The sequence below is a fragment of the Olea europaea genome, chromosome 5 (assembly GCF_002742605.1).
Source record: "Olea europaea var. sylvestris chromosome 5, O_europaea_v1, whole genome shotgun sequence".
Taxonomy (NCBI): domain Eukaryota; kingdom Viridiplantae; phylum Streptophyta; class Magnoliopsida; order Lamiales; family Oleaceae; genus Olea; species Olea europaea.
The window spans coordinates 10,061,308-10,133,396 of record NC_036241.1 but is presented as its reverse complement, the minus strand read 5'-3'; the positions used below and the strand labels follow the sequence as shown (position 1 = coordinate 10,133,396).

At 32.6% G+C, this 72,089-nt stretch overlaps 3 protein-coding genes and 3 long non-coding RNA genes across 14 annotated transcripts; 1 reads left to right on the top strand and 5 right to left on the bottom strand.

The window, feature by feature from the left end:
* Positions 1-23,092: 23,092 nt before the first annotated feature.
* Positions 23,093-30,701, bottom strand: LOC111394586 (diaminopimelate decarboxylase 1, chloroplastic-like). The gene is made up of 8 exons (XM_023020485.1): positions 30,139-30,701; positions 27,172-27,346; positions 26,305-26,454; positions 25,446-25,607; positions 24,790-24,975; positions 24,128-24,250; positions 23,964-24,053; positions 23,093-23,368 (listed from the first exon to the last, which is right to left on the bottom strand). Exons 1-8 carry the CDS (start codon positions 30,618-30,620, stop codon positions 23,288-23,290), a joined length of 1,449 nt encoding a protein of 482 aa, XP_022876253.1. The 5' UTR covers positions 30,621-30,701; the 3' UTR covers positions 23,093-23,287.
* A 1,495-nt stretch (positions 30,702-32,196) lies between these two features.
* On the top strand, positions 32,197-34,292 carry LOC111394587. The gene is made up of 2 exons (XR_002702647.1): positions 32,197-32,430; positions 33,687-34,292. It is a non-coding gene; the product is annotated as an uncharacterized LOC111394587 (long non-coding RNA).
* A 1,835-nt stretch (positions 34,293-36,127) lies between these two features.
* Positions 36,128-42,376, bottom strand: LOC111394585 (phosphatidylinositol/phosphatidylcholine transfer protein SFH8-like). Of its 6 annotated transcripts, none has more exons than XM_023020479.1 (16): positions 42,174-42,376; positions 42,045-42,074; positions 41,829-41,949; positions 40,707-41,013; positions 39,843-39,942; positions 39,470-39,736; positions 39,280-39,357; positions 39,090-39,191; positions 38,937-38,986; positions 38,721-38,820; positions 38,504-38,599; positions 38,315-38,425; positions 37,937-38,069; positions 36,951-37,354; positions 36,697-36,771; positions 36,128-36,446 (listed from the first exon to the last, which is right to left on the bottom strand). In XM_023020479.1, the coding sequence occupies exons 3-16, from the start codon at positions 41,860-41,862 to the stop codon at positions 36,426-36,428; spliced, it is 1,878 nt and encodes a 625-aa protein (XP_022876247.1). In that variant the 5' UTR covers positions 41,863-41,949; positions 42,045-42,074; positions 42,174-42,376; the 3' UTR covers positions 36,128-36,425. The 6 variants fall into 6 exon arrangements, with proteins under 6 accessions (XP_022876247.1, XP_022876248.1, XP_022876250.1 ...); XM_023020480.1 differs by having other exon boundaries at positions 42,180-42,376; XM_023020482.1 differs by having other exon boundaries at positions 41,829-41,942; positions 42,180-42,376.
* Positions 42,377-44,442: 2,066 nt separating this feature from the next.
* On the bottom strand, positions 44,443-45,051 carry LOC111394952. The gene is made up of 2 exons (XR_002702770.1): positions 44,980-45,051; positions 44,443-44,789 (listed from the first exon to the last, which is right to left on the bottom strand). It is a non-coding gene; the product is annotated as an uncharacterized LOC111394952 (long non-coding RNA).
* A 1,298-nt stretch (positions 45,052-46,349) lies between these two features.
* On the bottom strand, positions 46,350-52,598 carry LOC111394583 (phosphatidylinositol/phosphatidylcholine transfer protein SFH8-like). Of its 4 annotated transcripts, none has more exons than XM_023020474.1 (16): positions 52,402-52,598; positions 52,267-52,296; positions 52,051-52,171; positions 50,929-51,235; positions 50,065-50,164; positions 49,692-49,958; positions 49,502-49,579; positions 49,312-49,413; positions 49,159-49,208; positions 48,943-49,042; positions 48,726-48,821; positions 48,537-48,647; positions 48,159-48,291; positions 47,173-47,576; positions 46,919-46,993; positions 46,350-46,668 (listed from the first exon to the last, which is right to left on the bottom strand). In XM_023020474.1, the coding sequence occupies exons 3-16, from the start codon at positions 52,082-52,084 to the stop codon at positions 46,648-46,650; spliced, it is 1,878 nt and encodes a 625-aa protein (XP_022876242.1). In that variant the 5' UTR covers positions 52,085-52,171; positions 52,267-52,296; positions 52,402-52,598; the 3' UTR covers positions 46,350-46,647. The 4 variants fall into 4 exon arrangements, with proteins under 4 accessions (XP_022876242.1, XP_022876244.1, XP_022876241.1 ...); XM_023020476.1 differs by having other exon boundaries at positions 52,051-52,164; XM_023020473.1 differs by lacking the exon at positions 52,402-52,598 and having other exon boundaries at positions 52,267-52,375.
* Positions 52,599-54,651: 2,053 nt separating this feature from the next.
* On the bottom strand, positions 54,652-57,111 carry LOC111394584. Its single transcript, XR_002702646.1, has 2 exons — positions 55,189-57,111; positions 54,652-54,998 (listed from the first exon to the last, which is right to left on the bottom strand). It is a non-coding gene; the product is annotated as an uncharacterized LOC111394584 (long non-coding RNA).
* Positions 57,112-72,089: the final 14,978 nt, after the last annotated feature.

The window sequence follows — 72,089 nt, the reverse complement described above, 5'->3', positions numbered from 1 at the left end:
CCACTTGTAACCACCATTACCCTAAGACCATCGCCAATACCACTGGTATCACCATCGTCAACCGCCACCGCAACCTATGATCGCCACCACGGTTAACACCTTCACCTGCACCTCCACACAAAAATCATCGCCGCCAATACTTCTAACTACACAACCAACAAAAGCTACCACCATCCCTTGCCACAAACACACCACCACCACCACCCCTGCCACAACCAAATTCAATATAAGCCACCCGAAACCGTTAGATCCACTACCACAAAATCACCATCATCATCACCACACAAACATACCATCCAAATCTCTAGTGCACCGTCGGAGCAGCAACACAACGTGAAAAGTTGTCGCAGTAAGCGTGTGGATCTGTTTCTGCTTCACCGCGCTACGTTGCAAACAGCTTCGCTTATTTCCCCTTCTCTCTCAATCTAATGAGTTCAAATCGGGGCACGCACAAAGTCAATTAACCGTCGCAATTCGCGATGATTCGCATTCTTTCTAGTAGGCATTTCACTTTCCTTTTGGGGCAATATGGATTGAGGGTAGGTGATTGGGCTGGAGACAACAGTGGGCGGAGACGACAGGAAGATGAGGAGTCCATGATTGCTGGAGAGAGGTGATGGTTGGTACATAGAGGATGTAGGGAGGTGAGGAGGCTCACCACGGGAGAGAGATGGTGGGTCAAGAGTGGGGAGAGAGAATTGGGAAATGAATTAGGGTTTTGTTAGATGGAGTGGGTGAGGAGTATTTTGATACCTGATTTATTAATGATGAAACTTCAACCCTGATTTTTGAATTATAATCTTTAAACAATTGGGATTATGTAATTTCCACATCTTTAAAGCTTTAAAATTCATTTCTAACATTTCATTTTCCTAATAAATAATTTTACATGTAAACTTATTTTTTTTTCCTAATTTTTTACCATATTACTATTAAAAAATTTAAATTTCCGAAAAAATGAGGCTCAAACAAACCCTAAGACATTCTTGTCAAACATTAATGAGAAAATTTAACGAATCATGTTTCTAAGTTTCCATAATGAATAATGTTATCTAGTACCCATGACACCAGTTTATAGACTATTATGTGACATGATCAATTAAAGGTAAAATTATATGATTCATTTAATTGTACATTTTATTTAATGACATTTAGTGTCATTTAAACTGATGGTGTAACACAAGTGTTGTTAAATAACATTATTCTTCTATAATAGAAAATCAGGTAAAATTTTATATTTTGTAGAAATTAAGTATTTTTAAATTATAAATATTCTAAATACATTTTTAGTAATTATTTTTATTTAAAACAAAATCCTGTTAATTGTGCCAATTTTTAATTGATTTTATATTTCAAAATTTTATTTTGAAAATAATTCATATCTTTTACTATATTAAAATTTTTTTTTAGAGAGAAACAAACTATCATTCTTCTACCTTATTTCGTTCAACCTCTCCGCCACATCTATGTCATCGTCATTGTATGTTTTTTACACGTACAACCAAAATGGAAATCAAGCAATTTGTGGTTCAAAATTGTTGAATTTCATTTGAAAAAAACTAAGTAACATAAGGGACATATATAGGTCACAATTTTAAGTTAATGTTAACAAAACACAATCGGAAAAAGTTCATTACATCACTTGTCTAGTCTGTGTTGATCAATGGTTGTGCTTGAGGCATTCTTGTTAGAATTTTATAGAACTTTAAACTTCATGAATCTCAAGAACTTGAAAATCTAATTATTTTATTGTTAAAATCCTTCAGTGAAATCACCAAGAGAATTATTAAATGTGGAACATATTTTAATTCATTGGGAATGATTTTTATGATTGGGTCATGATTTCGGATCTTGAATTTTGGAGATCAACAACAATCTTTTTATGTTTGGCTTCTTGATCTTTAATCTTGAATATTGACTCTTTTGATTCTTGAATTCGTGTTCTTGACTTTTGATCCATAATCTTGATTGTTTCAATATCTTCTTCTTGATTATTGATTTTGATTGTGGATTTTGAATCTTCCTTCAATATGTTTTCTCTTGATATTCTTGTATTGATGGGCTAACACAAAGAATAAGAATCGCATATGAAATGGAGACCATAACCCTATTTACTGTTTTCATATGTATTTTTGGTCTATCATGAAATACAACTCTAATGGATCCGATCTCTACACGTATTTGGTTCATATTTTGATTAGATGTCCAAAGTCCATAACTTTAATTCTTTATGGAAAAAAAATTCATAATCTAGGTATATTATTTTCACCAATTCAAAAATTCGGTAAATAGTTTAAAAATTCAAAATTAAAGTATATATTTAATTAATTAAAAATATTTATTAAATAAATATAATAAAGTCACAATTATACAATTAATTGTCACAAATTCATAATTATAGATCACAGATTTATTTACTGATCACATATCATCAAATTAATTTGTCACGAATTATTTCGTGGTCATAAATAAAAAATTTTGTAGGTCACAAATTATTCAAATTACTAGTCACAGTTTATTCGTGGGGTCGCATATTTTCACATTTATTGGTCACAGATTTTTTTTTGTAAAGATCACATGCCAAATCATTTATCACATACACCAAAAACTCCATTCGCGATCTCAATTCACTACCAATACTTGATCACGGAGCAACCAAATAATTTGTCACAACAGTCTCTATTACATTTCATCCCATCACAACACCACCACAACCACAGGCAACAACAACAAAAACGATTACCAAAACACAATGACCAACTGCACCACACCACCACACAAATTATCTAATGACTTCTATGCACTAAATCAAAAAATCAACATTACTGTCCCCACAAAGTAAGACTAGAAGGTACTATGCAGTAGGCAGCAATGGCACATGCCTGCCATCTGTATCACTATAAATACACTAAACCCCACTTGATGCTGCCCTTTTCAATAGTGAAAAGGAAAATCTAACTTTGGATATACATTAACATTGTTGGTTCCATTTTTAAAAAACTTAATCCAGTAGCAATATCCCATATATCAAAAGAAAAAAAAACAATTAAAATCCCCTTTTGTCATATTGACAGAATCAAATGGGGTTTTGGTAGTTGATGTTTTAAAATTTTCATAATCCTTATTCCAAATCAACGACTTCAAGCTTATGGCGCCAAATGCACCCTTACTGTTCCCTGAAAGCAAAGCTAATTAGTATATTGTATAAAATATAGCTTCGAAAACAAGAATTGAACCTTTGGTTTAAAATTAATTGCAGGAAAATGAAAGTAAGTACACGCAAGCAATATTTGTGCTTCTGTGCCTTCCTTTTGTTTCGGTAGTTTTGAGAAAATTTTGGAGACAAAAACCCTTTAATCCGTACTCAAAAAACATGCAGAGAAAGTGAGTGTGAGAGAAAGATTAAGGAAAAGATGGCAGAGGAAGGCCAAATGCGTAGCACACCACACCATACCGTCGCGACGCTGTCCCCACTTACACCACAGAGAGAAAACAATACCCACATGTCTCCAGCTTACACCACAGAGAGAAACAAAAAGAATAGTCGCCCAAGGTTGCTTTAGAGCTTCGCCGCCACCGTGAATCACCGCCGTCGCCGGTGGCAACGATGGTGTTTTATGGTAGAGAGAAGGGAGAGAATACAGATGGTAGAGAGAGAAACGAATTAGGGTTGAAATCGAATTTGGGTGAAATATTTAATATTTAAATTATTAAATTAATACCTGATTTCTGAATAATGAAACTTCCGGCGTGATTTTTGAATTGTGATATTTAAAGCCTTGGTATTATGTAATTTCCCCATTCTTTATTAGATTACATTAAATGTGCTTAACTTTAAGATAGCCTTTAATATATACTTGAATTACAAAAGAGGCTTTGCCATGATCTTTTATTTCAAAATTCTATGACAAAAATATTTTTATTTTGTACAATAAGCCTATATAATTGCAGACAAGCAGTATATCATCAACATACAATATTAGAAAAATATAGTTACTCCCACTTAACTTGTAATATAAATTATCAATTGCGTTTATTTCAAAGCCAAACAAGATAATAATTTGATGAAATTTGTATTGCCATTGACGAGAAGCCTGCTTAAGCTCATAGATGGGTTTCTTTAGTTTGTAAATCGTCTAATGTAGCTTAGATAAATATGTGTCACTAGTCCTATAATAATTCTAAAAGAGTCTTTCACAAGAATCGGAAAGAAAATCTGTTTAAAATCAATGCCTTCATTTTAAGTAAAGCCATTTGCTACAAAACAAGCCCCATATCTCTTCACATCACCCTTAGAATTCCTCTAGTTTTAAATATCCATTTACAACCAATGAGTTTCACACCTTCAGGCAATGTAATAAGTTCTCAAACATTATTTTCTTTTATGGGTTTTATCTCTTTATTCATAGCATCAATCCCCTCTTAAAGATTATTACTTGGCATTGCTTGAAAATTGTTGATTGGTTCTTCCTCCATCAATCCAATGCTATCTTTATTTTATTGGAGAAAGTTTATAAAGTCATTCGGAATTGCTCTTCTCCTTTCTCTAGTAGATCTCATTAATGACATTTGTTCTTAATGGTGTTGAGTTTGTTCTTGTGGAACAATCTTTTGATTTTATATAGGTATTTTTTTTTATATTGCCTTGATCGAAAATTGCTTCTTGAACAAGACCTAGAGTACGAATTTGTCTATGGTCTTGATCATTGTCAATTATAGAAGAGATATATGCATATTCTTCCTCAAAAACAAAATCCTTAACCTAAAAATACTATCTCCTCCTGGAAACTCTACATCATCAAAGAACAGGAAATTTTTCTGTTTTGAAAATTGACTTGATAGTAGGATCTTAAAAAAATTTGTAACCTGTTAACCTTTTATAATGTCCTCAAAGAATAGCCTTTTTTAAGACACTATTTTATTGGATCTTAAAGGAAAATTGGAAAATATCCTTAAAGAATCGAAGTCGGTTTTCTTTATTTGTCATATAAGACCTTGCCTTAGTTGGGCAACACAAATGTACAAGTGCTTTAAAATAGGCTTATTGCTCGTCCAAAGCTCATAGGGGGTTTTGACACTTGCTCTACTTGGAATTTTATTGAGAATTTAAACTGTAATCTTTAGTGCTTCTTCCTTGATAGATTATGGTAAGGTGAAATGACTAATCATATTTCTTATGACGTTCTTAAGTATTCTATTTTGTTTCTTAGTAACACCTTTCATGCTAGGAGACTCTACCATAGTGTACTATGGGATGATTCCACATTCCTCTACGAATTTAGTAAAAGGCCTTGGGCATTATTTTTCTGATCCATCACATAAGCCATAGTATTCACCACCAAGGTCAGATCTGACATGTTTTATTTTTTTGCTTAGTTAATTTTCAAGCTAGCCTTGTAAGCCTTGAACATGTCTAGTAATTGAGATTTTTCATAAATGAGAAATAGGTAGCTGAAACAAGAAAATTCATCTACGAAGTAAATAATTGTTGACAATTCTAAGAAGCCGGAAGGAATAATCCACGGATATCCGTATGAATTAGTTCAAGACGTCCGAAGTAAAAATTCTGTACATCGAGGTTTTATGATTTATATTCTTTGATCTTCAACCCGAGTAAGCATCATATCATATAGATGAGAAAAGTGTGAACGGAAATTCACAAAATGTAAAATTTCTTCATATTGCAACAATGAATGTTGAAGCAACTTTAAAATTTTTTAATATGATTTATCAAATTTATACATGAGATACTTTAAATTTCTTATTGTAAACGAAAATTTGAGATAAAGACAATTATCAAAAGAGCTGCTTGTTAAACCAACAGATGACACAAAGTTATCAAATCTCTTGTACCATTGCTTAGGGGATTATTTTAGGCCATATAATGATCTTTTTAAAAGACACACATGATTGGTCTTTTGATATCAATAAATCCTTGTGGTTGACACACACACACACACACACACACACTATATATATATATATATATATAGATCACCATGCAAGAAAGTAATTTTAACATTCATTTGTTCAAGTTCAAGGTCATATTGTGAGCAAGCATAACTCTTATAGTAGTGTATTTTGCAAGTGGGGAAAAAATCTCATTATAATCTATGTCAGGTTTTTAGGTAAAAACTCTTGCCGCTAATCTGGCTTTGAATCTAAGGGATTGTTTTGAAGAAATTTCCTTCCTTAATACTATAAACCCACTTGCTGTCGAGTGAAGACTTATCTTCAGGTTTAGGTACAATGTTCCAGTGTTACTCTTTACTAAAGACTTCATTTCTTCTTCCATAGCAAGCTGCCACTCTTTTGAAAGTTGGCAACTAACAGCCTCCTCATAAGATTTAGGCTCTTTAAAAGCCAAATCTTGATATGACAGGGCAACAAGGGATAAGTAATCATTCATTCTCACAAGTTCTCTTATCTCCCTTCTAGTTGTATCCTTGGCTAGAAGATAATCATATAAAGGATTCCTCAAGTCACTACTAGATCCTTGAACACTGCATTCACTGTGTTCATGAGAACTTGACACATCATCACTCTCAATTTCACCTTGGCCCCTCATTAAAGAGTTCAGGGAAAGGCTCTTGCTCTATGTTCAATCTAGTCGTTTCTTTATTTTCACTTTCATGAACTTTACTAGAGATCCTCCAACTCAAGCAAGGCATCTCAGTTTCAATAAAGGTCACATTTCTACTGCTGTCATCTTAAAACCCTTATTGTCTTTCATCCAAAGCCTATATACCCTTTTACTCATTCTGGGTATCCTATGAAAACATATTTCAGGAAACTAAGCTCAAGTTTTCCCGCACTTTGGTAGGAATAGGTTGTAGACCAAAAGTTTGCAAGGGGATATAATATGCCAATTTACCTGTCCACACTTCCTCAGGTATTTTTCTATCAACGGAACTAGTTGGTGTTCTTTTTATGATATATGCAGCTATCATAACAGTCTCACCTCACAAAACTTTTGGAACACCTGAGCTAAACATCATGCAACTTACCTTACCTAAAATAGTCCTATTCATTCCCTCAACTACAATATTTTGTTGTGGGGTATATGGAGCAATTTTATGCCTTAAAATTCTATCATCTTCATGCAAGTTGTCAAAATCAGAACTACAAAATTTTAAACCATTGTCTGTTCTCAAAATCTTAATCTTTTTAATCATTTGATTTTTAATTAAAGTTTTCCAGGCTTTAAATCTTTCAAAAATGTTTGATTTATGTTTCAAAAGAAATACTGATATTTTTCTTGAAAAATTATCAGTCAAGGATAAAAAATTATTTGTTCCACCTTGAGAGGTGGTGGATAATGATGGGCCCCACAAATTAGAATGTATGTACTCAAGTATAGATGCGGTATTTTGCCTTCTAGTGTTAAAATGAAGCCATTGATGTTTGTCTAAGGTGCAATATTCACAAAAATGAACTTTAGAAATAATGTCCCTTCCAAAGGCTCCATTTTTACTTAAAATATACAAGCCTTTTTCACTAACATGGGCCAATTTATTCAGCCATTTCAGGGTTGTATCACTCTTAGCACTAGATGATTCTACAATGTGACTTAAAATACTGGCTCTAGTGACATATGTCCCATTTCTTTTGGTGCCTCTGAAAATAACTAAGGAACCCTTAATTATTTTCAAGTGGACATTTTCAAACCTAGCTTGCGGGCCTATGTCATCTAGATTGCCTATTGAAATTAATTTTCTATTCAAATCAGGAACATACCTCACCCTTTTCAAGGTAAACGTGTACACATTTTCAAATTTCAAAGTCACACTACCTATCCCCTTTAACTCTATAGGCAACATTATTGCTTATAACTATCTCCCCTCCTTCAAGATCCTTAAAGTCTTCTAACCAAGTTCTCCTAGAGGTCATATGGAAAGTGCGGCCTAAATCTAGAATCCACTCTACAATCTGATCACTATTATTTGCAAAGTTTGTAGTATTCAGATCAGAAGTGGAATCAGTCACAACATAGACATCCATAGTCTTATCACCTAATGGCTCAACAACATGGCCTTCATCCACCTTAATCTCTCTTTCTTTTCATTTTTTCTCTTAAAACAATCCTTAATATAGAGTCATGTTCTACCACACCCATAATATTTCCTATTTCCATTCTTAGACTTTGTTCTATGCCTTCCTTTTCCTTTCTTCTTAAAGGTGTTACTCCCTTGATTGCTTTGACTACTTTGATTATTACCCTGTCTAGTAAGTGATCTACCTCTTACGAATAGATTTTCACATTTCTTACCTTGCCTTTCAGCCTTGACCTCCAATTCCTTAGTTTTTAAAGAATTTATTACTACTTCTGGGATCAAAGAATCTCTGTCATACTTAATGGCAGTTTTAACATCTCTATATGCTTCAAGTATGGAACCAAGAAGAATCACGGCCTTATATTCATCAGACACTTTCTCTCCAGCATTAGTGATATCTTATACCAATTTATTAAAGGTATCAATATTATTATCTAAATCTTTGGACAAATCAATCTTAAAGGTAAAGAATTTTTCTAAAAGAAAATTTTTATTGGGTAAAGATTTTACCAAATAAAGTTCTTCTAATTTTTCCCACAGGGCTTTAGCATTATTAGGCTTTCCTACTTTTCTAAATACTTGATCAGACAAATGAAGAATAATAAAAGTATAGGCAATTTCATCAGATTAAGTTTTTTGTTCAGCAGTCATAGTTTCAGGAAAATCACCAATTATTTCATTTGAAACCTTTTTTTAAACAAGGACACATTTCATTTATTGCTGCCAAATGGGGAATCCCCTTTTCCATTAAAAACACCAAGTTCAAATGTGGTAAATGTTTGAAGTCAATGTTTAACTATAAAGTGAAGATATCCCAATTAGAGTTAAATAGTACACAGTGTCACTCAAATATATAAAATATCAGGCAATCAACAAATTACAGATGATGCAGTGAACATAAAAAATAGCAAGATTAGAACAGATATAGGAAAAATAGATTTACACCGTGTGTTGGAATTTACCAGGACCCTGTGAGGTTCATGACCCCATGTCATGGTACAACCCAACACACGAATCAGAAGGTAAAGGAGACACAAAATAAAGAAAGATTAAGGTTAGGGAAGTTTTTAACCAATAGCCTCGAGTCTCACCCACAAAAATAACTAGGTGTAATTAGACAGGTTTGTAAAAAGTTAGATCCGACTCCCAACACCAAGATTAAAGAAATAATCGTCGAAGAACCAAAAAGATGTCCTAAAGAATCTCCACCAGAAACTAAGATCCACAGCCAATAGGATCTACGATTTTCAAAAACTTTCAGATTTTTCAAGATCCGATTGTGAAAATTATTTTTCTACAACCAGATCGCGAAGATGAAGACTCGAACTTAAATATTCCCAAGAACACAAAACATCAACAAATGAACACTAACATCAGGAATTGATTATTTTGGGCCTAGAATAACATTGTACCTGTGTGTACAAAACGAAATAATGAATAATGAATATACAAATGACAAAATTATCGAAATTGTTGTCCCAATAGATTGCACGTACAACAACCTTAAATGCATAATATTTTCTATGATGAAATTAAGTGTATCAACACAGAAAATAAAAATACAATATAGAGTAAAGAAAAACCTACTTTTGATAGAGATTTTAGATGATATTTCTCTAGCATTTTATTTGGAGCTCAAGGGGAAGGATAAAGATCTTGCAACGTTTGGATGTTGATAACTTCGAAAAAAAAATGATATGATGCAACTGTAGTTTTCTGAAGCTATAATTGATAATTCAGTAACATCAGTTCAGAAATTACCTATTACGGAATGAATTATTGTTGATGTATATAATAGTATATTGGGAATTGAGGAAATGATAAATGAATGAGGAAGAAATATCATTTCAGTAGTCACTATGGATGGAATTTCAAAAGATAAAGTGTTTAAGAACAAGACATTAATTAAGAGAAGTATTTCGATACATGCAATACACAATAACTTTCAATTCAAGGTAAGTACGCCGAACAAGAAAGAATATGTGTTAAAGTATACTGATAATAAATGTAAATAGACTTTTAGAGCTTCAAGACTTGGTGGAACAGATATGTTTAATGAAGGCATATTAAAAATCATCATATATGCTTAAATAACATCATTTTGGGAGATCATCGTGAAGCAACCAGCTCAATAGTAGGAGAATTGATCATGTATAAGTATATCTCAAAAACAGCATACACTCCTACAGATATTATAAATGACATGATGAATACATATGGAGTGTCGATGAGTTATGAGAAAACTTGGAAATCTAAGGAAAAAGCGTTGGAATTGGTGAGAAGATATCCCGCTGAGTCATATAAGAAGTTTCCAGAATACTTTTACATGATAGAACAAACAAATCTTAGATAAGTTACAAAAATTGAGGTGTATTAGTACAACAATTTCAAGTACCTCTTCATAGCATTAGGAGAATTTATTCAAGGATGGAAGTATTGTAGATCAGTTATAGTAATAGATGCTACATTCTTAAAAGACAACTACGGCGGAACATTTTTACAACATGTATGCGAGATGTCAACAACAATATCTTCATATTAGCATTTGGAGTTTGTAATTTAAAAACTAATGATCCATGGGAATGGTTCTTAACTATGTTAAAAGAAGCTTATGATATATGTAAAATCTCAAGATGGATATGCAAGCATGAAAAATGCAATTCACAAAATGTATTAGAATGTAATGCATGGTTTATGTTCTAATCACTCGTTAAAGAACTTGAAGTCATATTTTGGTAGAAGAAAAAGGGAAAGAATATTGCAGAACATTTCAATGGGGCTATAAGATCATATTCTAAGAATGATTTTGAGGTTCATATCAAACAACTTGATGAAATCAATATAAGGATTCGTTTACATTTGGTATGTTGTCATTGTTAATTGTCACCATTTATTTAAAGAGTGACAGAATGTCATTTTTTTGTTAAATGTAACATGATATGTCACTTTTTGTTTAAAATATTTGTAAACGTTGATACTTTTTGTTAAAAGCGAGTTTAGAAAGAGAAAGTCACTTTTTAAACGAAGAGTGACAAAATATGTCACCTTTTATTTAAAAATTTGTAAGTGTTGATACTTTTTTGTTAAAAGTGAGTTTAAAAAATGATAGAAAGTCAATTTTTTGTTTTCAGTTAAATAAATATTAATATTTTGAATCTTCTTTATGCAGAATGATATTGGTTATAAGAAATAGTCAAAAGCTTACATGACAAACAACAGATTTTTTACAATAACTTTAAATATAGTTGAATCAGTAAATTCGGTAACAAAAGCAAAAAAAGATCATCCAATAAAGCCTTTATTTGATTCGTTAAGATACTTGTGAAAATAATGGTTTGTTAAGCATATAAATGATGCACGGGCAACCTTGACAACACTTGCCCCACTAAACAAGCAGAAAAGCTAAGAGAAAATTCTGTGAAGTCAAAGAAAATGAAGGTAAAAAGTTATAAACCTACTCTCTTGTTGTTATTGTATGTCAAGATTTCTATTATAACATGATTTACAACCTCTATTCATATTGAATTTTCACTTTAAATCTTCATTTAATATAAAATAGTGACAAACTTATTGATAGATTATTTCGTTGTATTATGTACACAGATATCAACTTCAAGTTTAATATTGTACTAAGTTAATGATGGTTGTGCCTCATATTTGTTGAACATGGAAGAAAGAACATGCACATGCAACCAATTCTAAGTGGACAAGATTCCGTGTGCACATTTACTTGTGGTTATTGCAAAGATAGAGAGAGATTCATATTCATATTGCTCGGTATATCATGCAACAGATATGTATATTCAAACATATAGTAGAACAATTTTTCACTTGAAGATCACAATGACATAAATGTATCAAATGAGGTAAAAACAAAAATAGTCTTGGCTCCTAATCCAAAAAGAAAATCCGAACAATCTAAAGAAAAAGTAATACCATCAAAATGAGAGAAAATCCAAAGTTCAAAATGTGGAAGATGTGGGAATAATGACCACAATCGTAGATCATGTCAAAATCCAACAAATGTGAAAAAGAAACCACAAAAGAAAATAAAGTTGGAAGATAAATAAAACTAGATTATTTGATATTTTTTGTTTTATTTATTTTTCAATTCAAATATTCTAAGCACTGCTAAAATATTTTAGGCAACATGTCAATTCTTAAATTTATTATGTTTGTAATTTCATGTTAAAAAAGTGACAATGAATTTTGATGGATTTTGTTTAAAAATTGCTTTGTTGTGTGTGTATGTGACAATGGATATCATTTGCCATTGACATTAGATCCACAGTTACTTAATAAATCAACCAGGTTCCAACATCGTCCACTGAGCCTTTTAATATGAATACAAAAGATCAAACTACTACAACCAGTGACATAATGTTGTTTTTTAACAAAAAGTGACGTAAGGTTAAAAATGTGACATTATGTCACTTTTTTGACATACAAGGATCTACCATATTAAAAGCTATAAACATGTTATAGTTAGGTAACATATTGCATTTCTTGAAAACTAGTACTAATATTGAATAGCTACATCAACAATATTCCTGCTTCATTGACATTATAAAGAAAATATGTTCAAAACTTCACAAAAACACATCTTTAGAAAACATACTTAAAAAATTGACATAATATTACTTTTTGTCACGCCTTGTGAAACTAGATGGTTAGCACATACTTCCTCCTTCTAAGCCTTGCTAGAACAATATATGCATTGCAATATTTAACAAATAATGATAGAGTACTTTGACCTTGAAGTAGTAGGATAGGTTCACCCTCGATTATGACAAGTGACATACAAGCTACTAACTTGCAAAAAAGCGACATACAAGTTGCTAGCATATTAGATGCTACAAAGATGTTATAGTTGGGTACTAGTACTAATATTGATCAGCTACATCACCAATATCCTTGCTACATAGTTATTGTAAAGGAAACATGTTCAAAACTTCAAAAATTAACAATGGAAGCTGTGCTAGCACTATTAACATTGTCGCCTTTTTTTTTTTTAAATTAGTCATTACATACAAGGCATTAGTTACCAACCAATTTATGTGCATCCATAAAATATTCTAACAACGAAATCAGTCATTACATAATAAAACATGTCTTCACTTTTTCAAAATCATCTTCTTCTCTATCACATCAACATATCACTAATCTGTTTCCTTTGACACCCATTCATTGTCTGCATCATATTCCTCATCTTTCTTCTTCTTTTCATAAGAGTATAATTAAGCTGTCAACTTTCTTCTAATATATGGAATGTTAAATGTCTTTGACATTTCATTTAACTTTCCATTAAAAAATAATAGGCATAATCAATTACATATATTCCACAATATCCATTGCATGCAAAAAAAAAAGAAAAAGAATTTAGACAATTAAATACCTAAATGTCAAAAAAAAAAAAAAAAAACTTTAGAAAGCAATCTAACCTATTATTGTAGAGGTTTTGGAACCATTTTTACAACCAATAGTTTCAAAGCATCTTGTTCTAAAATGCATTTTCCGTCAAAAAAAGCTAGTATGAAATAAAAGATGAAGAATTGTATCATAAAATGATTTAATAGCCCTCAAGTACTAAAACTTTTTTGATAACCTTGTAGTACGAATTATATACATTAAGGAAAACATGTTTAATGTCAAAATGACAGAGAATCCAATGGGCTAAATTGGATATTCTCATTGGTATAAGAACAAGGTCAACAAGGATCCAACTTGTATTACATGACATATACAACCTGATAATATTGAAAGAAGAGAGCAAAAAATCAGTATACAAATCTCTCATTTGGCTATCAAATGAAAAGTCTGTTGTTGTAGCCTTTATGCTTATACCATGTCTATGTCTTGACATCTTCCTCAACTAATAAAAACATACATCGATATGCTACAAAAAAGGGAAAAATGACAAAATCAACGATTGAACTAAAAATTATACAAAAGAATCTTAAAACACCTACAAATAAAATAACTTACTGTATCTTCCAGACATTCGTTAGGAGTAAACAATTTGTAGCACCACTTTTTGGCAGATATAGCATTATCACTAAAGTAAAAGCAAGGATTGATAATAGAATTTCATCATTGAATTGTTTATGCCTACATCAAATAATGCAAAAAGTCACATGAAATGTCAATTTATTGGAAAAATTTCACAAACAAACAAATATTAGTAATAATTTACTTCTTCCTTTTTTTTTTTTTTTTTTATCAATCTCTTGTCGTACCAAAGCTTAAAAGCATCAACATCATGTGCCATCGGATGACCCACACCAACTTAGAATGCAAAAGTACCTTTTAAAGTATGTTTCTTAGTCCTTGATGTATAATAAAATTCATTGACCCAAGGGGACTTAAGGTGCACTGCAGGTTTCTTTTGTCTTTTAAAGGGCATGTTTGGGGTCACATCATTATCAATATCAATAGTTTCAACACTTTCCTCTTCAATTCCAGTTTAACTTCAATTGCAGTCATGACTTCCACAACTTTTTCCCAAACTTCATCTTCAATTCAAACTCAAACTCCTTTTCTAGCAATTCAATTCTGCCTTTATTAAATGGTGACACAACATGCTAGAATATGAACAATAACACAAATACAAATGTCAAATTATATTAACTTAAAAATAAACATAAGTTATGAGAAAAAAGATAATAAAATGAAAATATAAGTACTTATTTTTTTTGCTAAACTACGAACAACAATATCATCAACTCTTAACTAATCATCTTCATAAAATTCTACTTCTTCATTCAAATTCATTTTGAGTGCCTTCTCACTTTTTTCAACTACCTTGTTACTTTTTAACTGACTTGTCAGTTTTTTCCACTGACTTATCATTTTTTTCAATTGACTTGTCATTTTTTTTCTGACAGACACTTCAAATTCTTTTCGCCTACCACTCATTTCAATATCAATACCTAAAGAAAACCTAGAGAAATCATTAAACACTTGATCTATTTCGTCAGGTAAACTCTTCACACCATCCTACAAAAAGGTCACAAGATACAGGAAAAAGTCACAAAGATACTTAAAATGTGAAATAAGTTAAAAAAAAGTGACAAAAGCCCAACAAAAAGTCACTTGTATTAATTTTAAACTCGAAAACTCATGAATACGTTCATCGGTTCTTCATTACCAACTAGCATCTTCTCTACCGTGCGTTCCAAATTTTGTATACGCTCCATTAATTCTTCATTGGTTTTAATCCTTTCTTCAACATATATTAGATGATCCTCAATTGGGTTTGACTGGATTATAACTTCGAGATCTGAAATACGTTTTAAAATTAGATCATTTGATTGAACAACTTTTAGTTCAACCTCGGACAGTCGTCTCAAAAGTTCTTCATTCGATTGCTGGACTTGTTGAAAAGAATACGGAGTAGTAAAAAGCAATAAATTGAAATGGTAAGGACATAGTAAAAAGAAAAAAGGCCTACAAACCTCGTGAATCTTCCCTTCGTTTTTCTTTTCTATGGACCTTCCAACTCGATCGACAGATTTTGCTGTTCCTCCACCCAGTAACTTTTTTAGTTGAACAACAGGATGCTCAAAATCATCACCATCATGGTTAACCTAGAAACCTTCAACAAATAAACCAATTATATACTCCTCTTCCTTCTCTGACTCAAGCGGCACAATTCGATTTACTTTCAACTGAAAAATGCATAATCATATAAATAACCAAAAAAAAAGTGCTAAAGACATAAAATAAGCCCTTGTTTAAGCCACATTATTTTTCTTAGAATATATTTTTAAACAGTGTATTGATGAAAAATGTGTGGTTAAAGAATAAAGAAAAGTTTTGGATTTAATATTATTTTATTGAAAAATGTTAAATTAAAATTATGTCAAATCACTATTTAAGAAAATATTTTGTTGAAAAAATGTGGCTCAAACATAGCCTAAATAATAAAAGTAAATTAAACTTCTTTTAATCAAATAAAAAATGGTCTTTCTTAAACTCACAAATGTCACATGCTGAGGTTTATGCTTAATGCAGTAATTATACCGAGCAACAGCAGCGATAATTTCATAAATCCATACTTGAAAAGCAAGTAGGAACCGATTCAACCTCTACTCTAAAAGCTTCTTTACCATAAAAATATTCTTCATTCTCTTATTAAATGCACACTTTAGGAATGATAGAGTCATGCTAAAAATTTCTATATCCCATGAAAAAGAATTTAAATCATCAGACGTCACAAGACTAAAAAAAAAATAAAAAATAAAAAAGATGTAATCAAATAAACTACACCTATATCTACGACATCTTTATCTACAATGTCAGCAGGCAAATTTACACACACTTCTTAGACGTCTTTTGTTGAGATGCTTTGGTGACCTTTGACGTACTGTTCTTTCAAATGACTCTTCATTCAATATTGGGTAAAGTCCATTTCCAGTACATTTAAGCCCGACATCAAACAAAACTCTTCAATTGAAAATCTCACAAATTTTTCACAGATGTTGAACCATATTTCATTTGAATTAGGCTGCTTAACTTGTTTAAACAGCGACTGGTGTATCAATTGTGGTTGCTATACTATTTCCTTCAAATCGATGAAGGCACAAAAGCACGTATTCTTAAATAAAGTCCTCAGATATGGACTGGATTTTTCATTTAAATCTGTTATCACCTTCTATGGAGATAATAATATGACTTTCCTTTGAATCAACACACATTAGGGATTAATAAATCACAATCTTACAAAAAGAAAAAAAGATTTAGTTAAAATAAAATTCAACAATAAATACATGCATTAAGAAAGTCTGTAACATACACATTTGTAACATGTTATAAAAACTGAAAACATATTTGTAATATACAACAACTAAAAGAGTACACACACTAAAAAAGTGATAATAAATAAATAAATAAATAAAAAGCGACATAAACTTTAAAAAAAATAAAAAAGTGAATAAAGTCAAAAAAATGACATAAAGTTGAAAATTTGACAAAAATTAAAAGAAGTGACATAAAACCAAAAAATTGACACAAGGGGTTGTAGTATACTAGTTTAACAATATCTACCAAAACAAATACAAGAATTGAGACTTTGTTTAAATTTCACACCCATCACCACCAAAAAATTAAAGAATACAACAATCAAAAAGTGGCATATACTTAAAAAAGTAATGTAAACTTAAAAATAGACAATAATGCTCCAGGTAATGTCGAATCAAGGGGCCATTGATATTGCAAAGAGGATCAAAGATACCCAGAAGGCAACCAAACAATTAGCAATGGAAGAATCGAACAAGGAAAATAAAGGTGATATCTCTAGCATTGTTTCTCCTAATTTTGTGTACCCTTTCAGGCATCTAAATAGTAATAGTTTATTTTAAAAATTGACAGTAACAGTTTATTTTAAAAATAAAATTGAACAAATAGCATATGAGAATTGAACTCACGTTCTTTTTATCACTAGACTAAGTCCTAAGCATGAGTGTCGACTTATAGTTGCCTAGATTCAAGTGAATCTAGGCAAATATGATCATTCAACAACGTCCAAGTTAAGACATGATCATTCAAATTGATAAAGACAAACATTAGTAAAGACAAGTTGACTAGAAAAACCTTGGATCGTTGAATTTTAGAAAAACCTTAAGCTTATTGAATGCGGAATATCAGTTCTGTTGAAAATATCATGACTTGATGGTATTTGGATTGTTAAATTAGTGAAAACACACTACAAGTGGAAAAGTATGTTGATTTACAATAGATGTGATAATCATTGTGTGCATGGTCATGTAGAACCAACAGTGCGACATTCTTGTATACGATATGCATTGATTTGTGCACTCTCGACTTGTTTAGCTAATCTCTACGATTCTATACCGTGGAAGTGTTGGCAAAAGACTACCATGGCAAGTTAATCAAAACCCTTAAAAAAAAGAGGGAATAGGGCATAATTTTCTCAAATATTTGTAATTGGCAATGTTTTGGGCTTGATTTAGTTGTCTGGGTGGGATGATTTATTTGCTACTTAATTATTATTTAACTTTTGCCATGTGAATTTCTATTGAAAAAAAATTGAATTGAAAGACTTACCCAGGCACCTGTGTTCGAAATTTGAACTTTTTTTGGCCATGTTCCCGTATATTACATTTTAAAAAATGAAATAATCGACATTTAGCTATAGATCCATATCTGAGTCCGAGCATCAAAGCCTCTGAATAACCAAATAGAAGAATCTAATTAAAAATATTTGATGCATGTCCAAAACATACAAATGTGAAATGTGGACATCATAAAAGAAAATGAAACAAGTGCATCCCCACGTATTACAAAATTAAACATTTTTTTACTTTAAAAAACTTTACTCTGATTCACATTCGTAAAATATTTTCCAAAACTTTTGGTTTGATTATTGACTTTCTTGCTAAACATTTCAGTTTTGGTCAAAGACTTTTTCTGGAGCCGTGCTTTTTGGCTAGGGTGAAATTCCAACCAAAAAACAGGGCGCCACGTTGGATAGCCGCCCCTCCAATTGGGGGCGCCACATGGGTGCCCTGTTGTTTGGCCGGTAAGACTTTTTCTGGAGCCGTGCTTTTTGTCCAGGGTGAAATCCCAGCCAAAAAACAGGGCGCCACATTGGATAGCCGCCCCTCCAGTAGGTTGTTTGGTCGGGGATTTAACCTAGCCAAACTGGTTTTTCCATTTTTTTGTGTTTCTTAATTATAGATTAATCTTGATACATGTAATACTTTATTCTAGGTCGAAATTTCCATGACCATGTTTCTGACTCTTTCTAGACCATGTTAGAGGGGCCTCAGATTTTAGTCTATTTCATTTTTTATTTTTTTTGGTAAATTAGGTTCACTAAGATTTTTTTATTAAAAATTTGATAAATGAAACATGGCCGGTTTTTGCATAGAGGTGAGTGAGGCTACCGCCTCCGGCCCATCATTAGAGGGGCCTCAGATTTTAGCCTATTTCAATTTATTTTTTTTATTTGGTAAATTAGGTTCACTAAGATTTTTTTATTAAAATTTTGATAAATTTAGTCCATTCCATTCCCATTTATAAATAAGGTCCAATAATGTTTTTCATTATGAAAATTTCATTTCTAAATTAGGCCCATTCAAATGTAATAGAGGGTGACATGTGGTGTAGGACTTCCCAAACTCATGTTACAGTGATTTCTTAATTTTACTCAACTTGTTCATCACATAGGTAACATTGGATTTATTTGTTTAAAATAAGAGACGTATTACTTGACTTGACAAAAATTAACGAAGATCCTTATACAAAGAGTAAAGTCATGTCCTTAGCAATATATGGACTTCAAAATTTTGAGTTCTTACTTAACATGATAACCTACTTCGGGTTATTATATACAGTCAATATTTTGAGTAAATTTCTTCAAATAAAAAACATGGATATTGATAGTGCTATCAACTTCTTAGAAGGAATTTTTTTATTTCTTGAAAATTATAGAGAAATTGAATTTTCTCTTGTCATGGATAAATTGACAAAAAGGGCAAGTAAAATGGGTTCCAATAAACTTATAATTTGAATAAAAAAGCAATTTGACAAAAGTAGTATTGATGATGTAAATCAATTGATTGAAGAATCTTTTAGAGTTAAATTCTTCATTTTTTATAATTAATTAAACTCTATCTTCTTTAAAATTCTATTTGAAAAATTTATACAATAAGAAGAAATATTTCATTTTTATTAAATTTGGAAAGGTTAAACCGTACAATTTTTTCAATTTGTTATGAATCTTGAGAAGAATTTTGGTCGAAGAATTTTTCTGCGTTTCTTAATTATAGATTAATCTTTTATACATGTAACACTTTATTTTAGGTCGAAATTTCCATGACCATGTTTCTGACTCTTCTCAAGGCCATGTTTCAGATATGCAAATCTGAAGTAATTGCAGATAGCACTGCCTGCTGTATTAGATCAGAAACTGCAGATAACATCTCGAGAAGGAGATAAACCTGAATTACTTCCAATTTCGCTTTCAATTTTTTTCCTACCCAACTCATCCTGGAATTCCCTATACAACTTCTCAGTTTTTATGCTCCTTGCTCTTACTTCTACCTAGGCGTCGAACATGACATGAGCAAATCCAGGAGTTATACGCCATTAGTCAAGAAATTTTTGGACAATTTGGACTTGAGAGATTCCACAGGCTTTCCCAACAATATTTGGAACGTAACACGAGACAGATAAATGATGCTGCTGCATTGCGAAACTTGCCAAGTTAGATGTTGTTTAGATGATCCCACTTGTTTGGTTTGTTGATATTCCTTAAGAACTTGGGAAATGAAGGGAAGGAACTATGGATTCCTGTTATTATGTGAAGAATTCAATAAACTAAAAAAGAACACAAAGAATTACGTGGTTTGGCGCTAGTGTAGCAACCTACATCCACGGGAGAAAAGAGAGCTTGTATATTATTCACTTATGTTTGGAGCTTACAATGAACCATATATATTCGCATTACATTAAGATTGCCTTATTAAGGATGAGGCAATCAAGGAAAGAGAATAACGAATTATGGAAATCTTCCAAAACGTGATTGAGCCATAATATTTTCCAATATTAGCAAATCCTTCAAATATCATCAAATATCTCTCTTCTCCAACATTATGTAATAATATGCGTTGACAACTAACAATCCTCCACGAGTCCTGATCTTATGAACTTGCTGCAAATTTATCTACAGAGTGCAATTCAGTGACCAAATTAATAAATAATTTTGCCAGCCAACGAGAAAATATTGAGCGCCCCTGTAGGAAAAGAAGTAGAATTCATAGGGAAATTAGAAGGTTAGAAGTGCTCTAAATTGAAGTAAAAAAAAAAGAGTTATGTCGCTAAAAACAAGGCTGACATGAGTCACATGACTGGAGATGTAAAAATGATTTAACCAGACACACAATTTCTAGTGGGCTGGTCAAGAACGCCCAGCTTGGGAAATGAACCTAAGAGAGTTGGCAGTGCTAATCCCCTGCCCACATTAGGCCGGCTAACAATTGCCCACGCTGAAGTTGTGTTGCCTTTCAGCAGTCAAATCGCGTTTTTTCGTTAATGTGGCAATGCCACCTCGGCAAGTGGGCATATATCTCCTGTCCACTATGAGCAAGAAATCATTTCTAAGAGAGTTGGTGCAGCACAATTGATGTATCGCATCTGCATAATTGGGAATCCATGTAACAGAGAAGAAAATGATACACATTACCTTACGCTAAAAACATATATATTACAATAAACATAGACTTTTCACTTGCATTTGGCTTGAAATACTCACAATAGTGGCCGGAGGACAATACCCATGAGAAGCAATATGCTGTGTGTATGGCATACAGCCATTTGACGAGAAAAAGGAAGCGGCAAGTGACGATAAAGACTGAGTAAGAAATGAAGGCATCAATGCCATGTTTGAAAAGCTAGGATCTTCTCCGAAGCGCGAGAAAATTATAGATATCATCAGGGCAATTCAGCCTAAGAGTTGTCAGAACCTGCTTGTATTTGGTTTCATTGTAATGAAATTCTAATGAAAACTAGTAATGAGTCCCATGAAATATGTGGATAATTTGTATGTAGTATAGTATGGCATCTCTAAATTAATACCCCAATAATTAACCCCTGATATTTAAAGAATTTTCATGAAATCGACGGCTTTCTGAAGCCATAAATTAATATTTCTGCTATCTAATACTTAATGCAAAACCTAAAAAAAATTAATTAGCAGAATTATGTTCCTTAGAGAAACATCAAACTAGAGTAGCTTTTTTCTTCTCGATTGCCCTGATAGAGCACGTAATGAGCTACAACATGGGTGTGTTTTGAAAGGTCGAGAAGATATAGGTGCGAGCCAAGGCCTCCTACTCTTTGTTAAACAAAGGGGGTCATCGTCCTTATCTTCTTCGACTTTTCATGATTGTCTTGTGACAATGCAATTGCTGTGAGATCTTTATCAAGTTTTTCATGGCTTCAGTTCTAGCATCCATCAGTTGTATTTTCGAAGTTACGCTTAGCATCTTGCATTTTATGGTCCATCTTTTGAAGTTCCCCCCAATAAAGAGTCATGTCATCCAAGAATTTGTATTGATGCAATAATAGAAACTCAGTTGCTGCCTATATATTCTATTAGAAGCGCGCGGCTTTTGTGCATGAACAATGATAAATGATTCCATTTTGTTAAAGCATGTTGACGATAGAAATCTGATCAATAAATTCCTCTCAATTACTTAGGATTTTCACCTCATTAACTCACCGATTTTGATACTCAAATTGAAATTATAGAATAAATGACTATTTGAGAGGAAAATATTTAAATTTGCATGATTTTCTTTGCAAAGGTATTTATAAATTTTCTTCAAAATTTTGGGACAACTGGGTCATTTGGAAAGAATAACAAGTGACGGCCTCTTACAGGCTAGTTTGTAACTGATTATATTTTAGACTCATGTTTTATTCATTTGCTTACGTGTCACACGTTCAATGGCATATAAGTCATACTTTAAATATTTATCCATGTATATTTTAACAACGGTAGTTCCACTAACCTGAAAGGGGGAATGGCTTGTCTTCCACTCATGCGAGCATTTTTACTCTTTGCATATCACTTTGCAAACAGGGGATGAGCTCGCATAATGAATTTCTCGATTCAACAAATAGTCCCCGAAGTTTGATTTTATTATTTATGTTAAATCTAGAACTTATTTTGTTCTGCTGAATTACGAAATTTCTTGTTTTTCATTCCTTGAATGTTGGTTTCAGTTCGCAACGAATTATGGTCGCAAGATTCAGTTCAATAGTAATTGGACAGAGATCAACCACGTTTTTATTTAGATCTGCATGGACAATGCATTTTTGGGACATTTCAACATGGAGAGTTGGTTTTTAGATGTCTACAATTCATAACACAGATCAACTAGGGAAGATGCAGTACTCTTTGCAGTTGCAGTTGAACCGTAATGGACCGACTGTTGTTCCACGCCTAATGCTGTGCTCAATCTTCGTTCAATAGATGGCCGTCTAGAGATTTTCGTTCCCAGAATTCGAATTTTTTTGTTTGTCTTGACACGACGAACTCATATTGTTATTGAATCAACTAACTCAATCTTCAATCATCCAAAGTAATCAGGTACACAACATTCAGGGCACAATGATAATAAAGTCTAGCACTGTTTGTGGTAACATCCAAGATTCTTACCGTGCCATGATGAAAATGGCGAATGGCTTCTACACAGTACAATAACTTAAAGGCCCTCAAAAAATCTTAAATGGTCTTCAAATGTCTCGCCATGACGGATTTTGGACACCGATCCATCATCCTCAACCTGGAACATCGATTAAAAAATTAATTAACTGGATAATGCAGGAAGAAAGAATTATAGCCATGGATTCTCAGCTCCGGTGATGGAAATAATGAACAGAATGGAGTGGGTAATTTCTCTACTAAGATTGCGTACATATGAAGAAAAAGAAAACGAAGTGGGATAGAATGAAAGAAACTAAGAAAAAAACATGACTAAATAGCAAAAGATGTGTGACAATATTGTCAGTATTATGTCTAATCCTGCTGAGTCTAATGCATACATTCCCATCCACACCACGAACGCACACAAATCATCTAGCTGTCCCCTTGGCTGTCCTTTAAAGCAAATTTTGATGCATCACCATGATTTTGAAGTGTCAAAATTTTAGTGGGACCCAATTAAGTTTTTCTGAAAGGTTGAATTGTTCCTTGATAAAATTGACACAAAAATTGTAGTGATGCGTCAAATTTTGATTAAGGAGAGACAGAGATGGCCGCAGCAGATCTGGAGTCTGTAAATTGTCTAGCTAAATATGGAAGTTATACAAGGTAGCTAAACTATAAAATAAGAATAAAAATCACTTCAAGGTCAACCGGGACAAGAATAGTTCACTAACCCAATATTCCGGTGGACGCATCTTGAGATTGTATGTTGAAGCCATACTCATGCAGTATGCACCTGCATCATGAACTACAAGGCCAGCACCCTGAAAGAAAATCAAATGAGCATAATGACATAATATTGTCCCAACTTCTTTGTGAAAAGGTTAAGAGACATTACCCTCGGTGGTGTGGGCAGTTCTCTGTCCTTCCCCAAGAAATCTGCTGATTCACAAACAGGACCCACGACATCAAAAGTGGAAACCTCGGCATCTGGGGGTGAAGGGGAAACTAGCTCTATGTGCTGCAATAACAAGTCATTCAGTCCATATCAGAATCAGTGACACAGAAACTCTCAAAGCAAGCAGAAAAATTATACAATAAAATGATATGTAGCGCCAGGTTCGTCATGGTAGGAAATTCATATTTTCCAAAAACACAATAAATAGCAACTGAAACCAAAGAGAGGGTTTATTTTTATTTTTATTTTAAGCGAATTTATCATTGCATTAGAGAGCAAGCTGATTGAGTACCTCAGTGCTCAGAAAGAAATACGAAACAAACCTTAGATATCATAATTACATTAATGGCTTATCAATCATTCACAGGCTATTTGGACTGTAGGATATTTTCTTGATTAATATTAAGTTGGTTTAATTCACTTGTAAGTAAAATTAGATCGGAACTTCACTATTGAGTTGCAATAAAACAGAGTTTTAAAGTGAAAGTTATGAAAGAGTTCTAGAAAATGAAAAAAATAAATAAATAATAAATAATATAAATAAAAAAATAATACATGCAGATGTTATATACCGATTAATTTAAAAGTAATAGAAATCTTACCTGATAAGCTCCATACAAACTAGGACGAATAAGTTCCGCCATGCTGCCATCAATTACAACAAAATTTTTGGTCCCGTTGGTTTTGACTCCAGTGACACGATTTACCAAGCAGCAAGTATTTGCAATAAGTGATCTTCCAGGTTCAATGATGAGATTAAGATTCCGTGAAAGGACCAACTCCCGAACCTACAGAAAACATCCATGACATGATTATGGCCCTGTTTGACCCACGTTCCCTCAGAAAATACATTCTTAAACAGTGAATTAATATTATTTCAACCATACATTTTTCAATAAAATAATATTACATGCAAATTCAAAACTTTTTCTATTTTTTAACCACACATTTTCCATTAATACATTATTCAAAAATGCATTCTTATGACAACAATGTGGCTCAAACAAGGGCTATATCAACCTTTACATGGTACCCCACAGGATGACAATGCATCTAAATGTATCCTGGCATCTCATGCAATATGATACATATTCGAGACAGACTAATTCTAAAAAGATAGTGCTATTTCCGCCGAAGTACAAGAGCATTACACCTTATGAAGAAAGAACTACGTCAAGAGCAAGCAGAATGAAAGATCTCACTGATTTAAAATGCCATGAAGAATGAAGTTGGATCTAACTGAAGTTATAGTACTTACAGTATCAATAAGATCTCTAGGAGTGGGAAGGATTGCTCCAGTATGATAATAATCAATTCCTAGACCACCTCCAATATTTAAATAATCAATTTCAAAGCCCTGGGCTCGAATTTCATCGATGTAGTTCACCATTAGGACTGCAGCATCTCTGAAAATGTCAACCTGGAGGAACAATCAATTCATATCATGTATTATTATTCAACAATCTTAAATAATAAAATAAATGCAGATAAATGCCTAAGTTTTTTGACTGTCAACAATGAGAACTATGTGCATCATACAAAAAAAAGTTGAGAATGGAAGTAAGTGGGTTGAGAATGGAAGTAAGTACTGACAGAAGACAAGAAAGAGATGCACAGAACTTAATTTTCATTTTTCCAAAAAGACAAAAGATATTTATGCAGAGATAGAAATGAAAAACATCAAAATTACAAATGTTCTCTCTTTTGGGAAGAACGGTAATGATGTGTGGATCAAAAAGAAGTGTCCACAAATAAAAAAGTAAAGGCTTGGTTCAATTGGTTAAATGCTGCAGCCAGACTTTTTGCCACAATATGAATTTGGAAAGCCAAAAAAAAAAAAAAAAGAAAAGAAAAGAAAAGAAAAAAGAAAAAAAAGCTTCGATTTCTTTTATTTTCACTTTCCTTATCTTAGGAGTTGGCATAGGAAGTTAGTGGCGAATAAGAATCATGGATCTAAACGTGTACACTCTTAAAACTCCAACAAATGAAATCTCGCGAGTGCAAAAATAGTTAGTTCAGGTATGAGGTATTATTTCAAAATAATAAATTAGCAGAGTTACAGAGTCATATTCATTAGGAACAACTAAACACCAAACAGCTAACTTTAAGAAGAATACCTTTGTAATGGTAGACCCCAGATGGCAGTGGGCACCAACAAGTTTCAGTTCTTGCGGATGTGCCTTCACAGAATCTAGAAACCACTGCAGCTTCTCATTTCGGATACCAAATTTGGAGTTCTTGTTCCCAGTGGCAACATATGGATGGACCTAATACAAACAGGCAGTAGATGCAATTCGATAATTACATTCCATGAATAAATATTACAAGTAATGCAATAAAATTAGCATTTTGTAAAGCCAAAGATGCAAATCTGACAAGGATCTTATCTGGAAGCAAGCTTACAAATCCATAGTGAAGTCAGCAACGGTAGTTGAAAATTTTTGGCTATGGTTGACCATGCTAATTAGAATAACAACGTGTTTCCAGCAACAAAACGCCAATGTAAGATTGAAGCATTCTCTTCTTGAGTTGAAATATACGAAGTATGAGAACAACAGTGTAAGGCATAATAGTTTAACAACATTTTTGCTACATGACCACGTGAGGTAGCATTGAAGATGGTGGAGTGCCTAAATTAATCAGATTAATATTTCTTTTTCCTGATTAGAACAGCGCAATAAGTTTATTACATTCAAAGTTCTAACAAATAATAACAAATAGTGAAGTATGTTACTTGTATGTCCAAATCAACAAGCTAATTTTACCCAAGTCGGACAATTCCCCTTTTAGACTTATCTTTGAGATTTTAAATCACTCACGGCATAAACAATTTAATGGTTCAAACAAAATTTAATTACAACAGCATGACCCTTTTTCTACTCTGGATCCTTAAACTGTTAAAAGATATAGACGTGGAACATATTAATCTCGCATTTTGATATGAAATAGCGTCTTAACATGTTACAGGAAGTCACTCTAGGTACCTGAGGATCTACATCTGGATTAATTCGTAGTAGAACATTAACTTTCTTCCCAGCAATTCTTGCTGCAGCTACAATGTTTTCCAGATCAAATTCACTATCAATGTTTACAAAAACACCCTCTTGAGCAGCTAGGACTAGATCTTCTAATATTTTTCCGTTTCCATTGAAGACACACCTGTCATAAGATATTGATAGATCACCTTTCAAGCTGACAGAGCATTACAGTACATCACACCCCCAAACAAAATTAAAATAAGAAACCCAAGATATATCAAGTGTAAAATAGCTGGCTGTAGGCCTAGTGCATGGAGCCATGTTATCTCATTTAAAGCCACTTGCATGTGTGTGCAGGCGCAAATCTGAAAGGACGCTATTTCTAATGCAGGAGCGTAACAACTTGACAACGAACAACTAGAAGAAATGGGGGATCCAAGAAGAAGAATTAGGGTAAGAGAAAATCAAAGTATCATATATTCAACAGTACCTACTACAATGAATGAGCCCTCTATATATAAGCAACTAATTAATATCAAAAGATCTACTAATCTAGAACTTTCTCAAAATATTAAATATAATTTAATCGAATCTAAAAAAAATATTTTAAATCAAACTCTACTTTTAAAATAATATCTAAATACTATCTATATTTTATCTTTATTCTTATCTTTATCCTCATCAATTGCGTTACTGCTTTTGATTGAAAAATTGGCAGCATGTTATTATATTTAGAAAATGTTGGCAGAGTTTACAAAGTCAAGAATCTTGTAGAGAGCAATACTTGACATTGTATTGAAAAATACAATAGTGACAGAAGTAGTTCCATTTACATGAAACGGTCTCTTTCCAAATCCTTTCTTTCTTTTTTTGGAGAAAATCACAACAATGCAAAGTACATTTTCAGGTAGGGATTTCTGAGATGAAGGTTTCAGATGAAAGAACTGCTGGACCTACTTTTTGTTACTATGTTTCCTAGGACTTATTCAACTCATTTTGAAGATTGGAGAACAATCCCTGGGGCTTTCATTCAAATGAGTTCCTTGATATTGAGCACTGTGAACTCTTTCTTCTTTCTTAGTCAGTATTTTCTCTTTCACTGCTGAGTGATCTGTAAGAGCAAAGGATGAAGGTTTCAGATGAAAGAACTGCTGGACCTACTTTTTGTTACTATGTTTCCTAGGACTTATTCAACTCATTTTGAAGATTAGAGAACAATCCCTGGGGCTTTCATTCAAATGAGTTCCTTGATATTGAGCACTGTGAACTCTTTCTTCTTTCTTAGTCAGTATTTTCTCTTTCACTGCTGAGTGATCTGTAAGTCATAAACTATATGATAACATATGAAGCGAGGAAAAAGGGGAGGTAGAGGATGTGAATTAGTTTTTAATCAACCTTGCCATTTGAAAAACACTGTTACTCAATAAAATGGGAGTTGAATGCTGTAAATTTTGGGACAATTTAGAAATCTATAAAAGAACAGATCAAGCCCCTATCTGGTTTAGCTAAAAAATATATTTTTAGTAGAGTTTGATAAAAACTGATATAATGTATAGTTTAAAAGTCGATAAAAGTTCTGGTTCCCATGAAATGTGTGATTGATAATAAGTTTGAGGAAAAATGAGTTTTAGAAATTGGGGAGCAAAAAAAATAGCTAAGCAAGATGATTTTCTGTATTCCCTTTTTTGTCCGCTTCCGAAACATTGGCTGTTATTTCCTTCTTCTAATGTGATTCTATTTTTCCTTTCCAGGGGCACACTTGAGATCAACTGTTCAAAGGACATTAAAATCCAACGGATCATTGGGCTATGCACATCACTGGAGAAGGTTAATTCTTCTAATATTTGCTAACTAATCCTGTCAGGCATCTTACAACATAGCTGGAAATTTGATAGCATGTTTTGTCAACTGCTATTAGCCAGAAAATTATCAGCCAATACCCTTATAGAAAGGACTATTATAGCCAACACAGTCATTGGGCATGGTAATATTACATCTCAGAAGATGTGTGGCCTCAACAATACTTGCCTGACTGTTTTCTTTGATGTTGCTTCTAGTTTAAAAATCAGATCCCTCTGGTGCAACTCCACAATTATGCTTACAGTTTTCCGTAAGTACTTATTTCTAGAGCTTATCATCCTACTTTTATACATTGACACTCTTAGCCTATGTTTGGCTAATGGTTATAAATGATTTATAAATACTCAAATTGCTTTTTTATCTATGGAGACCTATAAGTACTATCTGTTTATCATCACTCATTTCCATCTATTTTTAATATAACCATTTATAAACACTTCCCAAACGTTCCCCTAACATGTTATGTTGAGTTTTCTCATTTGCAACTCTTGGGCTTTAAGATGTTTATGCTGGTCTCTTTCTTTCTTGATAAAAACGTTCACATACCATATTTGCTTTCTTCATAATGATTAATCTGTTTATCTCATGGTAGCTTAAATGAAATTGTTCATGCCCTAACCCAAATTTTTTTTTGTTGCAATTATCGGAGGTTGGATTTCTAAACAAGGTTCGGAGTGACTACATCGAAATTATATGAATAAAAATTTCGATCTCCATGATATAAATTTATATTTGTAAAATTAACATTATGTTTTCAATGAAGTTTCAATAAAACATGCAAAACTTTATTGGGCTACCAAATGAATGTTAAACGAAATTACATGTTGACAAAATTCCTCTTTAAGGTATTTGACATTGTTCTTGCACCATGTACTACTAATTAGAACAAACAATATTACTAAATATGTAGACATACACCAGAACTCACCTTCAAAAATGAAAAAATAAAAACAATTCAACATATCACATAATGCAATACATTTCTATCTAGATCAAGAATTACAAAGGTGAAATCTTGAAGATTTACTTCATCAAAAACTCAAACCAATTAAAAGATAAACAATCAAATTATTAACTAAAACTTAAAAATTAACTATAGCATAAATTTAATACCTTGTCGGATCAAAACCAGCATGGAGAGCCAATTTGAGCTCATTCCCACTAACTAAAACAGCTCCACATCCCAATTTTCTCAAATGCTCCAAAATCTTAAGATTATTATTAGCCTTAATGGCATACCCAATTATAGAATTCAAACCCTCCAAAGCCTCTTTATATGCCTCCACATTTCTAGTAATTTGCGGTTTGCTGTATAGATAAAAAGGCCTCTTTTCCACAACCTCCATAACATCCTGAACCTTATTTCCCTCACAATACAAATACCCATCTTCAGATTTCTTGAAACAGTGCTGGAGAATCTGAGTTTTGTGCTCGGCAGGGGACAGAACTGCCCGTATGCACAGAGAGGCGATTCTTGAAGTAGGCTTGAGTTTGAAGGGTGAAATGGGTTTAATAGGAAACCAAGTAAATGGGGATTTCAGGGATTTTGTGGGATGGGTTGTAGGGGTTTGAGAGACGAGGTTTGTAGCCGCCATTGTTGGGGGAAAGTGAAGAAAAGGCAACTGACAACAGTCAAAGTCTACAGTGACTTAAGCGAGTGTAACATTGGACGGACATATCAGCCGAGGTTTATTAGGTTTTTGGGGTGGTTGGGGATTTTGAATTTTGAAAGAAAAATCCCTTTTTTCCATTTTCGTTTCCCCCTTTTTTTTTTCCTGAAAAATTTGGATACTTTGGGATTATTTGAAAAGATTTTATGACAAATTTTAGCGAATTTTGATATCAGTTAATGAAATGTATTTTTTAAAATGTGTAGTTAAAATTAATTATTGAATTTCACTTCAATTATGTATCAATTTCATCGTCTAGAACTTTTAACTTTCGATTTTTGACATGGTATGGTCATGATTCATGAGATCTCAACCATAAAAGTTTTATCACTTTAATAAAATCGCATATAACTTTCAAGTGACTTAAAATTGAAAGACAAAATCAAAAAATCAGTTATTTTTCAATACGATTGAAAGCTACAAACAATTTTTTTCGTCAATATTATTGACGTTTTCAATTTGTAAGGACCAAAATTGACAAATTTAAATGAACTGAGACTAATGTCAATTTTTAAAATTCAAAACTCCTAACTACACCATGTGAAAGATTTGAGAGTCTTGTATTAATTTTCCCTTTTTTTTTTTTTTTTTTTTTTTTACATAATTCTCGTATTTTTACCAAATAAAGGTGTAGCTAACTATACTCAAAATGAATTTTAAGAAGGTAAAGCTAATATTCTGGTTAAGATATTTCTAGATTATATAAAATATTTGTACGACATTATGTATCCAACAAAAATAATGTAATTTGATGAGATATTTACGATTGAAAAATATTATAAACTGACAATTAAAATTTAGGGATGTCAAATGGGACTCGGTCATCCCACACACGAGTCAAGTTGATTTTTGTGTACAAATTTTTTGCCTGCTCGTATGGACTCATTTAGAAGCCAAGAAACAAATTAATAAATAAGTATATTGAATTTTTAAAACAAAAAAAATGTTAATTGAAGAGTTGATTGTTTAAAAATCAAGTTTTTAAAAATCATTTATTTATGCCCTTTTTTATTTAGATAAAAATAAGATTTTTAGTAATTTTAATAAAAGTTGATAAAGCCCTTGTTTAAGCCCCATTTTAGACAAAGAAAGTATTTTGAAATAGTAGATTGATTAGAAATGTGTGGTCAAAAATTATAAAAAAAAAAAAATTAGGTTTACATGTATATTTTAAAAAATAAGGTTCAAACAAGGATAAAATATATAATTGAAAAGTTGTGATTATCATAAAATGTGAAATTTAGGGGGCATTTGTTTCCTATTTTTGTAAGAATAAGAATAAAAATATAGTTGTCATGGGTCCATAAGAAATATAAGGGTGCGTTTGATTGCACACATTTTCCATGGAAAATGGGTTTTTTCCACCTAATTTCCTACTTTTGTCTTGTTTGATTAACAATTTTTTCCAAGGAAAATAATTTCCTTGTTTTGGTCACGTGACCACATTTTCCTTAAAAACAAGGAAAATATATTCCTTGGGATAGGGTGGATTTTATTTTCCATGGAATTTAACCCTTCCTAACCAACCCACGTAAATATCTCTCTCTCTGTCTTTCATCTCTACCCACGTAGCCTCTCTCTCATCCATTCAACCTGCTCTCATTGATTGAAAGGAACCAGGAAGGCGTCTCACTCTCTCATCTATTCAACCGAACTAGGAAGAAGAATCGACGATCTGCCTCCGGGGAAATCAGTGCGAAAGGTTGGCAACGAGGCGGTGACTGCATAGATTGAGGTTAATTTAACAATCAAACCCCCATATTCTTGATGCTTCAGTTTTGTCGATTCTCTATGTTTTAGGTTCGTTTTTTCATGGGTCCTCATTATTTCAAGTTTGCAGATTCCAATTTTGTTTCTGTTTTTTTTTTTTGGATTTCGAGATTCCACGTGATTGGATACGTATTGGAACATGAATTCCAGAATTTTTCTCATCTGTAATCACCCCCAATTCTATTTCTGTGATGTATGAGTCATTATTTATCAAACGCACATTATGAGGATTATAGAGAGAGAGAACTTGGGTTCTGTAAGGTGGAGCTGCTGATAGAATTAAACATAACACTCCACCTGATTTTTGATATTAATATTATTTTATACGTTTTGGAAGATACTTATCTCTCAGCAAGCTTTCTCTGTCTTGGGTTTCCAAATTTCCTAAGGTACATCCAGATTTCATCGTTCTGTTGCTCGTGAATCTTAATTTCCATGGTATTCGGATCTATACCTGAGCTTGTTTTTTTTTTCTTTTATCGTTTTAGATAAAAATCTGATTATCTGTTCGTATTCTTGAATTATTTGTTATTTTGACGTTAGCTGAAGCTTAAATTTTGATGATTCTGGATTTTAATGTGGATAAGTTTAAGATAATTCTTGGTTTGAGTAGTAACTTCGGGATTTACCTAATTCCCTTTAATTTTCTTGATGGTTTTGCTGAGCCTGTTCAGTAGAATGTTTGAATTGAAGGAACCTGAAAACTGAACAGTTTGTTTGGGTAGTTTAGATAGCAAATGGAAAAGCTAACGTAAATTTGGTATTACTTATTCCCCTAAGTTGCTTACGTAGAAAAGGAACATGTGAGAACATACATGGATTTTTCTCTTGGGAATTTAGCAAAGTTGTGAGTTGGACAGAGCTCCTGCATGTTTGTTTTATGATACATAAAGCCCAGAGAAATCGGGATTAGGATTTGACATCAACAGATGAAGAGTGTATAAGTTTTAACTTCGTTTTCCTTCCTACAAAACATATAAACCTATTACAAATTTAATGAACTGAATTCAAGTGAAGAAAATGATCTATACCTTGATGAAAGTAAAATGTCGTAGAAAATATCTTCTCGTCTAGCTGTTAAACAAGCCTGAACCCATGAGGCAATACCTGTTAGAATGTGTGCCAGACCACAACTCACCGGGCCTCAAGCTAGACCCACGATCCAAACTCCAGTCTATGTTAGTGTAATCTAACTGTGACATTGAGTTGCCTGTGTTCCAGTCTACTGGAGATGACGATCCAGAAGCACCGTTGGTGCCCAGACCAGAGAAGAGTCCAAGAAAAGTAGCGGCAGAAAGCTTCGGTGATGTACTTGCTTTATTCCACAAACTGTTCCCTCAGATAGTTCCTCGAGAATCCATTGCACTACTGCTGGAGCCAAATTGCTCTTGGGGTTGGTAATGAAGTTGGTTATACAGCGGGTTTGAACTGACAATTTTTGGGCTCAGACTCCTTGTGACCAACCCATTGGATTTCATAGTTCCAGCACTAGTTGGACACCAACCCAAAGCTGTCCCAGGCAGAGATGAGCTAACATTTGGAGTATGTAAGTGCTTTCCATTCATGGATTGAGGTCGCTGCATCATTATGATAGGTTCTCTAACAGCAGCTTAAAGATTGAAGATATAGTACCGCAATAATTTGACATGTTTAGGAACTAACATGTTTCTCACGTTAGCTAAAAAATTCTGCTAGTTGAATTTTACAGCAGCAGAAATAGCAATTTAACAAGTATTGATTTTGTGCCAACAATAAATTACAATTATTGCAAGAGAATAGAGTACAAAAGCTGTCAAGTTTATCTAAATTTTTTCCTTGGATAGGACATATCAGTTGTAGTTTTCAATTCATCAGACTGTGCTGAAAGTTATAGTAAGCAAGCTTGTAGAGGGACATTAGATACACTAAACCACATCAATTGGCAGTTGGTTCTAGAAAAATTACAAGGCATGAGTATAGAAAAGAGTGACATAATGCAAGTAATGAAAATTTTTCGATCGGATGAGAGTCTGGCTAGAGTATTTATGAGTTTGACTGATGAAGAATTCATGCGTGATTTAGTATTTGAGATTCTGGGCTGTGATCCGCCTCCACTATTTTAAGACCACGTGCTTGGATAATTCAACAAACATATGTGAAAGTATGACATTTATGTTGATTTTATTTCCTATTTTCTTATGATAGAGATTTTACGGGTTTTTTCATTTTCGTTTTATGTAATACGTTGGACGAAATTTCATCATTATTTATTGAATTGATTATCTGATTATTATTTTTGATTGCAAAGAAGAATATTTAACTGGTAGTAATCTGAATTGGTAGGGATAATTATTTCATCTCGACAGTGTTTATGCATCTTTCGTACCAAATCTTGGCATGTTTTTATCCATAAATTAACTGCTATATTAATTAGGATTGATTAGGATTTGGCCGAATTTATGTCTTTAATTTATTTAAAAGATGGAACATTCATTGACAAATTTTCATGGAAAAAATCCAATATTTTCCATGGAAAAAGTGACAATTTCCATGGAAAATAGTGCTTGTCAAACAGATAAAATTGGAAAAAATAACAATTTCCATGAAAAATAATGGCTATCAAACACCTAAAGTTGGAAAATTATAACATTTTCTAGGTTGAAATTTAAGTCAATCAAACATGTGTAATTAACATTTTCCATGTAAATAATTTCCAGGCAATTGAATTACCTAGAAAATATTTTCTTTCCATGCAATTTTCCTACTTGCAATCAAACGCACCCTAAATTCAAATTTGGTGATTTGATGTGGAGCCTGTTTGGGAATGATTTTGAGAATTGATTTTTTAACCGTTATAAAAAAAGTGGGGTTCACCTGTGAGAGAAGAAGTCGAATATGACGGTTGAAATAGTGAAATAACGATCAAAAAATCAATTTTTAGGAGAAAAAATTGTTCCCAAATAGACCCGTGATGGATAACGATCATTTTTTTTCATTTTAATAGGGAAAAATGGGAAACAAACAGGGGCTTAATCAGTAACTTTGACTTAAATTTTAATAAGATTTTTATCAGGGCATGTGTACCTTACGTGTAGTGTATTTACTATTTGGTTGGTATTTTAATATAGGAAAAGGATTAAAATCAATTTGATACTTACTTGGTTCGAACAACGTTCATCGAGTATGAAAGGTATTGTTTTGTCAAGGTCGTAATTTTATAAGAATCAATAGTAAGACATAAAAAGGAATGTTCAGGATGTTGTGCCTTGATTTGAGTTGCTTGTGGGATTAGAATTGACATTTTGTAGAGAATATTTAGGTAAAACAAAATTACAAATATTTTGCAGACTCAATGGCATTTTTTTAATAAGAAAATCAAAATTTTCATTTTAACAAAAAAAAAACCCACTAAGAAAAATTCCTAGAAAATAAAGCAAGGCAACATCAATTTAGCCCCAACTTGAGTCTCATTCTTTAAAAAAAAAAAAATACATTTTTAAACAATGTTTAGACATCATTTCAATGACACATTCTTCAATAATATAACATTACACGTAAATCCAAAATTTTTCTTTATTTTTCATTACACATTTCTCATCAATACACTATTCAAAAATTCTTTCTTACGAAAAGAATGGGCTCAAACAAGGACTTACTTTTCAGGATTTGAACGAAACCAGCAATTAAACAAAGGGATGTATATGTTCATAATTCATGGATGGCAGTCAGTTTATCTCAGGAAACACGCCATAAAAGTCTGTTGGGGAGAGGGAGAGTTCAATCTCACTTATAAAAATCCTTTCAGTAATTTCAGAAACAACTGTAATTTGTAACTTATAACAAGCTCAATTCACTTTCTCAAAACAGGATAGAAATCCAACATCAATGAAATTCACACAGCCGCGGTATGATAGTGGATATTTATTATACGTCAACACAGCCAAACACATCCTGGAACGTCGAACCTCCATACTTCACACCTTACCAGCAAAACTTCTTTTTCTGCATATCACCAAAACAAAACCAGATTATCTGTGAATGACATTAGCTTACAATTATGTGCACGACTGAGACAGAGATGTGCATAACAAAATGTGTGCGAGTGCAAAATTTTTATGATTCATAAATTGTAGGGAGGTTCTGATTAACTTCAAAGTGAGTGGCGCGTGCACGTCTGAGAAAGAGTACTACTCGTAATTCAAAGGTTGAAACTTCTATTGTATATCAAGAACAAAGAACTGATTTAACTCACCCGAAGTCTGGCTTCTTGTTGACCGTCTATATAAGCAAGCAGCTCCTCTTGCTTAATCAAAGCCTCGTACAGAGCCTGCCAAGGTGAAAATCCAATCCAATATCAGTTCAAGTGCCTTTACAAAGACATGGATAACAGGGAATTCTAGGTAAAACCAAATCCTCAACGATGCAGATTAAAACGGTACTGAATCTATGTAGTCACAGAAGAATGGATTTTGGTTGCAAATTAAAGACGGTTAAAACAGAATCTACCTTTTTTGTTGCAATTAACTCTGCTTCTAGGGCTTCCACTCGACAAACAGCAGCATGCAGCAGTTCTTCTTTCTCACAGGGCATTACAAATGGCTTTGTTTGAAGAGTATTAACCTTCTCCTCAAGTTTGCACAACCTATTCATTACAGAAGCGAGCATTTCTCCCTCTGAAAATGCTGGTGTTGGAGATGGCGGTCGAAATTCCTCCTTTGGGCTCGTGTCAAAGGCAATTTCCGTAATGGTTGATTGTTGATGTGATGATACTTCAGGAACCTTCTTGGTTAGATAGCACGATACTGAGCGGAAGAGCATGAAAAGGGTCATGAAGAAGGCCATAAGAGCAGCCAAAATCCGAGCATGCAGTCCTTCTGAAGCATTTTGAGAATCAGGTGCGGGAAATGTCTCTGAATGAAAAATGAATGGCCAGTATTAATAAAGCATTCTAGGGAGATCATTCTGATCCTACGTCAGATTCAATTGTTTATTTTGCAGGACAAGAAAAGGATTAGCACATCCCTCAAATGTGGCAGCAATTAATAATTTCACAGCAGGCTAAATTGATCTATGAACACTAGAAAAATATAAAAGAGAGAACAAAAACTACCCAACCTATAGCTATAAGCAAAATTAGAAAAGATAAATAATAAATTTTGAATACCTTTTTCTTCTGGTCATTTGTATAACTGTGTACTTCTCATCTATGCAAACTAAGGTAAAAATAAATGAATTTCTCACTGACAATAATCACAGGTTGATGACAAATGTCAGATAAACATTGTGCAACATTTCTTTGCAGAATGTTTGTATCATTGTTCCAGAGAGAGAGGAAGGGAAGGAGAGAGATTAACATGACATAGATATACACATCAATATTCAAATAATAATACATATAATAGCAGGAATTGGATGATCTGTGTTGATTTAAAAATGATGTCGGGTAACAAATGCGGATCAAAATCTTCTAACCATGTACTTCAGAAACCAACCTTTTGTAATACTAGACTTCTGAAAGGATGCTTGCTTCTTCCATCCAGAATCAACAGCCTTGTCAACCATGGGAACGTATTCATCACTTCCTGAAAAGTTACCATAATAGGTTGGCGTTCCACTGGCCTTAGCCTGTGCAATAAGTCGAATATTACTTGAAATTGTCGATTACAAAATGCATAGTCAATTTTGATCCACCTACTATGACAATAAAAGGTTCTTACTGCTGAAATTTCCCAAAACAATAGTGACAAAAGCCCAAATTTACTTAACACAAATATAGAGGTTTTCAATTAAGGCACATCTAATTTTATGCTTCCCAGCCGAAGAAAACTGAAACATATAATTGTGAAAATGAACTCTGAACCAAACAGTACCTCCTCATGAACAGGAGTCAACCGAAGATGAGAATAACTCCGGATGGCCTTTGGTGAAGCAATATCTTCAGCTTCAGAACCAGACTCAGCAGAAGTATCACTGCCTTTAACCTGCTTCAACAACCAAATGAAACCAAGATCGTTTCGCTTAAATCTAACATACCATTCAAAATGACATGGAGGCCATACCATTGGGTAGTGTGGTTTAGCATAGACGACCTTCCCCTCACTGTTGAGAACTTTAACAACCTGCCTGGCACGTAGTGTTTCACAATTGAGTACCATCTGCACCGTGATGTCAAGCAATCAACTTTTTTCAAAATAAACAACAATAAAGTTGACTGGGGTTATGTAATGCATTCATTTATTTTAAATAGTAAAAACTTTTCGCAGATTAGGTAAGTACCTTTAGAATCTCTGGATTCTTCCATGGTCCTTTATCAGAGTGCATGCAACCCCCTTGATCTGCACAGGTACACATTCCTCCCAAGAATTCTGGCAACTCACTGCATAAGCCCACAAAAACAAATTCAGCGTCATTCAAACAGAATTCAACGGTAATGTCATCAAAAGCAAGATGATGAATATCATCTCTGTTAAGTATGATTTCAATCCCATTTACCTGGAATCTATTATTTCAAGCAACTTGTTCTGGTATTTGTTTCCAAGAACCTTCGATAAATTTCAGAAAAAAAGAGAGATTCATTAATTGCAGTCAGTCGCTTGAAGAGGACAACAATGCTTACAAACAACTGAAAGAAGAATATTGACATACATGAATTTTCGTTGTGGTTCTTGGATCTAAAAAGCTCTTTACAGTATTCCACAGTAGTTTAAAGCCTGGACCAGCATTAATGATAAACATTTGATGGAGCGTCTGTAAAAATTGGAAGTACAATATATATCACTACCCAAAGACTTTGCAAAGAACGATAACACTGATCAAGCTAAATCTAAAAGTTTACTTCAGGATAATTATTGCCATCAATATTTTGAAGCCGCATAATGAGTTCACGCGCACTCTTAGTAAAGTTTTTCAAACCCTGAAATTTAACAATGAGACACATATTACATGTAGAAATTAAGAATGACCAATAACATATGTGCTGCAAGGACAATTTGTGAAAAATGAAAACTTAACAGCATGAAACATACCACACCATGAACGTCCAAAATTGTTGTGCTTGAATCAATGTGCCTTTTGGCAGCAACAGTACAAGCAGGAAACTTAATTGCAAAGCATTTCTCAAACTCTCTCACGTGGTATTTTATATAACGGTCCAAGGTCGTAACTTGCATAAGTTTATTTGGATCAACTTTCCCCAATCTCTCAAAGTACACTGGCCTACCCTCCTTGTCAACTCCATGATAACCATGTGGATAGTACTTCAAAACTTCATTCAACTCTTTAAATTCAAAATCCTGGCAGGGAATAAAAAAACATAAATCCATAAAGGAATCATCACTAAAAGAAACCAGGACATTTGCCAGGTCTACAAGCAAGTTTGAAACTTATCATGTCTATTACTTCCATAATTGTGTCGGCACCAAAATCTTTCCTCCATTGAATCATATCAGCCCACATCTGCTTGGCTTTCTCAATATCAAACTTCCTTGCTCTCAGAAACCTGCAAGTAATTTTGTCAATAATAATCTTATAAAAGATTGATTGATTACTGAATCAGAAGGGAAATTAATAACAGAACCAAGAGCTCACAAAAAAGAAACTCAAAGCTACATTTACGTGCCTCTGTCCATTGTCATATATATATATATATATAGAACAGGTAAAACCCGTGTAGAATGAAGCTAGCACTGTGACCACTAACCTTCCAAGGATGAACTAAGCTTATACAAGAAACATTAATCTCATTCATATTGTCTTTGATATTCCCCACGAACAGGAAACTCATAACATACAAGAAATGGTTGAAGTAATCACTCAAGTCTGAATCACTCACAACTATATAATTGACATTTCTTTAGAAGACAGACATAAATTTTTTCTCACTAAAACATGAGAGATTTAATTTTATAAACAACAAGATAGAGTTGCAGAAGAATTATAGAAGGTCATTATCAAAATAGGGTCAAACATTATTCTGGCTTGGTATGCTGATCCAAACAGATAAGTCCAGGAAAATTATGATGCCATGGAGAACTTTCATCCCTATGCATCCTCTGGCAAAGAGTGCATACGTCTAAATTAGAGAGACTCGAGTGATATTCCAATTCAAAATGTGGCGGATAATCCACCCAAATGAAAGGTAATGTTTCAGTGACCTCCCTTATAAATCCATTCCAACAATGTGATGGTCCAGGATGAACTTTATAGATTATATTGTCATTGTATGCATTTAAGAAAAATAGTAAAGAGAAAAGAATAGAGAACCTCAACATCGTATGGTAGTCATCATGTTTTGCTGGTAATAATTCATCCAACAGTAAGGCTTGTCGGAATGCGTCAACAGATTTTAGTTCCTCAGCATCTCGGATATCCTCAATCGAAACAGAGCTGACTCGACCATCGTTCTTGCTTCTACTTTTCTTCTTCTTCTTCAGAGAATGTTTAAACTTTGAGGAGGCATTCAGTGCTTTCTTTTTCAGGGTACCAATTTTTGTCCTTCTTTCATCCTCGGAATTCTCAAAGTCAGATTTTCTTTCTCTCCGCTCATCATTACCTGATGAGCCCTCAAAGCCTATTATGCGGAGAGAAAATATAGATATAAAAAATTCATTTAAATTAAAAGAAAATGACTGCTTCATTCATAGAAGAAACACGAAGTTAAATGAGTCCAATAATCGGAAAATATAGTAAGAAAGCTTTTGTGAAATTAATAAATCTCATATCATGGCTTAAATTAGTTATTTTGGTACATAATCCTTGTTACAAATTATTCCAATATTTGCCTGTTAAGAATGCACAACTTTTAGGAGCCAACTGATACTTCCACATCTAAACTAAAATTTATAAGAAAAAAACCAAGGTCTAGAGAATATAACCTACTTTCAATGAATGGAGTCATAGATGCTATGTGTCTCCACAATAATCAATTCTAGTCATGCCATTTCAAAACAGTTACACACATATGGAATCATCAAATACAGCAGTGCAGCTGCAGCACAAGAATGTCTAAAACTAAACATCGACGGAAAAGAGCTTCAAGAAATACCTCTAAAGAGTATTTCCAATGCAAAGAGAAATACTTTAGTGAAAAAAAATTAACAATGGGCGTCAGGCGTTAATACACACCTCAAAAAGCAACAACACAATTTTGATCCAGAAATTTCATGGAAGTAGAAAAGTTCAACCCCATCCTAAGTTTGCCTAATTTCTTTAATTTTTCTAAATTTGAAACTGCCCATATTAGCAAAAACATAATAAAATTTCCAACAAAAATCACCTCAACAAATGATACACAACTAATTACATTGGGTTCATACAGAATGCAACCGCATAAACTCTATTTTCTAAAAAAGTCAACACGATTACAAGAAACAAATTTTTACTCACAAGGCCTCGCAAATCGATCCAATGGTCCAGACATCGCAAACTATCGATCACCTAAACTCTCTCAAAATTGTTGATGATGGTCGATAAATTACTCAATCAAGCATTACCAAATCTCTGTACACTAGAAAAATCAGATCATTATTCAGTACAAAACTTAAATAACGTTTAGAACGAAAATTCAGCTGTCTACTTTATTCAGATGGAGTAAAAGTAAACCTTTAAAAAGTAATAACGCAGATCGCGAAGCTGATTGAAACGGCAATAAATATTAATTAACGCAATATCTGTAACCGCAAAAAAGAAAGAAAAATGGGAATTCTGAAAATAAATTAGATATAAATATACATATACGTTTTCTGTATCGCCGGATTAGATTTTGTCGGCGACGATGTGAGAGAGAACTGAGGGCAGGTTAATTCGTAAAGCGTTTAGGAAGGTAGAGTGGCCGTTGGGGGTGGGACCATGAGGAGTGAATGACACGTGGCGAAGGGAGCGTGGGGTGCAGTAGAGCGAAAATTTGCCGGCGGTGATTGGTGTTAAAACTGAAAACGCTGGAGCGTGTGATATCGGGTTTTAGTGAATAGCGATTTGAGGATTAATTACGTGAATAGACAATTTTACACCTTCGAGATATATATCTAAAGGAAATAAATAAATTAAAATAGTTGGTCTAGTATATTCGAACCCCACGCGCCATGATCAAATTTATTTATTTATTTATTTTTATTATCTTCAAATTTATTTCTTTATATGATCAAAATATCTAGTAAAATATAGCAATTGAAGACAATCACCTAACGAGTAAAATCATAAAATCTCATTAAACCCATGAATTTTTATTAAATTCAAACTTATCTCTTGATCTATCTATTTATTTAAAAATGAAGGATTGATGAGAAACTTTTTAAGATCAATTTTACCCTTATATTTAGCCTATATCTTCAATTCCCATTTAATATTTATATGTCATTAATATAAATTTAATTTATTTCCAACAAAAAAATTAAATTGTACACCACTAAATACAACTATTACTAATTATTGATATTACTGCTTTTATAAACAGTCATTAATACGTACAATTTAAAAAAGAAAAAAAAAGTTTCAACGAGGAGCATTATTATGCCTATGTTTGGCCCCATTAAATTTCATTTCATTTTTCTTTCTTCTATTTTCAATCACACGATTTTCCATAAAATAATATTAGATGTAAATCGAAAAATTCTCCTTCTTTTTCAACTACTCATTTTTAAAATAAAATAAAAATACTATTCCGCATATTTTCATTTCAAAAAATGGGAGGCCAAACGAGGCTATGTGCAATGACGAAGTCTTAAAAATCATTAATATAAATAAATAAAAAAGACAATAAGAATTTTATATGTATTTAAGAAATAAGCATTATTGTATGAAATATAAAAACTCTATTATAAAACATGAAAACAAAATGTTTTAGCAGTTAATTTTTATTTATTTTTTCAATATAATATATTATGAAAATCACTAATAATTACAATTCAAAAAAATTTCAATAATGATTTGTACAATACTATAGCCAAATTGATAATGAAACAGAACCTTACACAGAGAATGACTTCGTCAACTTATCAAAGAAGACAAACATAGCATGTGACGATGCTGAAACTTGAGAGTTACACTTAATCAATGCAAATATTCCTGGATTTAATAGAAAATGCACCTTCTTCTAATTATATGGTACAACGTCGAATTCTTTCAATAAAAAATGAGTATGTTGACTACCTCGATAACAAGTTAATTGAGTTATTTCCTGTAGAAGGCGAAGAATATGTCGATTTTAAATCTTGATGAAGTAGTAGATGATACAAATAAATTTTACCAAGAGGAGTTCCTAAATACATTATTGCCAAATGGTATCTCACCACATAAGATAATCTCGAAAAAAGTTATTCAGCAATGTTCTTAAGAAATCTGGACCATCTAAGATTTTTGCAATGGAACAAGCATAATTTGTCATGATTTCAAGAGACAAATTATTCATGTTGAAGTAATCATTGGACAACATGTTAAAAAATAAGTTTCCCTTCCACGCATCCAATTAACGTTGGCAAATAATGGAGGATATCTATTCAAATTCAATAGAAAATAATTTTCAATACGTCTATGTTTTGCAATAACAATTAACAATGCTCAAAGACAAACAATGATACTGTTGAAACATACTTTCTTGAACATATATTCTACAGTAAGCAACTATTCGTCGAACTTTTTTGTGGAGTTTCAATACAAATAACAAGTCCTTGTAAAAGAAGAAAAATTGTGGAACATTATTGTGCGCAAAGAAGTGTTATAGTACTTGAAACATTACATTTCATTTTATTCAACTTTAGTTGTGTATCGTGCATTGCACGATGATTTGTTATATTTTTGTAAGTTAATTTGTTAAAAAGACAAGATATTTTTAAAAAATTTAAATATATAATTATGTAGACTTAGCATGAACAATTATAAATATACATTAAGTGGTAAACGATAAAGAGAGTTTATGGTCATAATGAATACGGTATCAATAAGAAACCGAATTTGAAGGAAAGATTATCAAATTCACACTGATCCGGAAAAAAAAAGGTTGATGTAGTTAAAACAATCTATTTCCTAACATCCAATTACTATTAAATAGAAAATAAAAGGATAATAAGTCACATATCCAGATGCCATTGAAACACCAGTATGTTAAATATAAATAGAAAATCATATGGTACAACGTAAAATATTTAGCTACTCTCATCACATCCAAGGAGGTAGGAGAATTTGTAGAAATAGTTTCAAAGTTTTTTTAGTAATTTTGTCGATGCCTTCAGTAATATATGTTTCTTCGTTGCAACGAGCATGTAAGAATGAAACACACCATCCTTGAACATATGAAAGTGTCTTGATTGTGGCCTCTCAAGGTTTCGTAGCAAGCTTTGTCGCTAGTACAATCTGATAGAATCCAACAATAAGTTTTCCATCAGATAGGAAACAAAAGGAAAAGGAGTTTGAACAACTATATAAATGAAAATTATATAATGTGCAACACCATCACTTTTCTCAGCATAGAATTATATCATCCATCATGTGAAAACTAGGTCAAAAAACATATAGGTGAGCTATGACTACGAAAAAATTTTACCAACGGGAACTTGAAAGTCAGTTGCATGAACAGGGTCAAGCTCAATGAACCCCCAAATTCAGTTGCAATGTGTTATAATCTTGGCATGTTTTTATCCATAAATTAACTGCTATATTAATTAGGATTGATTAGGATTTGGCCGAATTTATGTCTTTAATTTATTTAAAAGATGGAACATTCATTGACAAATTTTCATGGAAAAAATCCAATATTTTCCATGGAAAAAGTGACAATTTCCATGGAAAATAGTGCTTGTCAAACAGATAAAATTGGAAAAAATAACAATTTCCATGAAAAATAATGGCTATCAAACACCTAAAGTTGGAAAATTATAACATTTTCTAGGTTGAAATTTAAGTCAATCAAACATGTGTAATTAACATTTTCCATGTAAATAATTTCCAGGCAATTGAATTACCTAGAAAATATTTTCTTTCCATGCAATTTTCCTACTTGCAATCAAACGCACCCTAAATTCAAATTTGGTGATTTGATGTGGAGCCTGTTTGGGAATGATTTTGAGAATTGATTTTTTAACCGTTATAAAAAAAGTGGGGTTCACCTGTGAGAGAAGAAGTCGAATATGACGGTTGAAATAGTGAAATAACGATCAAAAAATCAATTTTTAGGAGAAAAAATTGTTCCCAAACAGACCCGTGATGGATAACGATCATTTTTTTCATTTTAATAGGGAAAAATGGGAAACAAACAGGGGCTTAATCAGTAACTTTGACTTAAATTTTAATAAGATTTTTATCAGGGCATGTGTACCTTACGTGTAGTGTATTTACTATTTGGTTGGTATTTTAATATAGGAAAAGGATTAAAATCAATTTGATACTTACTTGGTTCGAACAACGTTCATCGAGTATGAAAGGTATTGTTTTGTCAAGGTCGTAATTTTATAAGAATCAATAGTAAGACATAAAAAGGAATGTTCAGGATGTTGTGCCTTGATTTGAGTTGCTTGTGGGATTAGAATTGACATTTTGTAGAGAATATTTAGGTAAAACAAAATTACAAATATTTTGCAGACTCAATGGCATTTTTTTAATAAGAAAATCAAAATTTTCATTTTAACAAAAAAAAAACCCACTAAGAAAAATTCCTAGAAAATAAAGCAAGGCAACATCAATTTAGCCCCAACTTGAGTCTCATTCTTTAAAAAAAAAAAAATACATTTTTAAACAATGTTTAGACATCATTTCAATGACACATTCTTCAATAATATAACATTACACGTAAATCCAAAATTTTTCTTTATTTTTCATTACACATTTCTCATCAATACACTATTCAAAAATTCTTTCTTACGAAAAGAATGGGCTCAAACAAGGACTTACTTTTCAGGATTTGAACGAAACCAGCAATTAAACAAAGGGATGTATATGTTCATAATTCATGGATGGCAGTCAGTTTATCTCAGGAAACACGCCATAAAAGTCTGTTGGGGAGAGGGAGAGTTCAATCTCACTTATAAAAATCCTTTCAGTAATTTCAGAAACAACTGTAATTTGTAACTTATAACAAGCTCAATTCACTTTCTCAAAACAGGATAGAAATCCAACATCAATGAAATTCACACAGCCGCGGTATGATAGTGGATATTTATTATACGTCAACACAGCCAAACACATCCTGGAACGTCGAACCTCCATACTTCACACCTTACCAGCAAAACTTCTTTTTCTGCATATCACCAAAACAAAACCAGATTATCTGTGAATGACATTAGCTTACAATTATGTGCACGACTGAGACAGAGATGTGCATAACAAAATGTGTGCGAGTGCAAAATTTTTATGATTCATAAATTGTAGGGAGGTTCTGATTAACTTCAAAGTGAGTGGCGCGTGCACGTCTGAGAAAGAGTACTACTCGTAATTCAAAGGTTGAAACTTCTATTGTATATCAAGAACAAAGAACTGATTTAACTCACCCGAAGTCTGGCTTCTTGTTGACCGTCTATATAAGCAAGCAGCTCCTCTTGCTTAATCAAAGCCTCGTACAGAGCCTGCCAAGGTGAAAATCCAATCCAATATCAGTTCAAGTGCCTTTACAAAGACATGGATAACAGGGAATTCTAGGTAAAACCAAATCCTCAACGATGCAGATTAAAACGGTACTGAATCTATGTAGTCACAGAAGAATGGATTTTGGTTGCAAATTAAAGACGGTTAAAACAGAATCTACCTTTTTTGTTGCAATTAACTCTGCTTCTAGGGCTTCCACTCGACAAACAGCAGCATGCAGCAGTTCTTCTTTCTCACAGGGCATTACAAATGGCTTTGTTTGAAGAGTATTAACCTTCTCCTCAAGTTTGCACAACCTATTCATTACAGAAGCGAGCATTTCTCCCTCTGAAAATGCTGGTGTTGGAGATGGCGGTCGAAATTCCTCCTTTGGGCTCGTGTCAAAGGCAATTTCCGTAATGGTTGATTGTTGATGTGATGATACTTCAGGAACCTTCTTGGTTAGATAGCACGATACTGAGCGGAAGAGCATGAAAAGGGTCATGAAGAAGGCCATAAGAGCAGCCAAAATCCGAGCATGCAGTCCTTCTGAAGCATTTTGAGAATCAGGTGCGGGAAATGTCTCTGAATGAAAAATGAATGGCCAGTATTAATAAAGCATTCTAGGGAGATCATTCTGATCCTACGTCAGATTCAATTGTTTATTTTGCAGGACAAGAAAAGGATTAGCACATCCCTCAAATGTGGCAGCAATTAATAATTTCACAGCAGGCTAAATTGATCTATGAACACTAGAAAAATATAAAAGAGAGAACAAAAACTACCCAACCTATAGCTATAAGCAAAATTAGAAAAGATAAATAATAAATTTTGAATACCTTTTTCTTCTGGTCATTTGTATAACTGTGTACTTCTCATCTATGCAAACTAAGGTAAAAATAAATGAATTTCTCACTGACAATAATCACAGGTTGATGACAAATGTCAGATAAACATTGTGCAACATTTCTTTGCAGAATGTTTGTATCATTGTTCCAGAGAGAGAGGAAGGGAAGGAGAGAGATTAACATGACATAGATATACACATCAATATTCAAATAATAATACATATAATAGCAGGAATTGGATGATCTGTGTTGATTTAAAAATGATGTCGGGTAACAAATGCGGATCAAAATCTTCTAACCATGTACTTCAGAAACCAACCTTTTGTAATACTAGACTTCTGAAAGGATGCTTGCTTCTTCCATCCAGAATCAACAGCCTTGTCAACCATGGGAACGTATTCATCACTTCCTGAAAAGTTACCATAATAGGTTGGCGTTCCACTGGCCTTAGCCTGTGCAATAAGTCGAATATTACTTGAAATTGTCGATTACAAAATGCATAGTCAATTTTGATCCACCTACTATGACAATAAAAGGTTCTTACTGCTGAAATTTCCCAAAACAATAGTGACAAAAGCCCAAATTTACTTAACACAAATATAGAGGTTTTCAATTAAGGCACATCTAATTTTATGCTTCCCAGCCGAAGAAAACTGAAACATATAATTGTGAAAATGAACTCTGAACCAAACAGTACCTCCTCATGAACAGGAGTCAACCGAAGATGAGAATAACTCCGGATGGCCTTTGGTGAAGCAATATCTTCAGCTTCAGAACCAGACTCAGCAGAAGTATCACTGCCTTTAACCTGCTTCAACAACCAAATGAAACCAAGATCGTTTCGCTTAAATCTAACATACCATTCAAAATGACATGGAGGCCATACCATTGGGTAGTGTGGTTTAGCATAGACGACCTTCCCCTCACTGTTGAGAACTTTAACAACCTGCCTGGCACGTAGTGTTTCACAATTGAGTACCATCTGCACCGTGATGTCAAGCAATCAACTTTTTTCAAAATAAACAACAATAAAGTTGACTGGGGTTATGTAATGCATTCATTTATTTTAAATAGTAAAAACTTTTCGCAGATTAGGTAAGTACCTTTAGAATCTCTGGATTCTTCCATGGTCCTTTATCAGAGTGCATGCAACCCCCTTGATCTGCACAGGTACACATTCCTCCCAAGAATTCTGGCAACTCACTGCATAAGCCCACAAAAACAAATTCAGCGTCATTCAAACAGAATTCAACGGTAATGTCATCAAAAGCAAGATGATGAATATCATCTCTGTTAAGTATGATTTCAATCCCATTTACCTGGAATCTATTATTTCAAGCAACTTGTTCTGGTATTTGTTTCCAAGAACCTTCGATAAATTTCAGAAAAAAAGAGAGATTCATTAATTGCAGTCAGTCGCTTGAAGAGGACAACAATGCTTACAAACAACTGAAAGAAGAATATTGACATACATGAATTTTCGTTGTGGTTCTTGGATCTAAAAAGCTCTTTACAGTATTCCACAGTAGTTTAAAGCCTGGACCAGCATTAATGATAAACATTTGATGGAGCGTCTGTAAAAATTGGAAGTACAATATATATCACTACCCAAAGACTTTGCAAAGAACGATAACACTGATCAAGCTAAATCTAAAAGTTTACTTCAGGATAATTATTGCCATCAATATTTTGAAGCCGCATAATGAGTTCACGCGCACTCTTAGTAAAGTTTTTCAAACCCTGAAATTTAACAATGAGACACATATTACATGTAGAAATTAAGAATGACCAATAACATATGTGCTGCAAGGACAATTTGTGAAAAATGAAAACTTAACAGCATGAAACATACCACACCATGAACGTCCAAAATTGTTGTGCTTGAATCAATGTGCCTTTTGGCAGCAACAGTACAAGCAGGAAACTTAATTGCAAAGCATTTCTCAAACTCTCTCACGTGGTATTTTATATAACGGTCCAAGGTCGTAACTTGCATAAGTTTATTTGGATCAACTTTCCCCAATCTCTCAAAGTACACTGGCCTACCCTCCTTGTCAACTCCATGATAACCATGTGGATAGTACTTCAAAACTTCATTCAACTCTTTAAATTCAAAATCCTGGCAGGGAATAAAAAAACATAAATCCATAAAGGAATCATCACTAAAAGAAACCAGGACATTTGCCAGGTCTACAAGCAAGTTTGAAACTTATCATGTCTATTACTTCCATAATTGTGTCGGCACCAAAATCTTTCCTCCATTGAATCATATCAGCCCACATCTGCTTGGCTTTCTCAATATCAAACTTCCTTGCTCTCAGAAACCTGCAAGTAATTTTGTCAATAATAATCTTATAAAAGATTGATTGATTACTGAATCAGAAGGGAAATTAATAACAGAACCAAGAGCTCACAAAAAAGAAACTCAAAGCTACATTTACGTGCCTCTGTCCATTGTCATATATATATATATATATAGAACAGGTAAAACCCGTGTAGAATGAAGCTAGCACTGTGACCACTAACCTTCCAAGGATGAACTAAGCTTATACAAGAAACATTAATCTCATTCATATTGTCTTTGATATTCCCCACGAACAGGAAACTCATAACATACAAGAAATGGTTGAAGTAATCACTCAAGTCTGAATCACTCACAACTATATAATTGACATTTCTTTAGAAGACAGACATAAATTTTTTCTCACTAAAACATGAGAGATTTAATTTTATAAACAACAAGATAGAGTTGCAGAAGAATTATAGAAGGTCATTATCAAAATAGGGTCAAACATTATTCTGGCTTGGTATGCTGATCCAAACAGATAAGTCCAGGAAAATTATGATGCCATGGAGAACTTTCATCCCTATGCATCCTCTGGCAAAGAGTGCATACGTCTAAATTAGAGAGACTCGAGTGATATTCCAATTCAAAATGTGGCGGATAATCCACCCAAATGAAAGGTAATGTTTCAGTGACCTCCCTTATAAATCCATTCCAACAATGTGATGGTCCAGGATGAACTTTATAGATTATATTGTCATTGTATGCATTTAAGAAAAATAGTAAAGAGAAAAGAATAGAGAACCTCAACATCGTATGGTAGTCATCATGTTTTGCTGGTAATAATTCATCCAACAGTAAGGCTTGTCGGAATGCGTCAACAGATTTTAGTTCCTCAGCATCTCGGATATCCTCAATCGAAACAGAGCTGACTCGACCATCGTTCTTGCTTCTACTTTTCTTCTTCTTCTTCAGAGAATGTTTAAACTTTGAGGAGGCATTCAGTGCTTTCTTTTTCAGGGTACCAATTTTTGTCCTTCTTTCATCCTCGGAATTCTCAAAGTCAGATTTTCTTTCTCTCCGCTCATCATTACCTGATGAGCCCTCAAAGCCTATTATGCGGAGAGAAAATATAGATATAAAAAATTCATTTAAATTAAAAGAAAATGACTGCTTCATTCATAGAAGAAACACGAAGTTAAATGAGTCCAATAATCGGAAAATATAGTAAGAAAGCTTTTGTGAAATTAATAAATCTCATATCATGGCTTAAATTAGTTATTTTGGTACATAATCCTTGTTACAAATTATTCCAATATTTGCCTGTTAAGAATGCACAACTTTTAGGAGCCAACTGATACTTCCACATCTAAACTAAAATTTATAAGAAAAAAACCAAGGTCTAGAGAATATAACCTACTTTCAATGAATGGAGTCATAGATGCTATGTGTCTCCACAATAATCAATTCTAGTCATGCCATTTCAAAACAGTTACACACATATGGAATCATCAAATACAGCAGTGCAGCTGCAGCACAAGAATGTCTAAAACTAAACATCGACGGAAAAGAGCTTCAAGAAATACCTCTAAAGAGTATTTCCAATGCAAAGAGAAATACTTTAGTGAAAAAAAATTAACAATGGGCGTCAGGCGTTAATACACACCTCAAAAAGCAACAACACAATTTTGATCCAGAAATTTCATGGAAGTAGAAAAGTTCAACCCCATCCTAAGTTTGCCTAATTTCTTTAATTTTTCTAAATTTGAAACTGCCCATATTAGCAAAAACATAATAAAATTTCCAACAAAAATCACCTCAACAAATGATACACAACTAATTACATTGGGTTCATACAGAATGCAACCGCATAAACTCTATTTTCTAAAAAAGTCAACACGATTACAAGAAACAAATTTTTACTCACAAGGCCTCGCAAATCGATCCAATGGTCCAGACATCGCAAACTATCGATCACCTAAACTCTCTCAAAATTGTTGATGATGGTCGATAAATTACTCAATCAAGCATTACCAAATCTCTGTACACTAGAAAAATCAGATCATTATTCAGTACAAAACTTAAATAACGTTTAGAACGAAAATTCAGCTGTCTACTTTATTCAGATGGAGTAAAAGTAAACCTTTAAAAAGTAATAACGCAGATCGCGAAGCTGATTGAAACGGCAATAAATATTAATTAACGCAATATCTGTAACCGCAAAAAAGGAAGAAAAATGGGAATTCTGAAAATAAATTAGATATAAATATACAAATACGTTTTCTGTATCGCCGGATTAGATTTTGTCGGCGACGATGTGAGAGAGAACTGAGGGCAGGTTAATTCGTAAAGCGTTTAGGAAGGTAGAGTGGCCGTTGGGGGTGGGACCATGAGGAGTGAATGACACGTGGCGAAGGGAGCGTGGGGTGCAGTAGAGCGAAAATTTGCCGGCGGTGATTGGTGTTAAAACTGAAAACGCTGGAGCGTGTGATATCGGGTTTTAGTGAATAGCGATTTGAGGATTAATTACGTGAATAGACAATTTTACACCTTCGAGATATATATCTAAAGGAAATAAATAAATTAAAATAGTTGGTCTAGTATATTCGAACCCCACGCGCCATGATCAAATTTATTTATTTATTTATTTTTATTATCTTCAAATTTATTTCTTTATATGATCAAAATATCTAGTAAAATATAGCAATTGAAGACAATCACCTAACGAGTAAAATCATAAAATCTCATTAAACCCATGAATTTTTATTAAATTCTAACTTATCTCTTGATCTATCTATTTCTTTAAAAATGAAGGATTGACAATTTTACCCTTATATTTAGCCTATATCTTCAATTCCCATTTAATATATTTATATGTCATTAATATAAATTTAATTTATTTCCAACCAAAAAATTAACTTGTACACCACTAAATACAACTATTACTAATTATTGATATTACTGCTTTTATAAATAGTCATTAATACGTACAATTTAAAAAAGGAAAAAAAAAAAGTTTCAACGAGGAGCATTATTATGCCTACGTTTGGCCCCATTAAATTCCATTTCATTTTTCTCTCTTCTATTTTCAATCACACGACCTTTCATAAAATAATATTACATGTAAATCGAAAAATTCTCCTTCTTTTTCAACTACTCATTTTTAAAATAAAATAAAAATACTATTCCGCATATTTTCATTTCAAAAAATGGGAGGCCAAACGAGGCTATGTGCAATGACGAAGTCTTAAAAATCATTAATATAAATAAATAAAAAAGACAATAAGAATTTTATATGTATTTAAGAAATAAGCATTATTGTATGAAATATAAAAACTCTATTATAAAACATGAAAACAAAATGTTTTAGCAGTTAATTTTTATTTATTTTTTCAATATAATATATTATGAAAATCACTAATAATTACAATTCAAAAAAATTTCAATAATGATTTGTACAATACTATAGCCAAATTGATAATGAAACAGAACCTTACACAGAGAATGACTTCGTCAACTTATCAAAGAAGACAAACATAGCATGTGACGATGCTGAAACTTGAGAGTTACACTTAATCAATGCAAATATTCCTGGATTTAATAGAAAATGCACCTTCTTCTAATTATATGGTACAACGTCGAATTCTTTCAATAAAAAATGAGTATGTTGACTACCTCGATAACAAGTTAATTGAGTTATTTCCTGTAGAAGGCGAAGAATATGTCGATTTTAAATCTTGATGAAGTAGTAGATGATACAAATAAATTTTACCAAGAGGAGTTCCTAAATACATTATTGCCAAATGGTATCTCACCACATAAGATAATCTCGAAAAAAGTTATTCAGCAATGTTCTTAAGAAATCTGGACCATCTAAGATTTTTGCAATGGAACAAGCATAATTTGTCATGATTTCAAGAGACAAATTATTCATGTTGAAGTAATCATTGGACAACATGTTAAAAAATAAGTTTCCCTTCCACGCATCCAATTAACGTTGGCAAGTAATGGAGGATATCTATTCAAATTCAATAGAAAATAATTTTCAATACGTCTATGTTTTGCGATAACAATTAACAATGCTCAAAGACAAACAATGATACTGTTGAAACATACTTTCTTGAACATATATTCTACAGTAAGCAACTATTCGTCGAACTTTTTTGTGGAGTTTCAATACAAATAACAAGTCCTTGTAAAAGAAGAAAAATTGTGGAACATTATTGTGCGCAAAGAAGTGTTATAGTACTTGAAACATTAAATTTCATTTTATTCAACTTTAGTTGTGTATCGTGCATTGCACGATGATTTGTTATATTTTTGTAAGTTAATTTGTTAAAAAGACAAGATATTTTTAAAAAATTTAAATATATAATTATGTAGACTTAGCATGAACAATTATAAATATACATTAAGTGGTAAACGATAAAGAGAGTTTATGGTCATAATGAATACGGTATCAATAAGAAACCGAATTTGAAGGAAAGATTATCAAATTCACACTGATCCGGAAAAAAAAAGGTTGATGTAGTTAAAACAATCTATTTCCTAACATCCAATTACTATTAAATAGAAAATAAAAGGATAATAAGTCACATATCCAGATGCCATTGAAACACCAGTATGTTAAATATAAATAGAAAATCATATGGTACAACGTAAAATATTTAGCTACTCTCATCACATCCAAGGAGGTAGGAGAATTTGTAGAAATAGTTTCAAAGTTTTTTTAGTAATTTTGTCGATGCCTTCAGTAATATATGTTTCTTCGTTGCAACGAGCATGTAAGAATGAAACACACCATCCTTGAACATATGAAAGTGTCTTGATTGTGGCCTCTCAAGGTTTCGTAGCAAGCTTTGTCGCTAGTACAATCTGATAGAATCCAACAATAAGTTTTCCATCAGATAGGAAACAAAAGGAAAAGGAGTTTGAACAACTATATAAATGAAAATTATATAATGTGCAACACCATCACTTTTCTCAGCATAGAATTATATCATCCATCATGTGAAAACTAGGTCAAAAAACATATAGGTGAGCTATGACTACGAAAAAATTTTACCAACGGGAACTTGAAAGTCAGTTGCATGAACAGGGTCAAGCTCAATGAACCCCCAAATTCAGTTGCAATGTGTTATTCATATTCAAAAGTAACTTGAGCAACTTTTATCTGCAGAATTTTATGAAAAATTAATCAAAAATAATTAAAAAAAATCTTTTAAAGCATTCTCAATCCTATAATTTTTTTTTCTTTTTTTTTGGAGGGTACAATAGAAGAAAAAGGCAAAGAACTGATATGAAAGTCTTTTGATACCCTGGGGAAGTTCATATGAAATGCAACCATTATGGCAAAATGTAGGCAAGAGGTTTTTTATAAAAGTATAAGCCTTTAAACTGTTTACTTACTTGGAATAGGTCTAACCAGAAGAATGCCATTCTCCGAATGACGATGATATAAAATTGAACGAAGTTCAAATGTACGATTTCATTATATATGTTAATTAGAAATACTAAAACCAAATTTTTGTAACGACTTTGTTCAAAATAAATAAAATGTACAAATTGAGTGCTAATTTGAAGTAAAAATAACACAAGCAAATTAGAGATCCAAGTTCTAATGAATTTAGTTATGGGGGGGTTCATACATAAGAAAACAAAACAAATGTTCGATAATAAGTAAAAATGAAATGTACAAATGAAAATGTACAATTCATGCAAGGAAGGCATAAAGTTGCAAGCTAACAATATCTTGAAAATTCATTCAACCATATCTACCAGTACCACCACCATTGGCAACATGCTGCTTAAGTCCCTCTTTACTATACCTATCATATATCCTCCTGGTTTCACCATCCACTAACACTACATATACTATAAAATAAATCAAAATTGCTTGCAATCATTTTACTCATCACGAATCCTAACTCAATTTTAAAATAAAAGTAAGCGTTATACCCTATATTCAAAAGCTAGCTATGAAATTTCTTCAACACTATGATCCAACCATATCTACATCGTATCCAAAATCAATGCTATTAAAAGGAGAAAAAATATCTACAGAGAACTCTAGCTGACTATACCAATGATTTTATATAAATAAAAGAATCGACAACACGAGAACAATAAAATATGTCGTACTACACGTAATGGCCATTTTTATTTAATGAGGTCTTATTCACATAATGTCAGAATTATGTTGGCTCATCAAATTAAGTGAAATGCATTCACAAAGCATTCTGTCAAAACAATTTGCAAAAAACGACTAAGAGTTGTAAAGATCAAATCATTAAGTAAAAATACTCAAAAGAAACCAATTTTTCTTATTGTATAATTAGCTCAAATTTTATACTATAGAGAGGTCAGTTCTGAGGCCATATAAGTATATCAACATAAACTCCTCCAATTCTGCTAACTTCTATTCGAACTCCAATCCCAGTTGCAAAATATCCTTCTATAACATATATCAACTGTTTTTACTTCAATAAAGCAATAAACAAATTCTTCTACTCAGGTTACACTAATTTTACTTACATTCTAGTCACAGAAGTTTCAGTTCAAAAAGCCTTACTACCATTAGCTACGCGAAGAACTAATAGCGTAAGCAACATAATTGTACTATAAAGGTAGATTTGATAAAAAAATTCTACAAAATAACATCTTACATTTCCTAAATAGGCGTTGACATTACACAGGGAAACAATAGCAAGTAATTTATTAAATGATGACAGTAGGTAGAAATTAAGCGGAAGAAAGAGACTAAAAATGCAAAATCTAAAAATGGAAAAGTAAGATGTATACTAAAAACTCATCATCAACCCCAGGCATAAAAGTAAGCAACATTGAATACGGTTATACTATTCACCAAATCAGTTGAATTTAAAGCACTATGACAGCTAAAGATTCAGAATTTTTACAATATAAAGCAAACCAAACAATCTCAATGAAATTTGAACCAAACCCACATGAATAGAAGCTATAAAAATAAACGTACCTTAGCTAAGCAATGTCACATTTTTATGTTGAAAATGAAATTTCAATAACAGTATCCTGAAAGATAAAACAATTACATAAAATATTCCAAACTAATATGCTAAAATTGGAAATACCAAACCGCAAAGGCCAAGGAATCATCCTCGATTGAGCATGAAATTTAAAACATTTATTTAAATACCAGAATCAATCAATTGGAAAGTGTATATAATTAGAATCTAAACGGAAAACCAGAACTTTCTATTCTCATTTGAAAAGGAAAACTAGCTCGAGTTGTCAAAAAATATAGGCAGGCAACGAGTGCGATAGTAAATCCAAAAACCTAGACTTACAAAGGCGACGTTTTGAAGCTTCCAAGAAATGGGAACCAATCTTTCATTTTGTATTCTTTCATTTAACCACCTGACATTAAAGATTCAGATTACGTCCCTTTAGTTGCTAACAAATGAAAGTATTCTCGAGAGGTCTTCCACTCTTTGTATTTGAGCAAAAGAATAATGAAAAACTTTGGTGAAATTAAACAAAAAATCGTGGGAGAAAGAAATAGAAAAGAAAAAAGAAGTAAAGAGAAGATTTGCAAAGTACAAATGATTGTTTGGGAAGAGGTATGGGAATAAGCGTGGACAAATGGAGATTGACTTAGAGAAGAGAAAGAAATCCTACGAAAATGCAATGACGTGGTGTTAGAGAAAAGATGAGGGATAAAATTGGTAGAAAATATATGACATTAGCATTGTGTCAGATATGACCCCTTATGAATAAGTGGCAACAAATTCTCTCTTTCAAGATTGTAGGGATCATGCAACTCCATCGAATGCTTTTTAAGAACGACCTAAGACATTAAATCTTTTAGCAACTAAACTTTGAAATAAATTGGCAAAAGGACAGTCGTGCCTATTTTTTCATCATTTTCGTGCATAGGATTTGGTAGACCAATGGCACTATATTTAAAAAAAATTGCTTACTGGGTGACGCCAAAACATATCTTTACACCTTCGATCCACATTCCATTCTCACATCATTACTTTTTCCTGAAAGAGAGAATAAAGATGAGTATTATGTGTAAAAGAGTGGTGTGAAGTGTCTGTAAGTAAAACTGAAATTTAAGAATTATAAATTGAGAAAAATAACATAACATAATAAATGTTGGTCTAGAAATCACTTCTCAATGTGAAATCAGGTTGGAACATAGAGTTTAAGCCTCTTCCAAAGTAATCATTACTAAGTTTAGAAAGAATTCTCACGAAAGAATAATCAAGTATGTTGACAGAAAATTGATTGTTTATTTGAGCTTTATAACGTTCATTTTATAGCTACAAACAACAGAAAAGGTTTCTATGAACATATTTGATTGCTATTTTAAATTATGGTAAACTTTTGGGGAGAGTTCTTTCTAAATTTAGTGATAAATGCTTTAGAAAAGGCTCAAGCATGTTTGTTACTTCTTTACTCTTTAGATATATACCTATAGAAAAAATGTATAGCCTGATTAATTAAATGGAAGTGTAAGAATAAAAGCGCAACTTAAATAGAAATATAGAGAAGAACAATTGCATAATAGAGCAAAAATTAAGCGAGAATAAACCTCTTTAGGTGCACGAAGATATAGTCCTAAAAGTTAAATGCATGATCGCGAAAGGTAACCTGAAAAATTTGAGTTAGGGCAAAATATTCTTCATATAGACCTAGAATATATTTTTTAGGTTGCTCCGAAGACATTAAGCAATAATTAAAATTTATAATAAAGAATGTTCTAGAAGCATTTAAACTATTTACATACTGAGAATAATTTTAGCGACGTGGATTCCAGCTTTCGATCAATGATGATACACAAAAGCTACGAACTCGAAATGTAGGATTTCATTACGTACGTTACTTATAAGCACAAACCAATTATGTACTGATTTTCCTAAAGTGAATCAAAAACCACGAATTTAGTGCAAACTTGAAGCAAAAATAAAATAGGTAAATTAGAAATTCAAATTCCAATGGGTTTAGTTATAAAGTGTTCGTACATAAAGAGGAAAATTAATGTTCAATAATAAGTAAACACGGAAGCTACAAATTAAAGTGTACAATTCATCTAAGGGTCCAACTTCCATCATTGCGGTACACTTTGTACACCATGAACATGGGGACTTCATCGTTTATAAGTTCAAAGGCACATGTGTCACCATTCAAAGTCGTCTCTCGTTAACATTGTCTGCCGAACCTACAGAAAATCGTCGTACATATCTATTTGTTCTCAGATTTGTTCGCACAAACCAATTACGATGTGAACAATCATAGATTCGAACATTCTGGACAAATACTAGTAGATACACTCTAGCGAATGTCCCAGGTACATACTACTAAGTAAATTAACAAATCCATGAATGGTAGAACTTAGAATTAAGCGATAACAATAGAGATGACAATGTTGTATGTAGTCTGGAAAACATTTAAGTTAAAAAGAGAAGCTCACAATTGTTCTATGACCATTGCGATTAGCTTCTAATGTTACTCGAAAGACAGGATTACAAATACGTGAAGTCTCTATGTCAAATGTATCAAATTCATACGTTACTTCCATGCTTGAATGGTCAAATATCGAAAGTAGAATTTCCGTTGTATTCAAAGGCGATAAGAAAATCATCTTGTAAGTTATGATGGTCGAAGAATTCTGGTCATCCTATACTAAGATATATATTACCATCGACTCTTTCCAATTGTATGTTACAAATTATTCCATCATAATCAATTAGACATACTGTATCACTGAGCTCACGTCCCAAGCAACGCACAAAACATCTAGGAAGCAACTATAGAAAGAAGAACATAAATCCCATGAAAATATTATTTAATTTATATATAGTTCTATTTATTATCAATAAATATTGACAGAGATCATTTTTACGCTTACCAAACGAACATTATGGGCCAAGGAAAGTGTGATAAGTTGAACGAAATGATGCGGTGGCTCATTGCTGCTCGACATAATATTTATACTACAGAGATAACAAATAAATATTTAAAAGAATCATTGTACAAAGAACTCTTAAGGAAATTAGTAAAGAAATTTGCAATAGAAATTCAATTCATTTGTAGATTAATTATTTTTAAAAAATCTATAACCAATTTTCCAAAAAGTAGAAATTAAAATATGACCTAATGCTGATGCCATATGTTTTCATACAAATTTTACTCTCTTTATCCTCTTAAACACCCACAACTTACTTACCTAAGAAAAAAGGACATGATTTTTTTCATAAACTAAGCTCGCAGGGTTTTATTTTTCTAAGTATTATGTGTACTAAATAATTGAGTAGAGTAAACATTGATAAAAACATAGGAATATGGGTCTCACTTTGTAGATCACATGAATTTATATAAATTGGGTTCATGGAAAATTTGTCTTGAATGATTATGTCAATTTCGTGTGGTTAAAATGAGACATATGTAATTATTTAATATTATATCAATTCTAAACCCCACGGTGCTCCTTATCCTCTCATTTTCTCAAACTATCAATAGTTTTTTTTTACCTAAGTTTAGAATGCACAAAAAATGTTCCACTAATGTCACACACACACACACATGTACTACAAGAAACAAGAACCATTATCTGCAAAAATTGAAGAAACAAAAAGAGAAATGAGTCAGCTTATATGGAACAATTTATATATATATATATATTCCTTCTTAACACGATTTCATCTATGCATATACCTATTACGTTAAATATGAGGTAAGCAAATGTATGTAGCTACAAAATTTAATACTAGGAAATTGTAAAAAAAAAAAAAAAATAATAGTTATTTTCATTCTATGAGTTTCCTTATAGAGCTACTATACTATTTGTGCGGGGTCAGAAACATACTGAGACCTCAACGTATGTTCACATGCTATCAATGAATCAATATTTTTTCCCTTTTCCTTCCTTTTTATCACTATTTTATCTATGCACAGGGCCGGTCCTGGGCTGAGGCGAGTGAGGCCCACGCCTCAGGCCTAGGACCATAGGGGGCCTCGTTTTGGTCCAATTATTATTATTATTATTATTTTTATTAAAAAAAAGACCAGTTTAAATTGAAAAACGAGATCATATACAGCCCCAAGCCCTAACTCAAAATAGCTTCAAAGTTCAACCCGCTGGGATCTTCAATCTTGGCCTCTAGTTCACCGTTCACGAAGTGGTGCAAATAAATCTTTTGATAAATCTTGAGCAAATCCAACGGAGGTGAGTCAGGTGACTGGGGTACTCAATGGCAGGGCCGATCCTGGACTGTAAACTAGAGGATAATTTATGCTGAAACTCAGTAGAAGGTGAATCAGGTGATGGTGCAACTTCATTTTCCATCTAGTTGTCGATTGAATCTGATAACATGAAATAGTTTCACGTAGGTAAGTTTAATTTCATTTCCTAGATTTTTTTTACTTTAGTATTATTTTTTGTGGATTTATATATAGTTTAATGATTGTTATGGTGAAATTATTGCGAATCTTGTGTTTGATAGAATTCCTCACACAAATGCATTTTGATGCTTTTCATATTTTGATTCATATACCTTCCAATACAGAGTAGGACTGTAGGAAAAACGAAATTGATCACTTTTCCAATATGGCTAACTGGAACAGGGGATCTATTTGGTAAATTAACATTTGTGATTGTGGTGGAATCAATAGAAGATAAGAATGTGGGTAAACATACCATATGGTCTGTGGCCCCAGTATCAATTATCTAGGTAACAGTTTTGGGTTTGGGGAAGGTTAAATTACAAAGGGAGATACCTGTAGTAATGGTGGTTGCTGTTTGGGTTGTTGAGCTAGATAACTGAGGGAATATCTGTTGGGTTTTAGCAAATGCCAAGAATTGCTTATAGAGGTCCTGAGTAAACGAAATACTTGATCCCTCATCCTCTATTGACTGGTCCCCACTTACAGCATGTGCATTAGGGTTATCCACCAAGGTCTTTGATTCCTTAGATCCTCTCCAGCCAGGGAAAAATCCTATAAGGTGAAAGCACTTATCTACAGTATGATTGAAGTGTCCACAATGAGTGCAATTTCTTTTCTTTTTGTCCTTCCAAGGTAAAGGTTTATTGAATGATCTATGTGGTTGCCTTGCTGTCAATTTTCTATGTAGTGATTTGTTTAAAGTAAAGGTGAAAGATTACATTTTTTGTTTGATTTTTGTCTCGTTTGTGTTATTGGATAATCATCATTTGTGTTATTGGATAATCATTAGCCCTTCAGTTAGACTATATGTGTAATGTGTTGTTGGATAATCACTTTTTCTATATTACTAATTTGATAAAATATTATGTTGTAAAGGAATAATAATGCAAAATGATTCCATCCATTCATCAAAAGACCCTTTCTATGGGTTCCAATTCATTAGATTACAATTCCTTTTACTCTTTGACATATATTGCATGAACATTATTTATTATCTTTAAATGTAATATGCTGCATGGTAGAGTTTATATATGTAAATAGAGAGTTAGTCCCCAACTTTTGAAATAGAAAATTTTGGCCCTCAATATTCCATTAATATTGCAAAATTATTTTTAGTTGATAGAAACGGTGCTAAACCCGAAGTGGCTCTGCCACCATATTTCATTAAACAAATTAACTTTTTAGCAAGTTTGTAAGGATTGTAATTTTGAATGTGATGGTTATAAGAGTCTTATGTATTCAAACGTCAAATATTAACTAATCATCGAGAACAACTAACTAAAATCGAACAATAAAATCAAGGTTTGCTGCTCTTAAATATTCTTAATTCCCTCATCACTAGATCTTAGGCTTGGCAATCTTAGACATCATATATAATTTTATATAAATTTTTGTTTCAGGCTTGTGAGTTGTGACGAGATCATACTCAACGGTGTAATTCCACAATTATCGTCAAAATTTCACATCTCAGGTAAGCAATGGCTTGCCCTAACTTGTTATTAAAGAGATTGAAAATGTTTGAAGCCTTGTCAACTTATATAATTGCAACCTGGTCGGCTTATATGATTGGTTATTATGGGATGAACAATTGCACAGGCGCACATAGTAATTGTATTGGAAATTGTAATTGTGTGATGATTGAAATATTTTGTAATTGTTTTTTAGGATAATCATTGGACATTAGATACAGACTCATACACTATGCCTCCTAAATATGAGTCTGGTGCTCAAAAGAGGAAAAGGAAACGAAATGAAATTGCATTAATTCAAAGTCAAGTAGGGGATATTAACAAGTACTTCAAAAGCAACAATGTGAATGCATTGAATGAGGATGAAGTAGAGATTCAACCTGCCCATGTTAATGAAGTAGATAGTACAGATGAAGAAGTGAGTCAACCTAACTATGTTAATGAAGTAGATGATAAAGAAGAAGAAGTGATGAAATTGGCCTCTAATAATGAAGAAGATGATAAGGAAGAAGAGGTCTCATTTTCTCTAAATTTAGATGATCCCGGGAATTGGAAAATCATTGATCAGAAAACAAGAGATTACTTAGTTGAAAGGGGTCCAAAAAGAGTTGATAACATCTCATTTCCAAAAGATTGTACAAATAGACATTTCGATTCTTCACAATATAAGCCACTGCTACTAAATGGGCAAACAATTGATAGAAAATGGCTAGTATATTCAATATCTATGGACAGGATCTTCTGCTTTTGTTGCAAGTTATTTGTGACCAAAGTTGGCCAACTAGGTAATGATGGATTCAAAGATTGGCATAATTTGCATCGGTCTATTAAAAGTCATGAAGGAAATGAAGACCATTTATGTTGCATGACTGACTGGATTGAATTGGAAAATAGGCTTCGAACAAAAACTACAATTGATAAAAGTGTTGAATTGTTTATCGATACAGAAAGAGAACATTGGAGGCATGTATTAACAAGGATAATCGCTATTGTTAAAAGACTCGCCAAAAATACCTTGCCATTTCGAGGAGATGATGAGAGACTAAATGTTGAGAATAATGGCCTATTTTTACAAATGGTGGAAATGGTTAGTGAGTTTGATCCATATGAAAGAGCACCTTCGGCGGGCTAATACAAAAGAGATTCAATACACGTATCTTGGCAAAAAAATCCAAAATGAGTTGATACAGTTGTTGGCTAATGAGGTGAGAAATGCAATTATCAAGAAAGTTAAAGATGCAAAAATTTCACGATTATACTTGATTGTACTCCAGATGCAAGTCGTGAGGAGCAGGTGTCTTTAATAGTACGATTTGTAGATGATTCAGCAAACTTACCTACAGGTGAGGAACATTGGCTTGAATTTTTGAAGGTAGATGACACAACAGGACTTGGACTTGCAACCGAGCTTCAAAAGGCTTTGATCAAACTTGATCTGGATATTGATGACATTAGAGGGCAAGGGTATGATAATGGATCTAACATGAGCGGGAAGCACAAAGGTGTACAAAAAAAAGTACATGAAATGAATCCCCAAGCTTTCTATACTCCATGTAGTGCTCATAGTCTAAATCTAGCATTATGTGATATGGTGAATTGTTGTTCCAAAGCTGTATCCTTTTTCGGAGTGATACAACTCATCTATACTTTATTTTCCTCTTCTACCAAGCGATGAAAAATTTTCGAAGATAATGTAAAAGGGTTGACGGTAAAGCCATTGTCACAAACACGTTGGGAAAGTTATGTTGAGAGTGTGAAGCCTATAATGGAGCAAACTGCACAGATAAGAGAAGCCTTACTTGATTTGGCAGAATCTAATGAAGATCCTAAAGTGAAGAGTGAAGCCGAGTCGTTAGCAACACATGAACTTCAGAATTTTGAGTTCTTGCTTGGCATAGTAATCTGGTACAGGTTGTTGCATGCAGTCAATATTGTGAGTAAATTTTTTCAAACTGAATCCATGGATATTGATCATGCTATCGATCTATTGCAAGGATTTGTTTTATTTTTTGAAGATTATAGAGAAATCGAATTTGCCGTTGCTATGGATGAAGCAACAAAAAAGGCAAATGAAATGGGAATTGAAGCTGTATTTACAGAAAAACGCATAATTCGAAGGAAAAAATATTTTGATGAAAGCGGTAGTGATGAGGTAAAGCAATCAGCAAAAGAATCATTTAGAGTTGAGTATTTTGTTTTTATAATTGATCAAGCTCTATCTTCTCTGAGGGGTCGATTTGAACAATTCAAACAATATGATGACATATTTGGATTTTTGTTTAATTTGAAAATGTTAAGGGATGCAACTTTATCAAGTTTGTTGAACTCTTGTATGAATCTTGAGAAATATCTCGAACATGATGGGCGTTCGGACATCAGTTGAGATGATTTATGTTCGGAGTTACAAGTCTTGAAGATTTATTTACCAAATGAAGCAACAAGAGCAATTAAAGTGCTGCAATATTTGAAGACTCACAATATTTGTTACCAAAATGCTTATATTGCTTACAAAATTTTGTTAACCATACCGGTTACAGTTGCATCTGCGGAAAGAAGTTTCTTAAAATTGAAGTTGATCAAGACCTATCTTCGATCAACTATGTCACAAGAAAAATTAAACGGGTTGGCTATATTATCAATAGAAAAAGAAATGGTTGGGCAGCTAAATTATTCAGATTTGATTGATGTTTTTGCCTCTAAAACGGCAAGACGAATTGTATTCAACTAATTGTTTGAAACATTGTTGGTTTTGATGGTTTATAATATAAATCGTTTCTATAATATATTTAGTTGTTGTTTTAATGTTAGTTTTTTAAGTTAGTAATAGATCACATAATATACCGTTGAATTTTATATTTAAATTGCTTTCCCTGGGAGGCCTACTTTACACGCTTCGCCTCAGGGCCCATAAATCATAGGACCGGCTCTGTCTATGCATACACCTGTTACGTTAAATATGAGGTAACAAATGTATGCAGCGACTAAATTTAATACCAGGAAATTGTAAGAAACAATATATATATATATATATATATATATAGAGTTATTTTCATTTTATGAGTTTCCCTTTAGAGTTACTATCTATATATGCAGGGTCATAAATATATTGAGACCTCAACATATTTTCACATGCTATCAATGAATCAATAATTTCCCCCTTTTCCTTTATTATAATGAAATCAATCAATAACAACTGTAACTCTGAATTCCATTAAAATACAAACCAAACCTCTGAATAGCAGAAGAAAGAGGAAAACATAGAGAAATAGTGAAGCCTAATGGTAGGGGGCTCGGGGGATGTATGTCCGGAGCTCGACCAAAAGTATAAGGATGCCATTGAAGCACTCGAAGGTGGTATATGAGACATGATAGACAAAGGAACGCAACCAAATTGCACATGCATAAAGCCAATTCCACATTTGATAAACGAAAAACAAAGTCTGTTTCTGAAGTAAATCAATTAATAACTACAGCTTTGAATTCCACAAAAATACAATGCATTCCAGATTCAACAAAAACCCCAACCTCTGAATATAGCAAAAAAAGGGAAAAACATGCAAAAATGGTGAAACCTAATGCTATGTGGTGTTCGGGGGACGTCTGTCCGAAGCTCAACGAAATGTATAAGGATGTCATTGAAGCGGTCGAAGGTGACATGTTAGACATGGCAGACAAAGAAAGGCAACCAAATCACACATGCACTAAGCTAGATCCACATTAGACAAACAGAAAATAAATTTAGCTTCGAATTTCAAGGAGGAAAAAGCGAACCATGCAGCAAAAAAAAAATCTTTCGAACCTAGAACCACACAGTGAAATCGAACAAACATACCTGCGATATACAGCAAAGATCTACATTTACTTACCCAAGGAATTTTTCTCAACAATTCTATCGGTTGATTTACGATGAGAATTTCAAACTCCTACAAAAGAAAAAAATAGAGGGTTAAAACCTCCAAGCAAAAAAAGCAGCGAAAAAAAGAGAGAAGATCTTCCAAAATTGGAACCACACAGTAAAATCGAGCCAACATACCCTCGATTAAACTACCAGATACGATCCGATTCCAAGAAACCAGCGTCAAATAATCAAGGGTTTTCCTCGATTGCATATGAAGAAAATAAAAAAAGGAAAATCAGAGAGAAGAAATGAGCAGATCGATGGCATTGGTCAACTGTAGAGAGGAAAATATATTGAGGAAATGAAAAGGGAAAGTCAGAGATGAGTGAGAATTTGTGTGTAATTTGTCATGGTTTCAAGGGGTAATTTTTACAAAGGCTGGAAAATTCTTCCTATTTTCCACAATAGCCTCTTTTGTTAAAAATTCTATTTTGCCCTTACTAAAGTTATTTGCAAGATGTGTCTTATATCTTTAAGGATTTATCAGTCAAGACCTATATCTATATTTTTCAATCTTTCGAACACCTTTAAATATTCTTTGTATCTAGATAGTTTTTCAAAGATTATAGGTTGGCCTTTCTTGGTTATATATTCTCGAACTAATCCTTCTGAAATTTCTTCTTGTATATTTCTATGTTTGGTTATGATATATTCTACCTTTCTTATTTCTCTACTGGTTCCTACAGAATCAAATCCTATATTATTTCTATAATTATAATCTATATCTCTATATATTTCTTCAATTTTTTCTTTACCAACAGGAAATATGTCATCAGATTTTTCACCTAATTTAAGTAAAAATAAAACATCTTTTTCATCTAAAAATAATATGAGATTATTATCATTAGTGGATGTGGATGCTTGTGAATTGTTCATCAGAATAATTAAAACATAAGCATGTAAAAATAAGTAAATAACTAACAGTAATCAAGTGGAAATAAATAGGCTTTCCCTCCAATATGCTCTTATAGATGTTTTGCATGTATTTAATCAATCTTCTGAATCAAGTAAAGATTTAAAATATTTTTGAAATCATTTGGGTACACAACTGCTTCCGCAAAAGGCTTTTCAATTAAGGTTGCATTTCTCACTCTAGAGAACTAGCCGTGTTGCCACAGACGCTATCTCACAGTATCCAGAGTCTCTGTTTTCACCTCTATCCAAACTCTTTTCAGAATCAAGTTCCTACTTGGAACGAAATTTTAAAAGATAACTCACACACAAGGTGCTACAAGTTTTTATTAGAAAACTGCCTTTTTTTCCCTAAACCATTCATCAAAGACGGGTACTTTGGCATGACTAACATCCATTCAAAATCAAAGTTTTGAAAATCTTTTAAAATCTCTATCTGTACTGCCGAGGAATCATGAGAAACTTAACGAAATCCTTTTATGAAAGCTTTGTTGAATATAACAAACTTTACTTTGATATTCATAAACTGAAATTATACATGCTTACAAACTATATTTACATACCTTTGGTACTCACCTTATGAAGTTTAGAACTCCATAAGTGATTACCTTATTACACGATTTTCTATCTTCAAGCTATCTAATATTTTTCTGAATACAAGTGGTGTATACAGGTTATAAAAGATCTATCTAAGATGTGTTTCTTCTCAGTGTTTTAGAGATAAGCTATTTCGAGATATCCTCCTTCTTCCTCCTTGCCTCCTTTTATAGAAGCTTTTGGGAACCTTATCTTGACAGATGTTTTTCACCTTTCTTTGTTGGGTAGCTAGGCCATCTTATCTCCACCGAATTTTTCCATTATCTTCTTGCTAGTGGACCTCTCCTTTTGAAATTAGATACCTTATCTTTTGAGTTTGTCTGCCACTTGTAACAATTGGTGGGGATAGTTACAATTATGGAGACTTTTCTTGTATTATCTTCAGTCTTTTAGTAGCCACAGTTTTTCTTTAATAAATTTCTTTATTAAAGTAGTGATAAATGGCTACTTTTGTCACCATCACTTTTCCATTTTCGAATCAAAGAATTCTGCAGGGAATTCTTCACTATTAAGAGATACTTGGCTCATATCTTCAACTACATAGTATTCACAATGGTGATCACTGTAATTCCAGGGTAATTTGCATAGTTCTTTAGCCATATCTTCTGATCCATGCACTTGATTGGAAATAATTGCAGATAATAAATGGTCAAGATAACAAATATCTTCTTCCTTGGTAGCCATCCTTGCATTGGAATAGATAATATGATTTTCAGATGGATAAATCCATATTTTTTCTTTCTCAGTAATTATCTGAGTTACATGTTCAAATATCTCTTTGTACCCTTTTGCTCTTCTGTAAGGCATCATATTTAGAATATCTTGATATCCATTTTTAACAACCTTTTGATTGGTTGGTAAAAAATATTGATTTGTAAGTCCCATTTTTATCACATGGAACGATGGATGCATATATTCAAGAACGGGATCCTATTCCATGGTTGTTGAATGGAATTTGATATATATATTTGTTGTTTTGACGACTTCAGTATATCTTTTAACAACTTTCCTAATGTTGGCTGGAAGCTGAGCTATCTCTTTGAGATCTTTGCTAGGATATATATAAAGTATATTTCCTATCTCAAAACAATTTCGAACCCAGTTAGCTGGTGCTCCTGGATAAAAATTTATATTATTGTATTTTGAATAATGGAGAGTCTTCATCCATTTTCCAATCTCCAGATACCAATCTGATAAAATATTAAAAATAACAATAAAGAGTGTTACTCTTCATGGTTATCTTTTCTGGGAATTTTTGCTTCATGGCATATCTTGACAATATCTTTTGGATCTATCCTTTCAATAGAAAGTTTAGGTTGAATTTGGCTCTGTGAAGAGCTACCTTCTCTTTTGATATCTTGAATATCTTTATTACCAGTAATAGGTTCAAGTTTTCCCTGTAAAGGGGTTCCTATTACCTTCTTTTCTTTCCCTTTATCCTCGGGGAGAGCGCTAGTATTCACAAGTCCCTGCGAAAGGATACTAGACTTGGTACAAGTAACTTCTGCCTCAAGGGCTATATTTTTGCCTCTAAGGCTATCTTGGATATTTTAAATTTGTGTTTCCAAATAGGAAACTTTTATCTCAAGTATTTGGACTTTCGTCCTTAATTGTTCCAGCTCCATCCCTGCTAAGATAATCAGGAAGAAAGTTGGTTTTACCTTTTATGTATTCAATATCAAATTTGAAATATGAGAACCAAATTTTTATCCTAATAATATATCTATTGGTAGTAGATGGATCAACATTATTTTTCAAAAATGCTTTAACTTGAGTATTATCAGTTCTAATCAAGAACTTCTTTGGTAATAGATAATCCTCACATTTCTGAACTCCTCTTTTCACAGCAATGAGTTCTTTTCTATTCGTCTCATATCTTGTTTCTACTTTTTTGAATGTTCCTGATGTATAACCTGCAAGTATCTCAGGACAAGAACAATCTTTTTCACATTTATACTCTTTATGATTCTTTTTCACCTTTAACACTGCTCCCCAGTAATGATCTGAAGTATCAGTTTCAAGGATAAAGAAATCTGCTTCTTATGGTATTACAAGTTTGGGCAATACCTTTAACTCTTCTTTAACTTTCCTTATATTTTCACAATCTTGTTCTTCCCAAGACCACATAATATTTTTTCTCAATTTTGGAAGAAAATAATTTTTTAATTTGGCACAATTTTCAATGAATCTTTCAGCATAATTTAATATACCAAGGAAGTTTTGTAATTGTTTTTTATCTTTGATTTCTTCAGAAAATTCTTGAAGTTTTTCTCCAATATGAGATTGCAATTGCAATTCTCCTTTTTTTATAAATAATCCTAAAAATTCTATCTCTGTTCTAGCTATCTCAACTTTCTTTTGAGAAAGTGTAATACCATGTATTTTCATAATATAACAAATTTCTCAAGATGTTCAATATGTTCATCAATATTATTAGAATAAATAAGTAAATCATCTACATATGCAATACAGAAATGAGTAATTGGTTTAATTACCTCATCCATTCTTCTTTGGAATATTTGTGGTGCATTTTTCAACCCAAATGGCATTACATTCCATTCGTATTGTCCCAAAGGATTGAGGGTACTAAATGCAGTTAGTGGTTTACTTTCTTCTATAAGCATGATTTGCCAAACCCTAACTTACAATCAAATTTTAAAAATATCTTTTTGTTCTGTACTTGTTTAATAAGGGTTTCCTTATTTGGCAAGTAGTATTCATCAAATTTAGTAACTTCATTTAATTTCTTGTAATTTATCACTATTCTGGCTTTTCCTCTTTTTATCTCACTATGTTTTCTAACCATAAAGGTTGGGCTGCTATGTGGACTTTTACTAGGCCTAATTAACTTGGCTTCTAACAATTCTTTTATCTGATTTTTAAATTCTTTTTGGTCATCTACACTATATTTCATGGGTTTGACTCTAACAATAGTGTCTGGATTAGTTAATTCTATCTTAGCCTTTATTTTATCAGTATTCCATTTTTCTAAAAGATTTTCAAAATATGTTTTAGAAATTTCTTTTTTCAATTTTTCTAATATGTTTTTTGTTGTCATTTTTAAGACTGTAACTGGTTTAAATTTTTCTGTACTCCAACATCCACCACGCTGGGTTGAGGAACTCTGATGGTTTATATCTGTATATGCTATCGTAACAGCTTTATTTATTTTTGGTGTAAATATTTTATGTGCACAAAGTGTTGTGAACATATACTTATCAATATATTGTGTGAATGGTGCATATTTTAATAGAAAATTTTGTCCTAATAAAATATCACATCCAATTGTAGTTGACATGTACATTGTATCAACAAATACTTCTCTAAAAGAAATTAGAAAAGGTACTTGCGTAGCATATTTGCTATATATTACCTTATTTCCACCTGCTGTTGTAGCAGTGACAATCCTCTTTGAATTGTGTTTCCAGTATTCAGATAGTAATACATTTGGTAAGCATAAGCTTATTGTACTTCCTGTATCAAGTAAGCATGGAATTTAATTCTACAATATCTTTTTATATTAAGTGTTATTTCAATATATGGACTCATGGGATTAGTACTTATTACTCTTTTCATGATAACAATGATTTCATATTTTCATCTATTTTTGGTATGATGATTGGGTTATCATCCACTGTTATTTTTAAATATCCTTGGCAA

Excerpts from the sequence above, each read along its gene's own strand:
- LOC111394586 (XM_023020485.1), bottom strand. The coding sequence starts at position 30,620 with ATGGCGGCTACAAACCTCGTCTCTCAAACCCCTACAACCCATCCCACA. Across the intron at positions 26,455-27,171 it reads ATCCAGATGTAGATCCTCAG|GTCCATCCATATGTTGCCAC; the intron begins GTACCTAGAGTG and ends TGTTTGTATTAG. Across the intron at positions 25,608-26,304 it reads TGGGGTCTACCATTACAAAG|GTTGACATTTTCAGAGATGC; the intron begins GTATTCTTCTTA and ends TTGTTCCTCCAG.
- LOC111394585 (XM_023020478.1), bottom strand. The coding sequence starts at position 41,862 with ATGTCTGGACCATTGGATCGATTTGCGAGGCCTT. Across the intron at positions 39,192-39,279 it reads ATGGCAATAATTATCCTGAA|ACGCTCCATCAAATGTTTAT; the intron begins GTAAACTTTTAG and ends CAATTTTTACAG. Across the intron at positions 38,600-38,720 it reads AGAATCCAGAGATTCTAAAG|ATGGTACTCAATTGTGAAAC; the intron begins GTACTTACCTAA and ends ATCACGGTGCAG.
- LOC111394583 (XM_023020474.1), bottom strand. The coding sequence starts at position 52,084 with ATGTCTGGACCATTGGATCGATTTGCGAGGCCTT. Across the intron at positions 50,165-50,928 it reads GACTACCATACGATGTTGAG|GTTTCTGAGAGCAAGGAAGT; the intron begins GTTCTCTATTCT and ends AATTACTTGCAG. Across the intron at positions 48,292-48,536 it reads TGACTCCTGTTCATGAGGAG|GCTAAGGCCAGTGGAACGCC; the intron begins GTACTGTTTGGT and ends CTTATTGCACAG.